The sequence below is a fragment of the Oscarella lobularis genome, chromosome 8 (assembly GCF_947507565.1).
Source record: "Oscarella lobularis chromosome 8, ooOscLobu1.1, whole genome shotgun sequence".
Taxonomy (NCBI): domain Eukaryota; kingdom Metazoa; phylum Porifera; class Homoscleromorpha; order Homosclerophorida; family Oscarellidae; genus Oscarella; species Oscarella lobularis.
In genome coordinates, this window is record NC_089182.1 from 2730118 (window position 1) to 2790773 (window position 60656).

At 48.6% G+C, this 60656-nt stretch overlaps 15 protein-coding genes and 1 long non-coding RNA gene across 16 annotated transcripts in view; 9 read left to right on the plus strand and 7 right to left on the minus strand.

Annotated features, from left to right (window-relative positions):
• The first annotated feature begins 10254 nt into the window (after positions 1-10254).
• LOC136190203 (RNA-binding protein pno1-like) lies at positions 10255-11265 on the plus strand. The gene is made up of 5 exons (XM_065978301.1): positions 10255-10436; positions 10489-10641; positions 10693-10837; positions 10891-11008; positions 11064-11265. The coding sequence occupies exons 1-5, from the start codon at positions 10281-10283 to the stop codon at positions 11200-11202; spliced, it is 711 nt and encodes a 236-aa protein (XP_065834373.1). The 5' UTR covers positions 10255-10280; the 3' UTR covers positions 11203-11265.
• LOC136190204 (trafficking protein particle complex subunit 5-like) lies at positions 10990-12151 on the minus strand. Its single transcript, XM_065978302.1, has 7 exons — positions 12048-12151; positions 11905-11993; positions 11730-11856; positions 11623-11680; positions 11515-11574; positions 11396-11460; positions 10990-11345 (listed from the first exon to the last, which is right to left on the minus strand). The coding sequence occupies exons 1-7, from the start codon at positions 12135-12137 to the stop codon at positions 11247-11249; spliced, it is 588 nt and encodes a 195-aa protein (XP_065834374.1). The 5' UTR covers positions 12138-12151; the 3' UTR covers positions 10990-11246.
• LOC136190201 (ran-binding protein 3-like) lies at positions 12147-14232 on the plus strand. Its single transcript, XM_065978298.1, has 11 exons — positions 12147-12213; positions 12262-12320; positions 12373-12400; positions 12660-12793; positions 12847-13004; positions 13073-13156; positions 13216-13285; positions 13345-13533; positions 13587-13695; positions 13764-13903; positions 13986-14232. Exons 1-11 carry the CDS (start codon positions 12192-12194, stop codon positions 14136-14138), a joined length of 1146 nt encoding a protein of 381 aa, XP_065834370.1. The 5' UTR covers positions 12147-12191; the 3' UTR covers positions 14139-14232.
• A 20-nt stretch (positions 14233-14252) lies between these two features.
• Positions 14253-17160, plus strand: LOC136190199 (uncharacterized). Its single transcript, XM_065978296.1, has 4 exons — positions 14253-14343; positions 14437-15046; positions 15106-16447; positions 16511-17160. The coding sequence occupies exons 2-3, from the start codon at positions 14542-14544 to the stop codon at positions 16290-16292; spliced, it is 1692 nt and encodes a 563-aa protein (XP_065834368.1). The 5' UTR covers positions 14253-14343; positions 14437-14541; the 3' UTR covers positions 16293-16447; positions 16511-17160.
• Positions 16305-17285, minus strand: LOC136190121 (bifunctional peptidase and (3S)-lysyl hydroxylase Jmjd7-like). The gene has a single exon (XM_065978197.1). The coding sequence runs from the start codon at positions 17283-17285 to the stop codon at positions 16305-16307; it is 981 nt and encodes a 326-aa protein (XP_065834269.1).
• On the plus strand, positions 17264-19984 carry LOC136190198 (G-protein coupled receptor-associated protein LMBRD2-like). The gene is made up of 11 exons (XM_065978295.1): positions 17264-17457; positions 17663-17826; positions 17874-18035; positions 18095-18380; positions 18434-18591; positions 18639-18781; positions 18837-19021; positions 19071-19201; positions 19249-19369; positions 19426-19627; positions 19686-19984. Exons 1-11 carry the CDS (start codon positions 17284-17286, stop codon positions 19958-19960), a joined length of 2001 nt encoding a protein of 666 aa, XP_065834367.1. The 5' UTR covers positions 17264-17283; the 3' UTR covers positions 19961-19984.
• Positions 19985-21774: 1790 nt separating this feature from the next.
• LOC136190197 (protein polyglycylase TTLL10-like) lies at positions 21775-27067 on the plus strand. Its single transcript, XM_065978294.1, has 19 exons — positions 21775-22247; positions 22347-22652; positions 22719-24073; positions 24128-24278; positions 24326-24441; positions 24496-24674; positions 24741-24842; positions 24906-25253; positions 25306-25424; positions 25475-25565; positions 25614-25699; positions 25751-25794; positions 25847-25962; positions 26015-26186; positions 26235-26282; positions 26337-26417; positions 26468-26584; positions 26641-26734; positions 26784-27067. Exons 3-19 carry the CDS (start codon positions 23993-23995, stop codon positions 26936-26938), a joined length of 2100 nt encoding a protein of 699 aa, XP_065834366.1. The 5' UTR covers positions 21775-22247; positions 22347-22652; positions 22719-23992; the 3' UTR covers positions 26939-27067.
• Positions 23160-23838, minus strand: LOC136190205 (Golgi-associated plant pathogenesis-related protein 1-like). Its single transcript, XM_065978303.1, has one exon. It carries the CDS (start codon positions 23744-23746, stop codon positions 23288-23290), a length of 459 nt encoding a protein of 152 aa, XP_065834375.1. The 5' UTR covers positions 23747-23838; the 3' UTR covers positions 23160-23287.
• LOC136190194 (cadherin EGF LAG seven-pass G-type receptor 2-like) lies at positions 27067-38020 on the plus strand. Its single transcript, XM_065978290.1, has 22 exons — positions 27067-31617; positions 31669-31781; positions 31848-32134; positions 32192-34417; positions 34475-34606; positions 34654-34729; positions 34784-34892; positions 34950-34999; positions 35051-35168; positions 35227-35321; positions 35372-35471; positions 35526-35676; positions 35736-35802; positions 35855-35921; positions 35983-36074; positions 36130-36256; positions 36307-36348; positions 36400-36468; positions 36525-36588; positions 36635-36706; positions 36759-37803; positions 37873-38020. The coding sequence occupies exons 1-22, from the start codon at positions 27067-27069 to the stop codon at positions 37913-37915; spliced, it is 9696 nt and encodes a 3231-aa protein (XP_065834362.1). The 3' UTR covers positions 37916-38020.
• LOC136190200 (DEP domain-containing protein 1B-like) lies at positions 37937-40122 on the minus strand. The gene is made up of 10 exons (XM_065978297.1): positions 40039-40122; positions 39428-39987; positions 39196-39362; positions 39077-39133; positions 38868-39020; positions 38642-38808; positions 38472-38591; positions 38372-38413; positions 38155-38325; positions 37937-38098 (listed from the first exon to the last, which is right to left on the minus strand). Exons 1-10 carry the CDS (start codon positions 40087-40089, stop codon positions 38036-38038), a joined length of 1551 nt encoding a protein of 516 aa, XP_065834369.1. The 5' UTR covers positions 40090-40122; the 3' UTR covers positions 37937-38035.
• Positions 40123-41395: 1273 nt separating this feature from the next.
• On the plus strand, positions 41396-42652 carry LOC136190202 (uncharacterized). Its single transcript, XM_065978300.1, has one exon. The coding sequence runs from the start codon at positions 41446-41448 to the stop codon at positions 42514-42516; it is 1071 nt and encodes a 356-aa protein (XP_065834372.1). The 5' UTR covers positions 41396-41445; the 3' UTR covers positions 42517-42652.
• A 237-nt stretch (positions 42653-42889) lies between these two features.
• Positions 42890-47803, plus strand: LOC136190122 (hemicentin-1-like). The gene is made up of 15 exons (XM_065978199.1): positions 42890-42944; positions 43089-43556; positions 43609-44022; positions 44075-44521; positions 44575-44844; positions 44894-45172; positions 45228-45518; positions 45568-45855; positions 45911-46192; positions 46244-46540; positions 46590-46871; positions 46932-47195; positions 47255-47557; positions 47614-47740; positions 47779-47803. Exons 1-15 carry the CDS (start codon positions 42890-42892, stop codon positions 47801-47803), a joined length of 4092 nt encoding a protein of 1363 aa, XP_065834271.1.
• LOC136190196 (receptor-type tyrosine-protein phosphatase F-like) lies at positions 47739-50498 on the plus strand. Its single transcript, XM_065978293.1, has 10 exons — positions 47739-47925; positions 47972-48274; positions 48328-48639; positions 48701-48924; positions 48983-49049; positions 49101-49207; positions 49261-49474; positions 49526-49631; positions 49685-50079; positions 50132-50498. Exons 1-10 carry the CDS (start codon positions 47823-47825, stop codon positions 50428-50430), a joined length of 2130 nt encoding a protein of 709 aa, XP_065834365.1. The 5' UTR covers positions 47739-47822; the 3' UTR covers positions 50431-50498.
• LOC136190206 (uncharacterized) lies at positions 49496-50907 on the minus strand. Its single transcript, XR_010670520.1, has 4 exons — positions 50380-50907; positions 50143-50296; positions 49825-50081; positions 49496-49738 (listed from the first exon to the last, which is right to left on the minus strand). It is a non-coding gene; the product is annotated as an uncharacterized lncRNA (long non-coding RNA).
• Positions 50908-50928: 21 nt separating this feature from the next.
• Positions 50929-56449, minus strand: LOC136190195 (uncharacterized). Its single transcript, XM_065978291.1, has 22 exons — positions 56278-56449; positions 55511-56218; positions 55204-55440; positions 55077-55148; positions 54966-55025; positions 54835-54912; positions 54704-54775; positions 54581-54652; positions 54448-54531; positions 54325-54393; positions 54190-54261; positions 54065-54136; positions 53942-54013; positions 53822-53887; positions 53700-53768; positions 53576-53647; positions 53451-53522; positions 53324-53404; positions 53206-53268; positions 52945-53147; positions 51144-52892; positions 50929-51097 (listed from the first exon to the last, which is right to left on the minus strand). Exons 3-22 carry the CDS (start codon positions 55383-55385, stop codon positions 50979-50981), a joined length of 3399 nt encoding a protein of 1132 aa, XP_065834363.1. The 5' UTR covers positions 55386-55440; positions 55511-56218; positions 56278-56449; the 3' UTR covers positions 50929-50978.
• A 1220-nt stretch (positions 56450-57669) lies between these two features.
• The window catches only part of LOC136190585 (HEAT repeat-containing protein 5B-like), an 8239-nt gene continuing 5252 nt past the window's right edge, over positions 57670-60656 (minus strand). Inside the window, exons 15-22 of the mRNA XM_065978796.1 lie at positions 60377-60656; positions 60216-60319; positions 60083-60160; positions 59964-60032; positions 59714-59914; positions 58442-59659; positions 58179-58383; positions 57670-58122 (exon numbers count right to left, since the gene is read on the minus strand). The exon at positions 60377-60656 is cut by the window's right edge and continues 573 nt beyond it. Coding sequence (XP_065834868.1) covers positions 57821-58122; positions 58179-58383; positions 58442-59659; positions 59714-59914; positions 59964-60032; positions 60083-60160; positions 60216-60319; positions 60377-60656 — 2457 coding nt within the window. The 3' untranslated portion in view covers positions 57670-57820. The remainder of the gene's footprint in view (positions 58123-58178; positions 58384-58441; positions 59660-59713; positions 59915-59963; positions 60033-60082; positions 60161-60215; positions 60320-60376) is intronic.

Here is a 60656-nt window from a genome sequence, read left to right on the forward strand (position 1 = left end):
ACTCCGCCCGCAGGCGGTGTATATATTCCGGCAAGCGGTGTATATATTACGGCAAGCGGTGTACGTACTCCGCCGGCAGGCGGTGTATATATTCCGGCAAGCGGTGTATATATTCCGGCAAGCGGTGTATATATTCCAGCAGGCGGTGTACGTACTCCGCCGGCAGGCGGTGTATATATTCCGGCAAGCGGTGTATATATTCCGGCAAGCGGTGTATATATTCCGGCAAGCGGTGTATATATTCCAGCAGGCGGTGTATATATACCGGCAGGCGGTGTACGTACTCCGCCGGCAAGCGGTGTATATATTCCTGCCGGCGGTGTACGTACTCCGGAGGCAAGCGGTGTATATATTCCGGCAAGCGGTGTATATATTCCGGCAAGCGGTGTACGTACTCCGCCGGCAGGCGGTGTACGTACTCCGCCGGCAGGCGGTGTATATATTCCGGCAAGCGGTGTATATATTCCAGCAGGCGGTGTACGTACTCCGCCCGCAGGCGGTGTATATATTCCGGCAAGCGGTGTATATATTACGGCAAGCGGTGTACGTACTCCGCCGGCAGGCGGTGTATATATTCCGACAAGCGGTGTATATATTCCGGCAAGCGGTGTATATTACGGCAAGCGGTGTACGTACTCCGCCGGCAGGCGGTGTATATATTCCGGCAAGCGGTGTATATATTCCAGCAGGCGGTGTATATATTCCAGCAGGCGGTGTACGTACTCCGCCGGCAGGCGGTGTATATATTCCGGCAAGCGGTGTATATATTCCGGCAAGCGGTGTATATATTCCGGCAGGCGGTGTATATATACCGGCAGGCGGTGTACGTACTCCGCCGTCAGGCGGTGTATATATTCCGGCCAGCGGTGTATATATTCTAGCAGGCGGTGTACGTACTCCGCCGGCAGGCGGTGTATATATTCCGGCAGGCGGTGTACGTACTCCGCCGGCAAGCGGTGTATATATTCCTGCCGGCGGTGTACGTACTCCGGAGGCAAGCGGTGTATATATTCCGGCAAGCGGTGTATATATTCCAGCAGGCGGTGTATATATACCGGCAGGCGGTGTACGTACTCCGCCGGCAAGCGGTGTATATATTCCTGCCGGCGGTGTACGTACTCCGGAGGCAAGCGGTGTATATATTCCGGCAAGCGGTGTATATATTCCAGCAGGCGGTGTATATATACCGGCAGGCGGTGTACGTACTCCGCCGGCAAGCGGTGTATATATTCCGGCAGGCGGTGTATATATTCCGGCAAGCGGTGTATATATTCCGGCAGGCGGTGTATGTATACCGGCAGGCGGTGTACGTACTCCGCCGGCAAGCGGTGTATATATTCCGGCAAGCGGTGTACGTACTCCGCCGGCAGGCGGTGTATATATTCCGGCAAGCGGTGTATATATTCCGGCAAGCGGTGTATATATTCCGGCAGGCGGTGTATATATACCGGCAGGCGGTGTACGTACTTCGCCGGCAAGCGGTGTATATATTCCGGCAGGCCGTGTACGTACTCCGCCGGCAAGCGGTGTATATATTCCTGCCGGCGGTGTACGTACTCCGGAGGCAAGCGGTGTATATATTCCGGCAAGCGGTGTATACATTCCAGCAGGCGGTGTATATATACCGGCAGGCGGTGTACGTACTCCGCCGGCAAGCGGTGTATATATTCCTGCCGGAGGTGTACGTACTCCGGAGGCAAGCGGTGTATATATTCCGGCAAGCGGTGTATATATTCCAGCAGGCGGTGTATATATACCGGCAGGCGGTGTACGTACTCCGCCGGCAAGCGGTGTATATATTCCGGCAGGCGTTGTATATATTCCGGCAAGCGGTGTATATATTCCGGCAGGCGGTGTATATATACCGGCAGGCGGTGTACGTACTCCGCCGGCAAGCGGTGTATATATTCCGGCAAGCGGTGTATGTATTCCGGCAAGCGGTGTATATATTCCGGAGAGCGGTGTATATTTTCCAGCAGGCGGTGTACGTACTCCGCCGGCAGGCGGTGTATATATTCCGGCAAGCGGTGTATATATTCCAGCAGGCTGTGTACGTACTCCGACGGCAGGCGGTGTATATATTCCGGCAAGCGGTTTATATATTCCAGCAGGCGGTGTACGTACTCCGCCGGCAGGCGGTGTACGTACTCCGCCGGCAGGCGGTGTATATATTCCGGCAAGCGGTGTATATATTCCAGCAGGCGGTGTACGTACTCCGCCCGCAGGCGGTGCATATATTCCGGCAAGCGGTGTACGTACTCCGCCGGCAAGCGGTGTATATATTCCGGCAGGCGGTATACGTACTCCGCCGGCAGGTGGTGTATATATTCCGGCAGGCGGTGTACGTAATCCACCGGCATGCCGTGTAATATATTCTGGCAGGCGGTGTACTTACTCTGCCGGCAAGCGGTGTATATATTCTGGGAAGCGGTGTACGTACTCCGCCGGCAAGCGGTGTATATATTCCGGCAAGCGGTGTATATATTCCGGCAAGCGGTGTACGTACTCCGAAGGCAAGCGGTGTATATATTCCGGCAAGCGGTGTATATATTCCAGCAGGCGGTGTACGTACTCCGCCGGCAGGAGGTGTATATATTCCGGCAAGCGGTGTATATATTCCGGCAAGCGGTGTATATATTCCAGCAGGCGGTGCACGTACTCCGCCGGCAGGCGGTGTATATATTACGGCAAGCGGTGTACGTACTCCGCCGTCAGGCGGTGTATATATTCTGGCAAGCGGTGTATATATTCTAGCAGGCGGTGTACGTACTATGCCGGCAGGCGGTGAATATATTCCGGCAGGCGGTGTACGTACTCCGCCGGCAAGCGGTGTATATATTCCTGCCGGCGGTGTACGTACTCCGGAGGCAAGCGGTGTATATATTCCGGCAAGCGGTGTATATATTCCAGCAGGCGGTGTATATATACCGGCAGGCGGTGTGCGTACTCCGCCGGCAAGCGGTGTATATATTCTTGCCGGCGGTGTACGTACTCCGGAGGCAAGCGGTGTATATATTCCGGCAAGCGGTGTATATATTCCAGCAGGCGGTGTATATATACCGGCAGGCGGTGTACGTACTCCGCCGGCAGGCGGTGTATATATTCCGGCAGGCGGTGTATATATTCCGGCAAGCGGTGTATATATTCCGGCAGGCGGTGTATATATACCGGCAGGCGGTGTACGTACTCCGCCGGCAAGCGGTGTATATATTCCGGCAAGCGGTGTATGTATTCCGGCAAGCGGTGTATATATTCCGGAGAGCGGTGTATATATTCCAGCAGGCTGTGTACGTACTCCGCCCGCAGGCGGTGTATATATTCCGGCAAGCGGTGTATATGTATATTACGGCAAGCGGTGTACGTACTCCGCCGGCAGGCGGTGTATATATTCCGGCAAGCGGTGTATATATTCCAGCAGGCGGTGTACGTACTCCGCCCGCAGGCGGTGTATATATTCCGGCAAGCGGTGTATATGTATATTACGGCAAGCGGTGTACGTACTCCGCCGGCAGGCGGTGTATATATTCCGGCAAGCGGTGTATATATTCCGGCAAGCGGTGTATATTACGGCAAGCGGTGTACGTACTCCGCCGGCAGGCGGTGTATATATTCCGGCAGGCGGTGTATATATTCCAGCAGGCGGTGTACGTACTCCGCCCGCAGGCGGTGTATATATTCCGGCAAGCGGTGTATATATTCCAGCAGGCGGTGTACGTACTCCGCCAGCAGGCGGTGTATATATTCCGGGAAGCGGTGTATATATTACTGCAAGCGGTGTACGTACTCTGCCGGCAGGCGGTGTATATATTCCGGCAAGCGGTGTATATATTCCGGCAAGCGGTGTATATATTCCAGCAGGCGGTGTACGTACTCCGCCGGCAGGCGGTGTATATATTCCGGCAAGCGGTGTATATATTCCGGCAAGCGGTGTATATATTCCGGCAAGCGGTGTATATATTCCGGCAGGCGGTGTATATATACCGGCAGGCGGTGTACGTACTCCGCCGGCAAGCGGTATATATATTCCGGCAGGCGGTGTACGTACTCCGCCGGCAGGCGGTGTATATATTCCGGCAGGCGTGTACGTACTCCGCAGTCAGGCCGGTGTCTTTATTCCGACAGGCGTGTATGTATATATTCCGGCAAGCGGTGTACGTACTCCGCCGGCAGGCGGTGTATATATTCCGGCAAGCGGTGTATATATTCCGGCAAGCGGTGTATATATTCCGGCAGGCGGTGTATATATACCGGCAGGCGGTGTACGTACTCCGCCGGCAAGCGGTTTATATATTCCGGCAGGCGGTGTACGTACTCCGGAGGCAAGCGATGTATATATTCCGGCAAGCGGTGTACGTACTCCGAAGGCAGGCGGTGTAAGGGCCTAAGCGCGCGCTACGATTCCGACATGGACAGACATGGACGGACATGGACACGCCTTCTCGCCGATCTTTGTCCGTCTTATTTGCCGCCGTTCCGCCCCCGATCGTCGCGCCTGCTCCGCGAACCTCTCTGCCGAACCTTCGAGCGTGTTTACGTTTGGTTCGTTTCTCCGAGGGGCCCTCGCGAGGTTCGCGTACGGTTCGCTTCGCTGTCCCGTATATACTTTTCTTACTCGCTATAAGTACATACTGGCCTTCGCCCCCAAAGTACACTAGAGAATGATGGCCCGGTGTTCACCGTGTTGCCATCATGCAGAGCCTCCCACCGCTTACAGTACGCGAGTGCATTGCATAGCGTGACGTCAAAATTTTTTATGTTGCCACATATTCACGTACTGTAGTAATCCCTGCCCTTAGCCCCTAAAGCTTAGTCCTACGTACATACTGTGCATACCTACATAATTGCTAATAACACGCTTTTCTGACGTACTGTATTGCATTTTATAATTTGCTAAGAATTTGAAGACATATGCATGTGTACGGGAGTGTGTACGGGTCATATTTCCTGTTACCCGTACACGAATACATACCCACGTACAAACTGTACATGAGTGGATACTTTTGATTGTGACGTCAGAGCGTGTCAATCAAAACTCTCATTTCGGTTTCTCAGTGCATTTATGAAACGGAAAATAGCACAGATCAATTTGAAACAGGAGTTTCTAAGCATTTTGTCCGTTTATGAAAGAAAAAATGCTTTATCCGCGCCGTAAATCGCCTTTTTCGGGTCACCGTTTTGGGCCCCATGTCGCGCATGCGCTGTACGAAAAAACGGGTTTTTAAGTTACGTCACAATACCGAGCGTGACGAACAGACATACATACATACAGACAGACATACAGACACTTCCGGCCCTAAGATCACGTTTGAGAGAGCCTCCCTCCGCCGTTATACGGGCTCCACCCGTACAACTCTGGTGGTCGGCTCCATTAATATATAGTCAGTCAGTCAGTCGGATTATGCACCGCTTTCACCCGCAGTATTCAATTAGGCGGGCGATGGACAGGGTCTACTATTTAGTACGCCAGCCTTGCACGAATCCTGTGTGTATATGGACCAGGTCAACAATTTGACAGAAACATCTTTGGACTACCCTCACCGAGGCGGTGCAAACTGGACCTTTTGGGTACGGGTACCCAGGCACACCAGCGGAGAGGTTCCCTCTGCTGATGTTGTCTGGGGATACTGTATCACAAAACACACGCAGGACTCTAATTATTATTTAGACACTTTATATAGAATCAAACACTTTCTGCCGCCTTTGCTCTGACTATCCTGCATCGAGACGTCGGCGACGAGGCCTGCGTCTTCGATGCGGGATGACCCACTCCACTCGCGTGAGCACATGCAGTGTGCGACGGACGATCCGGAGACGGGCCCGTCGTGCAAAACATTCGCACCCACAACACATTTCTCTCCATCGTCGAAGATACGTGATCGTACGACGCGAGAGATGTGCCCGTCGTGCGAGACATTCGCACCCATAACACATTTCTCTCGATCGACAGACTCTCTTGCTGCGCGCGAGAATCGTAGCGATTGCACGCGGACAGCCAGAGACGCCTGCACTCTTTCCACTGTCTATCGGTACGGATTCGGAGCAGCGTCAGTATTACCACTGATCAAGACTGCTCGCGATCGGTACTGATACTCGGGTCAAATCGGATATCATTAATCGGTATTTCCATTTCCAGAGAGTAGTACCCTCTTACTATATGCCAAAAAAACGGGGTTTTGTCCTTAATGACTTTGACGCTACGGCGTGTAGGTCACTCGCTCGATAATACAATTGCCATCTTCAAAATCGCGTTTTCTGCATAGCAACAGTACATGGAAAAATTTTCGCCGCCCACCGGAAACGATTAATTTAATTACACCGCCGTTTTCGTCGAATAAACGAACCTCGTTAGTCCCTTTTCAAAAATTTTGGGAACGCCTACTATTGAGGAGCAAGTGTCTCCATACCCGGTCCGTTGCTAGGCTCGCCTACGCAATCTCCTCCCTTTTGATGACGTTCTCGTGACGTCACTGACAACTAACAACTCGGTGTACGTAATCCACCGGCATGCCGTGTATATATTCCGGCAGGCGGTGTACTTACTCTGCCGGCAAGCGGTGTATATAATCCGGGAAGCGGTGTATATAATCCGGGAAGCGGTGTACGTACTCCGCCGGCAGGCGGTGTATATATTCCGGCAAGCGGTGTATATATTCCAGCAGGCGGTGTACGTACTCCGCCGGCAGGCGGTGTATATATTCCGGCAAGCGGTGTATATATTCCGGCAAGCGGTGTATATATTCCGGCAAGCGGTGTATATATTCCGGCAGGCGGTGTATATATACCGGCAGGCAGTGTACGTACTCCGCCGGCAAGCGGTGTATATATTCCGGCAGGCGGTGTACGTACTCCGCCGGCAGGTGGTGTATATATTCCGGCAGGCGGTGTACGTAATCCACCGGCATGCCGTGTAATATATTCTGGCAGGCGGTGTACTTACTCTGCCGGCAAGCGGTGTATATATTCCGGGAAGCGGTGTACGTACTCCGCCGGCAAGCGGTGTATATATTCCGGCAAGCGGTGTATATATTCCGGCAAGCGGTGTACGTACTCCGGAGGCAAGCGGTCTATATATTCCGGCAAGCGGTGTATATATTTCAGCAGGCGGTGTACGTACTCCGCCGGCAGGAGGTGTATATATTCCGGCAAGCGGTGTATATATTCCGGCAAGCGGGGCACGTACTCCGCCGGCAGGCGGTGTATATATTACGGCAAGCGGTGTACGTACTCCGCCGTCAGGCGGTGTATATATTCCGGCAAGCGGTGTATATATTCTAGCAGGCGGTGTACGTACTCCGCCGGCAGGCGGTGTATATATTCCGGCAAGCGGTGTATATATTCCAGCAGGCGGTGTACGTACTCCGCCGGCAGGCGGTGTATATATTCCGGCAAGCGGTCTATATATTCCAGCAGGCGGTGTACGTACTCCGCCGGCAGGCGGTGTACGTACTCCGCCGGCAGGCGGTGTATATATTCCGGCAAGCGGTGTATATATTCCAGCAGGCGGTGTACGTACTCCGCCCGCAGGCGGTGTATATATTCCGGCAAGCGGTGTATATATTCCAGCAGGCGGTGTACGTACTCCGCCCGCAGGCGGTGTATATATTCCGGCAAGCGGTGTATATATTCCAGCAGGCGGTGTACGTACTCCGCCGGCAGGCGGTGTACGTACTCCGCCGGAAGGCGGTGTATATATTCCGGCAAGCGGTGTATATATTCCAGCAGGCGGTGTACGCACTCCGCCCGCAGGCGGTGTATATATTCCGGCAAGCGGTGTATATATTACGGCAAGCGGCGTACGTACTCCGCCGGCAGGCGGTGTATATATTCCGGCAAGCGGTGTATATATTCCGGCAAGCGGTGTATATATTCCGGCAAGCGGTGTATATATTCCAGCAGGCGGTGTACGTACTCCGCCGGCAGGCGGTGTATATATTCCGGCAAGCGGTCTATATATTCCAGCAGGCGGTGTACGTACTCCGCCGGCAGGCGGTGTACGTACTCCGCCGGCAGGCGGTGTATATATTCCGGCAAGCGGTGTATATATTCCAGCAGGCGGTGTACGTACTCCGCCCGCAGGCGGTGTATATATTCCGGCAAGCGGTGTATATATTCCGGCAGGCGGTGTATATATACCGGCAGGCGGTGTACGTACTCCGCCGGCAAGCGGTGTATATATTCCTGCCGGCGGTGTACGTACTCTGGAGGCAAGCGGTGTATATATTCCGGCAAGCGGTGTATATATTCCAGCAGGCGGTGTATATATACCGGCAGGCGGTGTACGTACTCCGGAGGCAAGCGATGTATATATTCCGGCAAGCGGTGTACGTACTCCGCCGGCAAGCGGTGTATATATTCCGGCAAGCGGTGTACGTACTCCGAAGGCAGGCTGTGTATATATTCCGGCAGGCGGTGTATATATTCCGGCAAGCGGTGTATATATTCCGGCAAGCGGTGTATATACTCCGGCAATATATATTCCGGCAAGTGGTGTATATATTCCGGCAGGCGGTGTATATATACCGGCAGGCGGTGTACGTACTCCGCTGGCAGGCGGTGTATATATTCCGGCAAGCGGTGTATATATTCCGGCAGGCGTGTACGTACTCCGCCGGCAGGCGGTGTATATATTCCGGCAGGCGTGTACGTACTCCGCAGTCAGGCCGGTGTCTTTATTCCGACAGGCGTGTATGTATATATTCCGGCAAGCGGTGTACGTACTCCGCCGGTAGGCGGTGTATTTATTCCGGCAGGCGTGTACGTACTCCGCCGGCGAGCGGTGTATATATTCCGGCAGGCGGTGTATATATTCCGGCAGGCGGTGTACGTACTCCGCCGGCAAGCGGTGTATATATACCGGCAGGCGGTGTACGTACTCCGCCGGGAGGCGGTGTATATATACCGGCAGGCGGTGTACGTACTCCGCCGGCAGGTATATATAAGGGAGGCAGAATCGACGAGGAGATTCATAGCAGAGTGCGCTCGGGGAAGTCGAAATCGCTGAAAGACAAACATCTAGGTGCAGGTGAGGATAATAAGGATAATTACGTCCGAGGCTTGGTGAATAGGAGTTCCACGTGCCAGATTCATCTTCCCATTCCCAATCGTTAGCTGAAAAATCAAAATCAGAATTTATAATTCTGGTTTTTGCTTTCTCTTACACCAGCTCGATTTAGACGTCTTGCAGCGAACGCTTTCTTTCCATCCGGTCGATTTATTTGCCTGATGCATTTGCTTGAAATTGACTTCGTACTTTTGCGTTCGCGAGAGCGAAAGAGTCGTCGATTCTGCTCCTTTCTCGAATTCGCCTGCTAATTGGTTGGCGTGGGCAGAAGTGAACGCTTTCCAATCCCCGTCTTCGTTCTGCCATTCCCAGGTGACGTCGGATCCGAGTTTCGTCCCCTTTAAACGCGATCACGTGTTATTGAGTGATATCGATAATGGAGCCGACCACCGCAGTTGTACGGGTGGAGCCCGTATAACGGCGGAGGGAGGCTCTCTCAAACGTGATCTTAGGGCCGGAAATGTCTGTATGTCTGTCTGTATGTATGTATGTATGTATGTCTGTTCGTCACGCTCGGTATTGTGACGTAACTTAAAAACCCGTTTTTTCGTACAGCGCATGCGCGACATGGGGCCCAAAACGGTGATCCGAAAAAGGCGATTTACGGCGCGGATAAAGCGTTTTTTCTTTCATAAACGGAAAAAATGCTTAGAAACCCCTGTTTCAAATTGATCTGTGCTATTTTCCGTTTCATAAATGCACTGAGAAACCGGAATAAGAGTTTTGATTGTCACGCTCTGACGTCACAATCAAAAGTATCCACTCATGTACAGTTTGTACGTGGGTATGTACGCGTGTACGGGTAACAGGAAATATGACCCGTACACATGCATATGTCTTCAAATACTTAGCAAATTATAAAATGCAATACAGTACGTCAGAAAAGCGTGTAATTAGCAATTATGTAGGTATGCACAGTATGTACGTAGGACCAGAGCTATAAATAAATATTTATTTATAGCTATGAGCTTTAGGGGCTAAGGGCAGGGATTACTACAGTACGTGAATATGTAGCAACATAAAAAATTTTGACGTCACGCTATGTAATGCACTCGCGTACTGTAAGCGGTGGGAGGCTCTGCATGATGGCAATACGGTGAACACCGGGCCATCATTCTCTAGTGATAATCGATAAATAATTAACCCGTCGAAGACGGGTACACGGCTAGTGAGGGTCCCGTAGGGTAAATAAGCGATACCCGTATCTGTCTTTAGCCGCATGGCGTCGTCTGAAACGGCTCCCGCATCCGAAAGCATGCGAATTGTGTCGAGGAAGCGAAGAAAGTCAGCAGAAGAAGCGATGGCGATAGATCCGGCAAGCGAATCTCGCGAAACGAGACCCCAGTATCCGAAATTGGACGCGAGTCAGGCGGCAGTAAGCGCCAAAGCAACGATTCGATTCTTTCCGACGTCTCTATTCACATTAGGAAGCAGCGAGAACGGAATTTCGTCGCATACCCGTACCACCGCATCGCTACACTCCCCTGAAGGAAAACTGGATGAAAATATTCACTCCAATCGTCGACCATCTCAAACTTCAAATCCGACTCAACGTAAAAACGAGAACGGTCGAAATGAGGGTGCAAAATTAAAAGTAATTAATTAATTAAATTTATACGTATTATCTCTAGACATCTTCTGTTACCGTTGACGACGGCGCCATTCAGAGAGGCGCCGATTTCGTGAGAGCCTTTATGCTGGGTTTTGCTGTGGAAGACTCGTTGGCATTGGTCCGATTGGACGACTTATACTTGGAAACGTTTGAAATTCAAGATGGTAAGATTTTAGGGTCGGACACATCACGTGCCACAACGTTCGGGTTTTTTTAGTGAAGCCCCTAAAAGGAGATCACTTGTCTCGAGCAATCGGTCGAATAGCTGGGACTGGAGGAAAGACAAAGTTCACTATAGAAAATGTGACGAAGACTCGGATAGTATTGGCAGACAGGTACATACATTCGCTATATGTATGTACACATGTACAATGAAGTGGTGTTTCTTAGTAAAATTCACATTTTGGGCTCATTCAATAACATCAAAATGGCTCGGACTGCCATATGCAATCTTATACTTGGAAGCCCGCCGTCGAAAGTTTATGGAAAGATGAGAACTGTTGCGAGTAGATCAGCGGAACGATTTTGAAATTAGGCTTATGATATTTTGACTAACGTACATGGGGGCCTTATTTATTTGGCATCTATTGCGCGTTCCCTTTGTAGCACTGCTTCGTCGAATTTGATCATCAGCGTCGTTCCCTTGTGCCAGTGAGCCGACACTTTTGCTGGCTATAAGTAAAGAGGCACGTGAGCAAAATCAATAGATTAATTAATCTTACAAAGTTTGTTGCACTCAGAATGCCTTCAACTATTCCAGCATTGAAAGCAGCACAATTTAACCCGCCTGTATATATATTGTTATATATAGTCAGAAGGCTAAAGGGGAGGGTTGCCTTACTCCTGTCTTTAGGCACTGATATAAATTTATTAACAACTGGTTCCTTTTCTATAATGTAGTCTAAAGGACAATGAATTAGAAGGGTAATGATAATGAATGCCAATATACAGGTGGAATCATCCCCCGTTGCGTGTTCCAAATTGTCAGCCTCCTTGCCAAACAAAGCCTGTCAGGAAATACTTATTTAATTGATAAATATAAATAATTAATTTCACCTTCCATACTTGTCCCTTGATAAAAAGTAGAATATTAATTAGTCTCGTTTCACGTCGAGAACCGCGCTCTCGCACGGCCAGAAGATCGAGCATTCGCACGCCGACTTCTTGACCGAATTCCGACAATCTGACAAATGAATCAAGTCTCGAGCTAGCACGATATTGATCAGCCTACTTTCCGTGCAATTCGTTGACAGAGTGGACGCGATTTTGACAGTACTGAACGATCTCGGAAAAGAGTAGAGCGAAAGCGCTCAAATTGACCTGAAAAGAGGCTTGACTAAAGAGAGCCCTGGCTAGCCACTTGACTATATGCACCTCTCCTTTCCCTTTGCTGAGCGCACGGTCGAGTATTCCCACTTGCTGCTTCGGTTTTCCTGAGCTCATCTTGTTTTTATTTTTGCGCATGCGCGTTGCCTCTTTCGAAAGTTCGATCGTTTCTTCGAAGCGGCATTGAGCTCAATGTCTACCGAACGAGCCGAAGGCAGGGGTTTTTCGCTTTGGAACAAATTAGTACATTCTTATTTTGTAGAACGCGGGGACGACGAGGAAGTGTCCCCAGTCGACGACTCGAAACGCGCCGAAAGAAAGGTAGACAGCTAGGGAAAGGTTTTCGCGGTCACCGACTCGTTTTTTACTGCAGAGAAAGCTATCTACCGGCGCGGGGAATGGTAAGATACCTAAGAGATGTAGCAGTTGGACTAGATACAGGATGATACATGTCGATACTACCGTACCACGTAAAATGCACGCGCTTTCTTTCATCAATAATTGTGACATTTATTGATGAATGAACGAATGAATGAATACACCGGTGAACTGCGTTTATAATGACTTTGCCAATGGTAATGACGACATTTTCATTCATACTTTGGACAAACAGTAGTATAGAAGTCTGTGAGGAGATCTATTGTATAAACACTTTGTTAGAATGTGATGGAAGTGACTGTGGTGGTGATAGTAAGCGGTTTGCTATGATCAGCGAGGGAGAGAAGGTCGGCAGAATGATCACGCCTCCCAAGCTGATAGCAGCAACGAGTGGTCTCAGTGAAAAGAACGACGATGTAGGCGACTTCTCCCATGCCCAAGTCAATCTGTTTTTTAAACTTTTTCGTAGGAAAGGTCCACTGTGCGGAATCCTGCGATTGCGAAGGGATTCGGTTCATTTGGAGGAGGCGCTTTTCGGTCGTTTGAGGCAGTGAAAATCGATGGCATGGAGAAGTCCAGTTTTCCTATTATTCCACGTCCTCCGAGTCTGACAGCAGCGTCGTCATCGTGAGCTTGAAATCGAAAAAAAAATATATATATATAGACGGTTTCAAATTCTTTATATCATCTAATAGCACTGCCAAGGAAAAGAGCTCGCAGAATCTTTTTCTCCAAGTAACGAAGAAAAGTGAAGACGAGTCTGAAGCAACAAATACAGAGTGCGTAGAGAAATTGGTATTCTTACCCCCCAAACCTCAATTTTTTGCCCTGGATTTAGTCCGAGCGCATCGCCATCGTCATCAGGAAAAGGATTCGTATTTGGCAGCAACCTGTCGTTCAGAGTTATAGTGAGCGTTTCGTTGACGCGAGGGAAGTTTCCGTATTACTACTGATCGTCTTTTCGAAGCGTCAAACGGCAGCGGAGGGCGGCGAATCTCAATCAACGACAACAAAGACGGAGTCTACGGACAAACGAAAGGAGAGCGAAAGTGGAGAAGAGCAGGATTCGGAAAAGACAAAATCGACGCAGCAAAAGCCGCTCTTGCCGTCGGCGGAAGTGATTACAGGCGAAGAAAAAGAAAAAAACGTACTTCAGGTAAGAAATTTTAGATTGCTCTTTTCTTCGTGAAATGTGAAATCTTTACACAGGTTTTCTGCCTTTTGTACGTATTCGACGCGAAAACGCACTCTTGGATCGAAAAGGGACGGGGAACGCTTCATCTTAACGACATGGAAGAATCGACGCAATCGCGAATTGGTTCGATAGCACAGACTCGTCAAAATGTGTAATTAATTAATTAATTAATTAATTAAACTTTGAATTAGTGATGAGGTCTCAAGCGAACCTGCGAGTCATTCTCAACACTCTCGTTTGGCCGCAGATGGTGTGCGAGAAGGTTGATCGAAAGAGCATACGTCTCACAGCGCTCAATCCCGAAGGAGGAGTACGAGTTTGCCTCGTGAAGGTAACACACATAATGTATATTAATACATTATCTATGTACTTATTTATTTATTTATTTATTTATATCTTTTTTGTTTTGCTAGTGTGCGGTGAAAGACCGTGACGCACTTCATCTTGCAATCAATGAACGACTTCAGAATTCTAAACGGGACGAGTTGGGCGAGAATCCAAAGCCGTCGTCGCCATCAGATTTTTTAGATAGAAACAGTAAGACGGAAAAAGATGAGGTAGCATGATTTGTCAACGTTGAGAAACGAATTAGATTTAGTTCTTGTTTTTTTGTGTTTTGTCTCTTTTTCATAGAACATACGCCAGTAATGTATACCTTTATCCGGGCTCTTTCGCTTGCACTGCTTCGAAACTTCCTTCGACGGACGCGGCGCTGAACGCACGGATGTAAGAGGTTTCTCCTCGCGCTCGTTCCTACGCTACAGCTTCAAGGTAAACTCATGAATCATGGGCGATTACGCAAGACACGCCCATTTTCTATTTCTTTTTTTGGTCAGTTTTCCTACTCAACTCCGTTTATATTAGACAGCAGATGAATTTCCCCTGACAAAAGGGACTTCCCAAGCTGGATATAGTGAGCTGACGTCTTTAGAGCCCCACACACAAAAGAGCGGCGAAGTCTTGGAAAGGATGACCGAGAATTTGGCTCTGGTGAGCGCCGTGGCAAACGGCGACGTCGATCTCGTTCGCCGACTCGGCGCGTCTCGAACGCGAGGCGAAATCGACGCGAACGAGAGGGATTCGGCCGGACGACCGCTCCTCGTCATCGCGACGTGGACGAACAACTTGGAGATGTGCTCGTATCTCGTGAGCGAGGGCGCGAACGTCGACGTGCGAGACAAGAAGGGAAAGAGCAGTCTTCACCTCGCCTGCTTCAAAAACTTCACGTCGATCGTATCGTTTCTCGTCGATCGACGAGCTGATATCAATCTCGTCGACGAGGATGGAAATAGCGCCGCTCATCACGCCGTTATTCGAAAGAACTTCAAGTCTCTCGTGCTCTTGGGCTCCGCTGGAGCGAATTTCGCTTTGGAGAATCGGGCTGGTCGAACGGTTATTGATATTGCGAGGGAGCAGAAAGCGGGGGGGGATTGTCTCTTTTATTTGGAATCTTTTCAAGTGTGCGCAGCTCAGGGCGAGTTTTAATTAAATTATAATATTTATTATCATAATAATTTTTTTCTGTTCTTTTAGATGGAGTGAGTCTTCTGTCTCTGGTTTCTCACTATTGTCGATTGGCTGTTGAGTACAGGGACTCGAAGCAGCGATTAGAACAGTGCCAAGTGTCGAGGGGAACTCTCGCTCAGCTGGAAAAGGAGACCAACCTGCGCGAAACGCATCTGCGTAGGCAACTCGAGCAATCGGAAACCGAGCGCAATGAACTGAGAGCTGAACTAGCAGAAAAAGACGACTCAATCGCCTCGCTCCAGAGCCGCCTGGAAATCCTAGAAGACGAAAAGTCGTCTCTCGCCGACAGCCTACGACGCAGCACCGCCGACAAAGAGAACGAAAACGCGTACGCAATCGAATCGAAGGACGTCGAAATCGATCACCAATGCGAACTGGGTAGAGGATCGTTTGCCGTCGTGAACTTGGGAACGTGGCAGGGATCGCGCGTCGCCGTCAAGACGCTTCACGACGAAGTGGCGAGTCTCTACAACGGCGAAGTCGTCAAACAGGAGACGTCGAATTGCAGCCGAATACGTCATCCCCACGTCGTCGCCATGTGCGGCTGGATCGTTCCGAACGTCGACAAACCGCCCAGTCAAATCGTTTTTGAGCTACTCGAAGCCTCCTTGACTGACGTCATCACGGCGGCACTCAATTCGCCGTCGTATTTGACCTTGAGAGAGCAAATCGACTTGGCAAAGGACTCCCTTTCCGGACTGGCCTACTTGCATCATTTCGAACCGGCTCTTCTCCACGGCGACATTCGACCGTCGAATATTTTAGTTACTCGAACGATGGCAGCGAAGATTGGCGATCTCGGCTCGTCGCACTTTGCCGGCAATCCCCATTCGGTCGGTCCCCTGAGTCGCTTGTATCTCGCTCCGGAACGAATGCCGAATAAGGAGGGACGAGCGCCGGGGAATACGGCGGCGGCCGACGTCTACAGTCTCGGCGTTAGCGCGATTGAATTATTTACGGGGAAGCCGCCCGGCGTCGGCGCTGTTTGCGACGAGAACGAGCTTCTCATGAATATCTGCGTTTCTATGACGTGTAAGGAGCCGAGATATCGGGGAAAGGCGTGGGACGTTCTGTGCAAATTGGACGACGTAAGACGGCAAGGTCAATACTCTGCTTGTCCGCCGAAACGACTCGTCAAAGGCGTGCAGCACGGAATCGCAGCCGTGGAACTCGCAGAGAAGCGATTCGATTAATTAATTAATTAATTAATTCGAGGTGCCTTGGCTGGATGGCAACAATTTGGACAAAAATTCAAAATAAGCAAATTTGATATCATATTCCATATCGTACCAATAGTTCACGGCAATGCTTCCATGACTCTGTCGGACATGGTGAAACCAGAGCGACGGTAAATAGAGCATTTCGCCTGCCTTGACTGTACACGTAATCGGCCGTGCTTTCCCATATATAGATTCGCTGTTATCACGAAGGGGATCGACGCAAATCCACGGCACGTCCGTCTCATCGACACAGTCCACAATTTCAAACCCGTCACCGCATTTCTTATAAACCCCCGGTTTATAATATTTATACGGTATGAAGGGCGCGTCGGTTGGCGGATGGAGTACGAACGTCTTTTCTCCCGCTACGACGCAATAGAGATTCTCGTAGTGATCCTTGTGCATTGACGTCACGGCTCTTCCGTCGCCCATCCAAAAGTTGACGGCGTCCGGACGACGTCCGAGGGCGATCGACGCCCAATCGATTTCCGCGTCGACGTCGGCGAAAATGTCTCGAAATTCGTCGGTTAAATTCGAATTTTGTTTTTGCACGTAGAAAATTCCGTCGTCGAGAGTTGGATCGGCGAGAATGTCGAGAAAGTGAGCGAATCGCATCCGGCGTTCTTCCGGCATTACGAATCGATTTTTCGCTATCGCGTCGGCGTATCCCGTCGGCGTGACGGCTACCGTGACGATTTTTTCGCCTATGCGAGCTCTTAAACTGTCGATCGACCATCGTGAGAGCGCCGGCCAATGATTGAACGCATTGCGAACTAGAACGGGCTTATTCGGCGCTATCCATTCCCTATAGAAGGCCAGAGGAGTTGGAGGCGCATCGATAACTGGTACGACCGTCGGCAGGTACAGTTCTCGCGCTTCTTGTGCGAGAAAATGCAACTTTTCGTCCAGTTCCATTACCCCCGTAACGCGCGTTTCCCATGTTATGTTCACGTGATCGTAGGACATGTCGTTCGGACCGATCGTCGTCGAGACGGTCGTCATATTTGCGCTTACACTCTTCGCCGTTAATCGCTACGGCGATTTGAGACGACAGAATGTCCTGACGTCGGTGTTCGTCATCGTTACGTGGTTCCTATCCTTTTGGATCATCTTTCTTCTACCAATCGATATATCCGCGGTAAGCTCATAGCATCTGTAAAGGTAGTCTCTAGTCAAGAGGAGCCCCTACCAAGCCGTCACGTACCTAACGGTACAGGTAAATTCAATTAGAAGTAATTAGCCACTCAGCTCATAGTTTTGTCGTGAGGAAAACATATCTTGTCCTTCGCAACAAATTATTTATACTTAAGATACTCTATAATTTAGTATTTATTTCTTTTCAGACTCTCTATGAGCAGTGCTACAAGATGCAATATGCGAATGGCTCGTCGAAAAAGTTTCTGGGCAACGGAAGTGGAATGTGCACGAAGCCGTGGTCATACGTGGATCGCAACGTTCTAAAACAAATCTGGAACGTTGTCTACTGGTCGACGCAACTTCTCACATGGTGCTCCAATTCAAAAGAAAGGAAAATCGACGATGTTCTTTTTATAGGATCATATTGCCGTTCTTGCAATCTTACGTCACAGCGGCGCACTTTACAATACAGCGCAAAATCTTGGCAATGCTCAAAGAGAATGCCATCGTTTATGGGAGTCTGGGACTGATATTCGGCATTCTCCTCATCTACGTTGTAATCAAAGGCGGACTAAACAGGTACAGTACCAATAATATAGATATAGTATATCTTCATATTAGTCTCTCTCTCTCTCAAGCGATTCCTTCAATGGAATCGTCGTCGCAGCTTCGAATACGTGGGGCTTGCTCATCTTGGTTCTTCTCCTCGGTTACGGACTTGTTGACGTGCCGCTGAGTGTTTGGAATTCCAGTCGCGTTCGTCGCACTCTCGCTCACATGTACTTCAAAGTCGCCAAATTACGAAGCGACATGGAAGACGCAAAGCTCAAGCTCGACGAAGTCTACGAAGACGTGCGAAAGGTCGCTCAAACGGTGAAATATAGGGATCCGTTGAGAAAACACGTGGATACCATATTAAAAAAGGCAAACGTCATTTAGACACGCAATCTCTAGCCCAAAATCAATATTATATATAGTGTCCAGAAGGATTGATAAGTCGCGCTGATCGCGGCGTCGACGACTTTGAGGATTTCGATGATGGAGATAAGGGAGGCGAGTATCCGACGGTGAGCAAGCTCGTGACGATACACAAGAAAGTCATAACGGCGACGAGAGACACAAAGAGAACGAAAGCGTAAGAAATCATAATTATTCTATTAGTAAAATCGAGCTTTTTCATAGTCAATGGGAAATACTTGTGGATAAAACAATGGATTTGGAAGACGTCGAAGATCAGAGATCGAGTAGCGGTTATCGATTTCGAGGATCTTTGGGATCGTCTAGTAAAATTTGGAGAAAGTGTCCGACGCTTAAACAAACTCTAGGTAAGTGAATTTCGCGTGAACGACGAGAAGAGAGTGTACATACAATTGGTTCTAGACTGGTGGTGGAAGATCAAAATTCTTCCTGTAGTTTTAATGATTTTGGCCGTTCTATTTGGCTTGATTTCTCTATGTGTCGTCTGGTCGGAAGCGTCATTCTTCAGCACGGATCCAGTGCTGTCCGTATTTGCTCTGCTAGTGAATGCCACGGGAGCAACGGGCCAGCATTTCGTCATAACAGAGGTAGCGAATTTATTGAGTGTGATACTGAACATTTTTTCCTCCCTCCTAGGCCATTTGCATCTTTAGTATTGGCTATGTGGCAGTGTGCGCCTACTACACGATCTTCTGCATACGAATTTTCAATTATTACTATCTGGTTCCCCATCACACAGATGAAAACAGCCTGCTCTTTTGTGCCATGTAGGCGCAAACCAGTCGCATTATATCTTTATACTATTTTTATCTAGGTTCCTAAGTCGACTCACGGCGCCTCTTTGTCTCAATTTCGTTGGCATCATACACCTGGACAGCCATCTAACTGGATCAGGTAATACAAGCACACTAGAGACCGAGACGGCATTTACTGAAGTAAGCACACCAAGTCCTTATATGACTCCCCTACCATCCCCGAACTCTCTTCCTAGGTGATGGGACACATGGACCTCATCCCGTTCATCGCCAAAAAATTCAACGTATATTTTCCCTGCTGTCTCATTCTCCTCTGCCTGGCGACCATATGTCGACTGGGCAGTCGAATTCTTCACTGTTTCGGCGCGCAACAGTTCTTCGAAGACGACGAAATGTCGGCCGACTACGTCAGCGAAGGAAAAGAATTCATTAAAATAGGTTTGTTTTCGTTAGGGAGAAGTTTCTCACTCGCTGACGTGCGTCGCGCTGTGGTTAGAGAGACGACGACGCGGCGTCGGCGGCGGCGGCGGTCAAGGTTCCAAGGACGTCGAACGTTCGAAACGTTCGTCGTCGCGATTGCTCAATCGCTCGTCGACGAGTGCGCCCGTCGAACTGACGACGATTAAGTTCAGTCGACGAAATCGCGATGGCGATCGGCTAGAATTGATTCCTTCGCACGATGAATACGATAGCGGCGGCGACGGCGGAAGTGGCGCCGCGTCTCGTCGAGCAAAGGATCTCGTTTCTAGAGGAGTATTTGACGATATGTGAAAAGAAAAATCGATGGATATTTTAGATATGCTCCGTATATCGGCAGAACGATCGAAGTCTCGTCCGCCAGCTGACGGCGGCTCCAATTGTTGTTGTTCTCCGCTTCTCTCATAATACCCTCAATCTCTATTTAAACAAAGGGGGGCGGTATTAGGCAGTTCTCTCTTTTATTCACTCTCTCTCCCACGCTCGCTTCCCGGTTGCAAATGGCCCAGCTGCACCTCCGGAAGTTTGCATTGTCTGTCTGCTGGTGGGCCACCCTATAAAAGATATTACCGGCGGATGCATTTGCGCATTTCAGCTTGCGGTGGTCATATAGAATGCGGACGGCACGACAAACTCTTCTCCTTCTCTCCTTTTCCGTCCTCGTCCTTTGCATTGTTGGGTTTAGCGAACGTGTCGCCGTCGAAGTAGTAGAGTAAGCCCCGAGGATATACCTAACGAACTAGACTTATCAGATACTGTCCATTTACTGCAACTGCAGTAGTAAAAGCATTTGCTCTAAAGCCGGCCTTTCTTTTCCTTTTTATAGATCAGAACAGCGGCAAAGTTCAACCGGTGGGGAAGGTAGGCCAGTTCCTCGCTTTTATTACTGCAATATTTGGCTCCTTCAGGGCGCCGTCTTATCAAGAATGCCAGAGACTTCGACAAGATTTACACCAAACGGTTTGGCGATGCAGTGAAATTCCGCTGCGCCGTTCGCCATAAGCATCATCGCGTGGAAGCAGTCGCGTGGGTCCACAAAGGACGTCCAATTAACAACGAGACGTCGAAGCGACACAGCGTCTTCAAGAAGCCGAACGGCGAGTACGTTCTGAAGATACGCGAGCTCGCGCTGACCGATAGCGGAGCGTACGAATGCATCGTAACCGCCGACGATTGTCAGACGGGAAAGACGCTCTTCCTTACCGTGCAAAGTAAACGCAGCAAAGAGATCAAATTGCTCATCACGATTCTCCTCCCAGACTATCAATGGGTTTATTTTAGGCATTCAAATCGCTTCGGCTGACGACAACGACCCAGTCGATTGCAGCGATTTTTGCAGAGACCAGTTCGATGAATGGAACCAGCTCGAATTACCTCGTCAAGTTCGCCATCTCTTATCGTATGGCCCTGCGATGATACACGCCGGATGGGCGACTCAAGGTGGCTCTATTACTATTTACACACAGAGAAGCCACTCGGTCTCGAACGGAACTAATCCGCGCAGATTTCAGACTGACGTGAATCGGCTTTGGGGTAACGGTACTGGTTGCTCCTGTCTAGCCGCTAGCCTTCACTATGCGGCGGACGAAACGGTCGCGCCACTCGTTGTCACGGCGACGGCTGACCCGGGGTCGGGGTCGCTCTACACCATTGGTGGCTCGGGCGACGTCGAAGGGCGTCGGTGGATGGAACCGCTAGGCTTTCGCTATGAAATCGTTCACGCATGCGGCGTTTACGAGAGCGTCAATTCGAGATGCGTCGACAATGACGTGAGCGATGCCATGGGAAAGTGGCGGTGGACTGTCGCGAGAGTTCCGCTTGCAGACGTCACGGAGTTTGTTTGTTCTGCTGTGGCTCCGGAAGAATCTTCGGCTCGGGGTCAGGAATGGTAAAGACCGTCTTTGCAAACTGACTCTAGTTGTTATCTTAGTACAGTCAAGATGCCCCTCGGTTTAGAGAGCTAAGGTTTTAGTAGAGCTTCAAAATCGACCTCACGTCTATCCTCAGGGTGCAGACAGTCACGGTTGACCACATGGACCACCCCTTTCCATAGATGGTCTTGACATATGTAGGAATCTCCCGGATTTTGCCCTAAGATACGTACGTACACTATTTCCGTAGTATAGTGCCGGTCAAATGGACTCGCTTTTCCAGCTCTCGTCACACTTCAGTCTAATGCATCTGCTCTTCTTTTTCCTAGCGATTGTTTTCGTCGGCGTGCGCTCGCGTCAAGACTGCAATTCCACCAGCGTTTGCTTGATCCATCGACGGCCCATTCAATCGCTGCGTCTCAACAGCGACGGCAAAGTCACGTGCGCGTACGAGGGAGTCGACGGCTACCAATTCTGGTCGTTCGTACGATGGTACCGAGTCGGGAAGACTCTCGAGCCCATTCCCACGTGTCTAGCGTCTCCGACAGCGCGCCCGTGCCGAGAGAACAACGCTCTAGTCTTTCGACGCGCGTCGAGGACCATGCTGGGCCCGTACGTCTGCAAATTGTACGAAACCAACGAAGATACAGTCGTCGTCGACGAACTTCGCGTCGACGTTCGAGAAAAGGCCGACATTCGCAAGTGGCGAGGTCAGTCATTGATAATACGATACCTCCTCCTCCTGTGAGAGGATAGCAGAAGAGGAGGCCCCCAAAAATGTATTGAATTACTCACTCCGAATTTTATAGATGGAACCGGTCGTCCTTGCCGTGTCACTTCTCCGTCGCGTGTCCACGTAGGACAGGAGCCGGTGCACGTCGACTGTCACTTGGATGCGGAGGGTCTCGAGCGCGGTTGGACGTTGACTTGGGAACAACTCGATCCGCTATCGTTCACTTGGCAGGCAGTCGATTCAAACTATCAGGAATCGAAATCTCATTTTAAATCGAGATTGCTCCTAAGAACGACTGGTGATCGGTATCGTTGCGTCGTATTTACTCGTGAAGGCATGCCTGCTGGATGGAGCTACACGCGAGCGTACGAAGACAAAAAACGTAAGGGCCCATATATCTTTACTGTATAGGCGATTTCGTTGTAAAAGGGGCTTATCTCTTTGCTAGCTGACGACGACGTGCGGAGTGCGCACAGCTGCACTCTGGTGAACTTCTCGAGTTCCGACCTGGAGTCGTATCGCTATTCCAACGAACCGCTTATTAGAATTACGTGTGGTTTAACGTTGAGCCGTGCTGCTGTGAAGCAGAATTGGAAGCCGATCTGGTACTGGAACAATTCGACGCGGAGAGTCGATGCAAAGAGCGGCGGACCGCCTTGGCAGGAGGACCTCGCTCTGTGGCGATCCTCTACAGAAGTCTGGACCGAGATCTTCGTGCCCATGTCATTTATCGAGTCTCGACGATCGCGGCTACGGTTCACGTGTCGAGCTACAAACAGGGACGCTGCTATCTCACGGATTATCAGAGAGGCTCACATTGAAGACGTCATACGAAAATGAATACCTGTCTACTGAGAGGGACCAGGTGGCAAGGAGAGAGATCGAGAGATCAAGAGAGATAAAGGTCATCTAAAAGTGGCAAGTGCGTACAAAGCCAAGAAACTAATGAAATCCGAAACTACAGTACTAAAATTCGAGATAAGGTCACACAGATCAGTTACTAGTGACTGGTACGTGCTACTTCGCTCGTTCGACGTTTTCGGCGAAATGATTCATGACGTTTCCCGGAGGCTTATAGTTTCCGACCATGTAGACTTTACCGTCTTTAGCGACCGCCTTCGCTATGCCGAACTCCTTCGTCTCCTTCCACACGACCTGCGTGAAGTGACCCGTATTCGACTGGAAGCTCGGATTGTTGAACGAGTAGCTCTGAACTTCGTCGTACCACATCGTCGTCACCCCTTCCCCCGTCGCCTCTTTCCCGTAGACCATGCCCAAATTTTGACCCATACCGCTGTGGTTACCGTGCTCGAATTTTCCCGTCTTGGCGAGATGATTCGCCCAGTTGCGAGCGAATCGTTGGCATTCGTTTGACCAGCGCAGCGGCGGAGCGCCGTGCTTTTTGCGATAGCGGTTGTGGCTTTCGAGAGCGTCTCGCTCGAATTCGCCGAGTCCTCGACTGCCAGTACAGCCCATGGTTGCAGTGAGGTGGGCTTTTCACACTTTGTGTTTGTTCCAGTAGAGTCAAATCCGGTCACGTGTAGTGCACGGATCTATTCATAGCCTAGGATATGAAGTTGCTACTGTTGCGCATCGTATTTTGAATTGTTCATTGCTGGCTTCAGTGTCGAGGGGTGTCCCCGGGCAACGAGGCAAACTTTTTCGCGTAACGTGCGCTAAACCCGCATTTTAAACCGAAGAGTTCGTTTGCCGTCGACTCCGATGATGCTTTCGAGTGGCTGCGACGAGAACGCGAAGCCGTCTCTGCAAGACGCCTTTCAGCGATTTCGAAAGGCGAAGCAGGTTCGTTATTCGAGCCGTTTGCTGTTTCACTCATGGAGCGCGAAAATTGCACAGGAGAAGATACGGATGACATTGCAGGCGGAAAGAAAGGCGGCAGAACGACGATGCGACCCGCAACAAATGGCCGAACTGAGAAAAAAATTCGTCGAGAAGGCACTCCAATATTTGGGCGTTCCTTACGCAAAAAAATTCCACGAACCAGGAAGTAAGGCTACAAGAAATTACATAATTTAATTTAATTATTTATTTTAGCTCCTGATTACGATTCGCCTCTGTTTCTCGACTGCTGTGCATTAGTCAGACGAGTGCTGCGAGATTTGGAGAACGATTTCGGATTCGCTGTTGGGCCTTGGAATCAAGCTTATCAGGTATTTTTAATAATTGATTCTTGCTCCATTTGTATTGATTCGCGCGTGTTTTAGTTTGATTCTTTGCCTATGGCGATTGAGTGCGAAGAGGATATGAAGCCAGGCGATTTGGTATTTATCAGCGGCACGTATTTCAATTCTAAGAGCAAACAACATCCGCACGATATGGTGCACGTTGAAATATGGCTCGGTGATGGGGTGAAAACGATTGGAGCAAGATGGCATCGAGGCCAGTGAGTTCTTTTCATAATTGACGATCAATAGTGTGATTATTAATTAATTTATTTATTTATTAATAGTGTTCAAATTCACGATTCTTATCGATTCGTTTCGAAATCTTACTATAATATGGTGTATCACTTTCGATCGATCGACACGTGGCTCAAGGGAATTTGCAAGAGGTGTGGATAATATAATAGGCAGTTGGTTATATCAGTCGAAACTTACTTTTTTTTCCATCCTAGTCACTGTCCTGTTCACCCTTGGAGAGCTGTGAAATATTTACCCGGCAAAAAGTCCATCTTTGCGTTGGATCTCCAAGACGAAAGCGCCGATGGAGACGAGCCCATTGATGGAGACACTCCCCCCCAGTCGTCCAAGGCTTCGGCCTGTGCGCTGGGAGAGAGCAACGCGAGCAGCGAGACGTCTCCCTTAGGAGCAGTAGGAAGCAAGGAAAGTCAAACAAAGCCAAGCAAAGGGAATGAGAGCAAGAAGGACAACGACGACGGAAAAGCAAAGGAGAAGCCGAAGCCGCCGCAAAAGTCTCATTCGGGGAAGACGTTTTTTATTGGTGGAGGCAATGGAGTTGCTCTGTGAGAGAAGAGACAGACCAGTGTGCATGCATAAACTCTATTATTTTTGTAGTGTGGAGACTCCGCTTGCTGGTCGCGGTTGGGAAAGGATTTACGACCAGCATAGTCGGTCTTTTAGATTAAAATGGGTTGAGGTGAAATCTCAAATTGATTACTTGAATTTTAGAGAAGGTCGGGGTGGGGTCCTAAGCCTTGGCTCACGTGTCATTGCTGTTTTCTAGGCGAACAGTTAGTTAATCATATACCCAATATTAATCTTTTGACGACAAAAATTGGCTTGCTTGATAACCTAAGAGACTATTGCAAAAGAAAGTACGTGTGATCTGCTATGTTAATTAATCGCTATTTGCTATTGAATAGATCCTTAGTGCTCGCAGACTTTTTTCCTGAGACTTATAAATTAGACGTGAAATCGGAAAGGGAGACTTTCTTTTCTCACTTCCAAGGTGCCGTCAAAATCACGTATACGTTATTAGAACTACGAGGTTTTCTTCTAGAGGGGAGTGACGTGTGGATATGTAAGCCAACTGGCATGAATCAAGTACGTAGAAGAGGGATCATATCTTAGAGAAGGGAGCAGCAGTTTCATCTAGGGAAAAGGAATTTTTTTGGTGAGAGACCTCGTCAAATTTCAATCCGAGCTCGAAGAACACGATAAAGCGATAAAAGCTGGAAGGCGATCGAAACTATCGTCGAGAATAGTGCAAAGGCAAGTAGGATCCGATGCCCTAAAGAATATTTACGTAATACTGTCGTCATAGATACATTAGAAATCCACTCTTGTTAGAAGGGAGAAAATTCGACATTCGAACGTATCTTCTTATTGCTCACACGATGCCCTATTTTGTTTTTTATCATCACGGCTACGTGAGACTCTCTTGCCAGCCGTATAGTCTCGATGCGGAAAGCATGGCTGCTCATCTGACCAATCAGGCAAGTCTCGTCAATCAGAGATGCTCACTGTGTCACTTTGCTTTATAGTACGTTCAAAAAAGGGATCCCTTGTACAGTGAGAGAAAGGAAGATACTGTGAGAGAGACGTTGCTGACGTGTTAGTGTGTGCTATAGTATTGGGTTCCATAGGTATGGACTTTTGAGCAAATGCAGGCGTATTTGGACGCGCACAGAGACGTGGCGCCGGACTGGATGTCCAATAGCTTTACGGTAGGTATCTATCTGATCAATTCTACTGTTTTTCTGACGTCATTCTCCAGAAGCAAATGCAGCAGATTATGATGAAATGTTTTCACAGTGTGCGGCACCGACTCAAGTGCCGTCTTGGATTTTTTGAATTGCTCGGTTTTGACTTTATGATAGACGATGACATGAAGGCAAAGAGAAATAATCAGAGGGAAATCACTTTTTTTAGATCTACATTTTTTCACAGGTCTATTTGATTGAGATCAACGTGAATCCGGCTCTCCACACAAATTGCGAGGGACTGAAGCTGGTTATACCTCCAATGATAAAGGAGACTCTAGGTATGACGTATCAGCAACACGTGACCAGATCTTTATTTTTTCTCTCTAGATTTATCTATTGAACTTTTTGAAAAAACGCGTCAACGTCGACAATTGCTGCCACTTGATTCAGCGAAGAATTTTCAGCTTCTGTACCACGAAGTCAGTTCGACGAGAAAGCCTCTCTCGCCGATCAAAGCGAAGCCGAAGAAGCCGAAGAAGTGAACGAGACAGACGTAGGGCGTCTGCAATAAATGCTATTAGGAAGCAGCAGCGCCAATCGTTTTAGTGATGTCGTGCAGCGCGCGGCAGTGTTTCATTATCTACGCAAATAGACGCCCCCAGATTAAACAATGCGGATTCTGCGCGGCGCACGTGACGAGACGACACTTCGATCGAGGAATCCGATCCACCTCTGCTCTGCGGTGGAGTCGTTGATATTCAACGCGCAGCACTCGCCAAACGGTTGTCGTTACCCCGTCAAAAGTGAACGTTCGCGCGTCGGAAGGGACTCTCTTGGCCTGGCATTGTTAGGGTTTTGCGCAGCGGGTGATCAAGGCGACGTAGCGCAGCGTTCGTGGATTATGCATCGAACTATCGGAATCATTTGCGGCGTTCTATTCGCTTCGATTCTTTCGTCGAGCGCCGAACAGTGCGCGAGCGTTTTGCGTCTAAACGCGGCGATATCGCGTCCTTCCTCTGATTGGCACTTGATCGGCGCAATTAGGACGGCGGACGCACTAAAAGGACTCCGAATAGCCGCCGCCGATCGAAACGCGACGAGAATTCGTCTGTTCGCTGTCGAAAAACAAAGCGCATTGACGTGTTTTCGCGTTCTGCCCGCAGGCCTCGGGCAAATCCGCTTATTTGGCACCGAAAGTCTTCTCTACGTGGAAACTCGTTGTTCTAATCAGACGACCGCGAAGCGACGGGAATTCGAGCTTCGCGTGGCGGCCACGGGAAGAACAGGACGACGACAAGCGTGTGTGCGTGTTGACGTTGACTACACCCACCACAGCGCCGTGTCACATTACGATGCACGTGCGATATCACGCCTAAAGCGTGCGGTGAACCGCAATGCGCCCAAGTTTACGAAGCAGTCCTACGACTTCCAAGTGACCGAGAATCTAAATGCCGGTACGTTCGTCGGAAAAGTCAGCGCCGACGACGCGGACACGGGCAGCGCCGGCGCCGTCGTCTATTCGATGCGTTTTCTCCACGACGCGAATACGGCGGGAAAGTTCGTCATCGACGCGTCGAACGGCGAAATACGAACGAAAGTCTCGCTCGATCGCGAGAAAATGAATCGGCACGAATTCGAGCTCACGGCGCGCGACAACGGCTCGCCGCAACTCGAAGGCAAAGCGAGTCTCGTCATACGGGTTCTCGACGCGAACGACAACAGTCCCGTCTTCGACGACGCCTCCTATTCGGAGACGATTCGCGAGGACGTCGACGTCGGTCATCAAGCCGGCGAAGTGCACGCGACCGACCTAGATACGGGCTCCAACGCTGACGTCATCTATTCCCTCGTGGGAAACACGGACGACGCTTTCGTCGTCACGTCGACGACGGGACGCATACTCACGACGAAGAGTCTCGATCGCGAAACGATCGCCGTCTACTCGTTTCGCGCCGTCGCCACCGATCGAGCCGGCGCATCCGGGGCTTTGTCGGCGAGCGTTCCCGTGACGATTACGCTGAGCGACGTCAACGATTCGCCGCCGCGTTTCGACAAGTCGACGTATCACGAGGACGTCGACGAAGACGTGGGCGTGCCCCGTACGATCGTCACCGTCGAGGCGAAGAGCGACGATCTCGGCGATAACGCGCGCATATTCTATAACATCGACTCCGGCAACGACGACGGAACGTTCGGAATCGGGCAAACGACGGGAAAGATTTTCGTCGCCAAGCCGCTCGACTACGAAACGACGTCGTTTTATTCGCTCACCGTCAAAGCGCGAGACGGCGGCACCGTTCCGCTGTCGGCGTTCGCCACCGTCGAAATTCAGATAAATAACGTCAATGACAACGCGCCTCGATTTAAGAAACCTCGCTATCGCGAAACGGTGCGAGAGAACGATACGCCGAAGAACGGCTTTGCGACCGTTTCCGCCGTCGACGACGACAAGGGCGTTCTCGGCGACGTCACCTATCGAATCGACGCCTCTTCGGACGTCGAGAAAAAATTCGACATCGGTCGCACGAGCGGAGATATCGATATAATCGCTCATTTGGATTACGAGGACAAGACGTCGTATCAGTTCAACGTCATCGCGGAAGACGGCGGCAATCCGCCGTCGACCGGGCAGACGACCGTCACGGTGAACGTCATCGACGTGAACGACGAAGTGCCGCAGTTCACGAAGACTCTCTACGCGGAGAAAATATCGGAATTGGCCGGTCGAGGAACGCCCGTCGTAAAGGTTTCCGCCAATGACGCCGATTTGCCTTTGAACGGCTATCTCGGCTATCAAATCGGTCCCGGACCGATTGGGAATCCGTTCGAGATCGACAGCGGGAGTGGAATCGTTTCCGTCGCCGCGGCGTTGGATCGCGAAAAAGTCGACGTTTACGTTTTCGTCGTCGAGGCGACGGACGGCGAGTTGACGAATACGACGCAGGTGAGAGTGACGATAACGGACGAAAACGATTCGTCGCCCGTCTTCTTGGATACGCCGTACACGACGTCGCTCGACGAGAACGTCGACGCCGGAACGCTGGTCTATACCGTATCGGCCGACGACGCGGATATCGGAAGAAATGGAAACGTCACCTATAGTCTCCAACAAACGATAAATCTATTTCGTATCGATCCCAAGAGCGGCGTCATTCGAACGATGAGCGTAATCGACTACGAAACGACGACGTATACGTTGGTTCGCGTTCTCGCCACCGACGACGGACTATCGCCGCGTCAGACGTCGACCGAGCTCTCGGTGACCGTTCTCAACGAAAACGACAATAAACCGAAATTCGATAGGAGTCCTCTTCACACGATCGGTCGCGTGAAGGAGACGGATCGAATTGGAACGCTCGCGCTCACCGTGTCGGCGAGCGACGCCGACGAATCGGGCAGCGGCGATCAGCTCAAGTATTCGTTCGTTCAAAACGTCACCGATTTTTCCATCTCCGAGTTATCCGGAAAGATACGCATCGCCGCTTCGTTGGATCGCGAAACCGTTTCCGTCTACCACTTCAAAGTCCAGGCCGTCGATTCGGGAATTCCGCCGCAGACGGGCGTCGTCAACGCGACGATTCACGTCATCGACGTCGGCGACAATCCGCCGGAATTCGAAAAGTCCGTCTACGACGCGAGCGTGAACGAGGGCTCCGACGTCGGAACGTCGATCGTTCGCGTCAAGGCGACGAGTCGCGACTCGTCCGTGCCGGACAGCGCAATTCGCTATAGCATAACGAGCGGAAACGTGCCGCCGACGTTCGCGATCGACGAACGGACGGGCGACATCGCGTTGGCCGTCGAAGTCGACGCCGAAACGACGCCGTCGTTTTTTCTTCAAGTTCGCGCCCAAGTCGAATCGCGCTTCGGCGACGTTCTCGTAAACGTTCGCGTGTTGGATCTCAACGATAATCCGCCCGAGATTCTTCCTCTGACCATACATTTGATTATCATCGAGGGATTTTTTCGGGGTACGTCCATCGGACGCGTACGCGCCGTCGATCGCGATTCGACGGCCGTTCTGAGACAGAGTCTCGTCGGCGAGATGCCGTCGACGTTCTTGGAGTTCGAGAACGCGTCCGGAACGATTTTCGCTTCGCCGGGCCTGTCGTCGGGATCGTACGTGATCAATACGACGGCGACGGACGGCGTGACGACGGCGTCCGGGTTGACTCGCGTCGACGTGACGATCGTTTCCAATGCGACGTTCGTCAACGCCGTCACGCTGCGAATCGTCGATTTCACGCGACGACGCATCGTGAAAGATCATCTAAACAAACTTCGATTGTCGCTCGCGAAGTGGATTCCCGCTCGATCGGAAAATATTCAAATATTCAGCGTCGAAATCGTCGAAGATTCCTCGTCGCTCGTCGACGTTCTTTTCGCCGTGAAAAACGACGACGGGGGCTTCGTTTCCCGCGGCGACGTCATCGGACAAATCGATCTCCATTCGTCGGCGATCGAGAAAGAATCCGGCGTCTCGTTTGAGGACGTCAACTTGGACGAATGCCTTCGAGAACCGTGTAAGAATTTTCAAGTCTGCACGAATCATCTCGCCGTTCAAACGGCAACGAATCCCGTCGTCGAGGACGACGTTCTATTCCTGTCGCTCCAGCGACGCATTTCGCACACGTGCACGTGTCCGTCGGGATACGTTCACAGTTGGAATCCGAACAGTTGTTCGGAGCGAATCGATAGCTGCCTGTCGCAACCGTGTCTGTTCGGCGGAACGTGCGTGAACACGCTCGACGGATTCGAGTGCAAATGCGCCGCGGGAATCGTCGGGAAAACGTGCGACGTGCCCTGTCCTTCGTTGTCGTGCAAACTCTGCGATCCGAATCCGTGTCGCAACGGGGGTCGATGCGTCGTCGACGAGAACGGGAGCGCGTTTTCGTGCACGTGTCCGTCGGGCTACGACGGTCCCCTGTGCGAGCAGGCTACGGCGCATTTTGATTACGGTTCCCTGCTGGCGTTTTCGCCTCGGCTCGGTCGCTGGGGGTTCGATATTCGTCTCGATTTTGCCACCGTGGATCCCAATGGGCTCATGATGCATAATAATCGACTTGGGGAGCAGTACGATTTTATTGCGTTGGAGCTCAATGCGGGGCAGATTACCTGTTCGTTGAGCTTTGGGAGTCTTACGGAGACTGTCGTTGCGCGCAGTCAAGTGCCGCTATCCGACGGAGAATGGCACAGCGTCACGATTCGACTCGTTGACAAGGTGAGAAAAGTAGATAGATTTTTTAGTGCTGGAGTCTCAATACTTTGACAGACTCTGCATTTGACTGTGGACAACTGTCAGAATCCCGACTCTAGCAACGATGCCCGAATATATGAAGACGATTTCATTTGCTCGGCATCTGGGACACCCAAAGGGAATGCGAGGTAATTGTCTCGGGTTTTTTTTCGAAGTTTTCCTCCCCGACCGTTTTGTCTCTCTCTCTCTCTAAGGTCGTTGGACGTCGACGGTCCGCTCTATTTCGGGGGAATCGAGAACACGTTCTTTGATCATCCGACGAATAACGTCAACTTTTCCGGATGCATTCGAAACGTCGAAATCGACGGTCATCTTCTCGACTTCTCCACGGCAACCAAAAACGTTAAGACAGTAAACGGATGCCCGCCGAAACTCTCCTACTGTGACAGCGATCCCTGTAAGAACGGAGGAACGTGCAGCAGCGTATGGAAAGGATACTATTGTTCCTGCACGCCAGGACACGGGGGACAACAATGTGACGGTAAGAAGTGAAATATCCTATATAGATAATAAGGAAATTGTATTGATTCTCTTCTAGTTTCGTCGGCGTTTCAGTTTGATGGTCAGTCCTATCGTCACTATCACTTCAGCAAAGCGGTGTTCCTGCGAACGTTCTCCGTGTCGTTTCGAACGCGCCAAGCGGACGCGACTCTACTATCGACGGGACGCACGCAACTTCAAATTCGCAACGGTCACATCCAACTTCTTTTCAACGTCACCTCGTCGTCGCAAACCGAGGGAATATTCATGAACGACGTCGTCGCGGTGAACGACGGACGCTGGCATTCGATCGCCGTCACCATTCAATCCGGCACCGAACTCTCGCTCGATTACGGACGATTTCGAGTGATCGTATCCGACGTCGAAACGGCGCCGGTCACGAACGTCTACGTCGGCGGAAAACACGTCGGTCCCAAAAACGTCGTCGATCGATTTTCCGGTTGCGTCGATCGAACGGAAATCAACGGCGAAGTCGTGCCGTCGGCGTCGGGCGTCGTCGCGCGGAAATTCGCCGGCGTCGACGTCGGCGTGACGACGACGGTTGTCGGGGTAACGCCGGGGTGTCCGAATTTGTGCGATTCGACGCGCTGTCCGGCGAATAGCGTCTGCGTCGAACCGGCGTCGTGTCGATGCACGAGCGGTCACAAGGGTCGTCAATGCGTCGACGTGTGCGCGTCTCAGCCCTGCCAACACGGCGGACAGTGCGCTCCCAGCGACGATAGCGAACGCGGTTTCGTTTGCGAATGCGCTTCGCTTTACGCGGGCGCGTTTTGCGAGACGATAACGCTGGGGAAGTGTCCCAAGGGATTCTTCGGTTATCCCCACTGTCGACCGTGCGTCTGTAGCGTTGTCGGCGCGACGAGCGCGATCTGTACCGAATCGGGAAGCTGCGTCTGCGAGAAGGACACGTATTCGCCGATCGACGATTTGGGATGTCGGCCGTGCGAGTGCAACGCGTTGGGCGCCGTATCGTCGACCTGCGATCGGGCGACGGGAAATTGCGAGTGCAAACCGTTCGTCGTCGGTCGCGCGTGCGATCGATGTGCGGACGGATATGCGGGGCTCGACGACGACGGCGGCGCGGAGACAGGATGTAAAAAAGTGACGCGAGTCGAAGGCTCGGTTATTTTAACGAGCGAAATCTATTGGTCGAGTTTAGCGGACGTTTCGAGCTCGCAATTCCAATCTCTCTCCGCCGCTTTGTCGCGCGAAATGGAGACGTTGTACGTCGGATTGCACGGCACGCAAAAAGTCGGCATTTCGTCGTTTCGACGAGCCCACGGCGAGCAAGTTTTCGTCTCATTTTCAATTATAAGTTACTCGGATGGAATCGACGAGGCGACGGTGAACGAACTCCTATGGGTTCTCTATGCGGCGTCCGAGGACTATGGCTCGTTTCGAGTCAGAGATCTTCGTCTGGACGTCGACTGTTCGTCGAGTCCGTGTTTCTTGACGTCGACCTGTTCGGATTCGGCGTCGCGAAACTTCAGTTGTTCGTCGTGTCCGGGACCCAGTTTCTCCGGCAACGGAATCGTTTGCATTCCGCGCGAACGTCTCTGCACCGACGACAATTCCATTGATACGGATAACGACGGCATTGGGGATAATTGCGACAATTGCCCATATGTATTTAATCCTCAACAAGATCAATGTCGTCAAGACGACGACTCCGCTTCGTGTCCGACGGAAATGTCCGACGACGTTTATTGGCCGCGAACGCTCAGCGGCAGAAAATCGAGTCGGCCGTGTCCGGCCGGATTGGTCGGCGTCGCGACGCGATCGTGCCGCAATGGGGAATGGCAAAAGACGTCGCTCGTCGAATGCGTGTCCGACGACGTCGAACGACTGCTGAGTCTTTACGAGGAACTCGAACGGGGAAAGGTTCTGCTCAAATCGGAGGCGATTGCGATGGTCGAACAATTGCGGGATATAACGGCGGACTCGTCGTCGGATAATAGCAACATCGAGGCGGCGATACGCGTCGCAATGGGCGTGATTCAATACGAAACCGATACCGTGTTGCAAATTGAGAATAGCCGATATGCGACCCAGGAGAAACTTTTGACTTCTCTCTTGGAAGTGATTAGCAACGTTTTGATGGAGAGCAGCGCCTACGCGTGGAGACGAATTCAAGAGAATGGATCGTTGCCCGGTGCCGCTTCCATGATGAAAAGCGTTGAAGCCATGGCCGTGGCGGCGTCTGGAACCGAATTGGTGTCGTCGTTGCCAGGAGGCGAGATCACGTGGGCTGCTTCTCATATTGGTAATCGAATTTTGTATTTAATATGTTAATTAGTTATTTGTTTTTTCTTTTTGTTAGCGTTGCATCTGGTTTCGATGAACGATCGTCGTCGCAGCTTCGTTTTTCCGTCTGCGATTGTCGCTTTGCAGCCCTTGGGTCTGCTGAAGCGGGGAACGGGCGTGTCGCTCTCGGCCGACAATTTCCCATTAGGTAAAATTATATTTCATGTATGCGTTTCATCTATTATTTTCTTGCAGCGAAAGGCGTCGCTTTTGTCGCGTACAACACGTTGCACAAGGTTCTGCCGTCGCTGTTCGACTCTCTGGGGAATACGTACGGTGTTTGTAGTGTTGCAACGTTCTGTCGTATATAGGCGAGACTGTCTAGGTCGGGTTGGTTCGTCAATTCGCCTATTATATCTGTCGGCGTTTCGGGGTCGAATCTGAACACGACCAAACTCGCGTTTCCCGTCAATTTGACTTTCGTTCACACCCAGGTACTTCATCGAGTCAGAATTACGTATTCAAATATTTTAGCCGTGTTTCTTCGTAAGGAATTAAACCGATCTTCAATTGAATGCGGCTTCTGGAATTTCAAAGACAAGTAATACGGCTCTTAGGCTCCTTTTTTTGATATAAGAACATATTGATATAGGCAAAATCCCGAGGGATCGTGGTCAACGAGCGGTTGTTCAGCTATCTCTACTACATCTACTAGTACCACGTGCCAGTGTGATCATCTGACTAGTTTTGCTGTTCTCGCTGCTGACAAGGTACGTGGGCAAAACGTTGGTCAAATTCTCTGGTCATTGGTGGTTGTCCCTGTTTTAGAGTGGGTCTATTGATTTGGATTTATTTGTTATTATTGGTTGCTGCTTTACTATCGGATGCTTGACTGTGTTGCTGCTGGTTTTGTACTGCTCTAGGTAATCGATTGAATTTTTATTAGCGTTTCCCTGCGGAACCGTTTTTTTAGAAAATCGAATCAAGATCGAATTGTCGTCTTCGCTAATTTCGATCTGGCAATGCTGTTTACAGAACTATTTTTTGTTATTGGCATTGGTCAAGAGAAAGCTGTAAGAATTTAAAAATCACAATCAATGAAGATGTAATCGCTTTTTTTTCAATAGGGAGTTTGCGTGGTCATGGCCGTGGTCTTGCACTTCTTTTGTACTGCTGTATTTGCTTGGGTAGTGGTGGAAATTTTGAACGTCTATTACATCGTGTCAGCGAAAGATTCGGAAAAAACTAAAATACCATACTATCTTGGTGTTGGCTGGGGTACGTTGGGATGTAACGCTATTTCTCTTCCAGTGGCATTAGAGTCTTTGTCTGCGTAGGTTTTCCGGCGTTGATAGTCGCAATTACAGTTGGAATACGACTGAATGCATATGAGGGAAATCTATAGTAAGTGTGCCAAGGGGGGTGGAATTCAAAGTCGCGAGACTTTTCTCTGTAGCTGTTTTCTCACACTTGATGATGACGTTATTTGGGCGTTTGGAGTCGTCGCCGTTTTAGCTATTGCAGTGGGTCTTATTCTTACTTCATCGGCACAGTGTAGCAAATGCGGGGTCTTTTTTTCCGCAGGCGTTTTTCATTATATTTTGCATGATTTTTGATGGTCAAAAGAAGCTGAGAAAACGTTCGGATGCCGACGATGAAAAGTTGCCTTCGATCAAGTAAACTATTTCGTTTTTTTAATTAGTTAAACGAATTGAATTTCCCCGTTTTCAGGCTTCCTTTAGTAGGCAGCGTCTTGACCCTCATCACTCTCATTGTTCTATTTGCAATTGGCTATTTCTATTTACCGAGAAGCTCGAGCTCGCTAAAATACGCATTTGGAACTTTCAATATTCTTCTCGTATGTCCCATCTCATTCATATGGCTACCATTTCATTTACTATTTTGCAGGGTTTTGTCTTCTTAGCTTGTCAGATTCTTCAGGTATCGAAGGTAAGCGTCTAATTTTATTTAGACGCACGATCGTTACAAGTAGTCTCGCAGTTGGTGAAAGCGAAGAAATCCATGCAGAATAAAAGGGGTCACTATCACGTCAGCAGTGCGCAGCCATCCGTAAATAATTGCCATTCTCTTCCGGGTTGGGAAACTCATGACATATTTCTGTGCAGAGATCTATTTTGTCGGGAAATTTGGGTCACGATCGATCAAACAGATCTGTTTCCTTTACAGGAAGTACGTTACATACGTCATACGAGCGTATTCTTGATCGTTGATTTAGCTTACAAGTCTCACGGAACCGTGCAAGCGTATCCAGTAGCAAATCCAATGTATGGACACCACTGGGACCACGGTAGACCTTTCTTAGAGAATTCTATTCATAAATTATTTAGTTTTGATTATAGGTGAGCAATCGTATGACGAAATAGACAACGATCGCGAAGAGGACTGGGACGAAGACGCTCTCCATCAGTTCCCCATATCCCAGCTGCAGCGTCACCAAGGAGACGGCGCCGACTGCGTCGACGTCATGCATCAGGACGGCAGCGAGGAAATGCAACTGGGAAACGAATCCATAAGCGACGATAAAGCGTCGTACCCTATGGCAGACGACGCCGGTGTGACGTACGACAAGGATTGGTTTGAAGACGAAGACTTCGACAACGATAAGCCGCCGCTTGAAGACGTCGCCGAAGAGCCGGAGGAATTTGATTTAGAAGAAATTCACGAACGAAGCAATCGCGGGCGGGCGAGATATCCGCTTAGTGCCGTCGATTCTCCCGCTCGAACCAAAGGCACGTATCTGCAAAGTCCCGTGCACAAGAGTAGCGAGGAAAAGACGACGGTGAGTCCGATGACGGTGGAGATGTCGCCTGGAATCGAAGCCGGAGTCGTCGTCGTGAGGCAAGCGATCGAGACGAGTTCGCGCGAGAGTTCGATTCCTCATCAGAAGCCGCTTTGGTCGATGCCGAAACGTCGTGACGTCAATGACGACGACGATGACGACGATTCGAGTGTGTCCTCCTCCTCCTCCTCGTCGTCATCGTCTGCCGATTCGATGTCTCTTGGAAGGAATCGACGACCGGCGGGTTCGGGTAAGGGAAGACGTCAGCCGCCGCCGCCGCCGACGTCGGCCAAGCAACGACGTCGGCACGTCGCTGCTGTGGATGCCGGCGGGCAAATGTACGGAAGCGGCTCGTCACTTCATTCAGATTTCAGCTCATCCGGTCGCCGTCATCAACGAAAAGGAGGATCGATTCCTCGACATAATTCCGATAGGCGAAAGTATGGAAGACGGATGTCTCCCGGCGGCGCTGTTGCCGGCGGTGGAAGTCGGTCGAGATCGCAGAGCACCGAGGCGACTCCTAGACGCTACAAGGTACCGCGCTTTGACGAGCCAGCTGGCCAAATCTCCACGGACAGACGTAGGAAAAAAGACAGCAGAAAAGAGTAAGTTAAGACCCCAGCATGACGAGACTCTTCTCCTGGTACTAGCGCGTTAATTGCTTCTTCTTTCAGGGTAGAAATTACTACGAAGTCGGACGTTAGTACGGCTGTATGACTTGCGCGCGCATGATTTAGAACGATAGCGGAATCGAATCTTTTTTTTCTTGCTTTACCTTCGTTTTAGGTTTAAAGAGAAATTACACTGACAGTTTTATTAGAAGTACAGTAGTAAAGTCTATATCTGAACGGCGTCGCTTGGAAACCGGCGTCTGTAGATGTACGGATAGACTCTCTGGAACTAAAAACCAGAGAATCGATGTATCAAAAGCTGTATCTATTCTATCTCTAGTTTACCTCTATTAGTTTCTTTTTCTTTTCCTTTCGAGAGAGCTGGGTGTTGGACAATATGCCGTCGAGAAGTTGAGAAATTGCCTCGTCGGATGCAGTCCTTGTTTGTTGAGTGTATTCCTCTTTAGAGATTTTCTGGCAGAATGTCTTTCCACTCATACCGTCACCATCAGAAGCCTGGTAATTGATTAATTGCATAATCAATAATTTATATCATATGTACCTTTATTCTATGTTTCACTTCCGCTTCTAAATCCTCTGGAACCTTAGGGACACAAGTCCACGTGGTACACTACTCCAATTTAATTAATATAATAGCTTACAGTGAAAATTTCAGTGTAATTGTCCAGCATGAAACTGATGAGCACTCTCACTTTATCCTGTTCGTTTTGAGAGGGTTTGGGACAACTTCTTAGTACCACCGATGAAAACATAGTCAGTAGCTTCATATAAAGTGTAGGTTTAGGATATCAATTATTAATTATCTACTAACCACGTGTCGGTTTGTTCTGTCTTTGCTCAGAGCGAATCTTCCTTCGACGCAGAGAAAACCCATGAAGGTGAAGAGATGGAGAAGTTGAGCGCGATTGCGCGGCGGCAGCAGAAGACTCGCGAGCTGGAGAGCCCGACCGGAAGTCGACTTGCCGCGCTGCATCAAATCTATAAAATCAAGTACGATTAATAAATAATAATTAATTATTAATCTTTATTATGTATACCTAGTATGGCGTTGTGAAGGCGGAACATGGAGAAGGGGATTAGCGATTGGGGAAGACATCGAAAATAGTCGCCTATGGCAACGAGAACGTCTTTTTCGAATCCTTCGTATATTGGCAAAGTGAATCCGCACTCTTCCGGATCGCCGTGAGGCCCTATAGGCGAGAAAAGGAGGTTCGACTCCCACGGGAAAGTTTACACAAGTGCTTGCATTTCTTTAGGAAGTCCATCGCCGAAAGGACCCAATATGGTAAAACGTCGTCGATCGCTGCCAGAGCAAACATACGTCGGATTCCGCGCGCTGCGGGGGCGCCGGAAGGAAGCTCTTACCTTTGCGGCACTCCGCTGGCGTGGCGGCGGCGTCTTCGACGAGATGCCGCGGTTTCGACATGAAGATCTTCGCTATGCGGTTCGCGTTCGAAGCGATGTGACGTCCATTGACTGCGTCCGACTCGAAGATGCCGTCGAGTTTAGGCAGATCGACGTAACGGAGGAGTCTATCGACGAAAAGAGAAGCGAGAAAGTCGCACCGGTATACGGGCGTGTCCGGGGCCCCGGATACCTTTCGAGAGTCACTTCTTTCCATAGACGACTGACGTCCTCCGGTATCGCCGCGTCGCCGAAATTCATCTCCTTCATCTCGATCGCGTGATCGGCGTGCGAATTCTCGATAATCATGGGAATAACGCTATCGTCCGCATCATCTTCTTCTTCGACCTCTTCCTCGACTTTCGCTCGTCGTTTTCTCTTACCCGGCGTCTTATCGAGCTTCGCGTGCGTATTCGCAACGACGACAGTCGACAAAGCGACGCGTCTCGACGCCAAACGCGACGCCGGCGACGAAACGTGCGACTCGACGAACCGATACAGGTGCCCGTCGTCGAAAAAGCGCCCATTCGCCGTCTTGCGAACGTCTTCGACGATTCGCATGTCGATGAACTTCTGACAGAGACGCGTCGCCTGCAGACGGGTCACGTTTCCGAACGTCCCCGTCCATTGCATTTGATCGTATAGACAGTCGACCGCTTCGGTGCCCGTGAAGCTGTTTTCGTACGCTTTCAGTCGCCATCGATGTCGTTTCGTCGCGATCGATTCGCGAAACGACTTTACGAGGTTGTTCCACTAGATGGAGATGCTTTGGCATTCTTCCAGCTCGATTCTGTTTTCGTTTACCAGGCGAGTGGCTTTGAATTTGGGCTTTGGAGGGTCCTTTGCGCTCGTCATGTCCCCCCCTCAGGCCGAGTATCGCGGTCTCGCGTTCGAATGTTTTGCTCTCGTGTCATTGGTCGCTGTTGACGTAATGTCAATTCAATTAGTTAACGCGCGTTGTAGAATCATCCTGAGTTTCATTAGAGCGCAGCTGAATACGCTCAGGAGGGGTTTCATAAGCAGACGCCGCGCAAGCTGACGCATACTTGGTGCAGTAAGATTTTTGGTCTGAATTAAAAAATAGATTCTTAGGACAATATCACTGCAGCTTTCGAGAGTGAGTAGTGCTGAATGAGTTTACCTTATTTTATTGTCACAGGTACACACAGCTATGGACGTCTCATTTCCGATGTCGACATTCACCTCTGGGCCCCGAGGTGACTAAATAAAACCGGTCCCAACTCTTGAGCCAAAGAGGCTAAAACGTGGCTCGAACGCAGGGGATTCCATCCCCTACTCCAGTGGCATGAGTGATAAACTGCCACCCCACTTGGGCAAGACGCGGTGGGTTACAATAGCGGTCCCCCTGGAACCAGGCCAGCAGCACTCACATCCGAGCGCTGCTGGTCCCAGGCGTCCGAGCCGGGAGACTAAACAGGCTCTAACTCCGACGGGGGAGTAGTGAGGTTGACCCCCATCCACCCGAGGGTGGACACAGCAAAAGAAGAAAGACCTCTGTGCAAAAAATTTTTTTCGGTTTTTCCGGTTTACTTCCGGGTTTTATTAAATAAAAATAACGTTTTTCCCTCTACTACTGTGCAGTGCGCGAGCCGTTTTTGATTACGGGGTCTTACTCGGGACCCCGATCGCGAGATGCGCGCACACGCGAATTCTACTTGCAACAAGACGAGCAGCAATACATGCAGAAATATAAAGTCTAGTTTTCTCTGCATCCGGAGCCTGGGGAGGTTTGCGCAAATGCCAACTGGATAGACGCCTTCAAGTTCGAATCATGCCTAAGACAAACAATAGGCATACAGCATACGTTATTGTGCAAACTTTCTGCCTGAGGAATGATATGTAGCGGCAAATTAATTTATAAGACGGTAAATGATTGTCGAGTCTACAAAAGTACGGGAGATTTCCTTTGTTGGCCGCGTGATTCCCATTGAGGTTGGGACCAATTTTTGAGTGACGTCTAAAAATACTTTAGTACAGTAGTGCACCGTTGAGCACGCATCACCATAGCGCAGGAATTGACCCCCAGGGAAACTATTGCGGATAAAATGTTTTGCTATTGTGTGATTGGGCGCCGTTGACGTAAGCCAGCCTACGTATGAAATCAATTAGACAGAGTAGCAATTCAATTAGTATCAATTAACAAACGGTGTATCAAACACTCGCCGTATCCTAGTGTCGAAGCGAGAAAAAATGGAGCCCTGTGCGAACAACGTTCGTTCCGACGACCAATCGGGCTTCCATTTGATCCCCACGTGGATGTGGGCGCTCGTATTCGTTCTCGTCGCCCTTCTCCTACTCACCTACGCGTCGATCGTCGTCTTGAAGATCACGTCGCGCGCGCGCAAGGAGCTGCGACGTCGCAAAAAGGAAAAACGCGTCGTCGTCGCGCGTCGCGGCGGATCCGACGAGGACAGCGTCGCCTTGCGTCAATACGAAGTCTACACGGACTGCCGCAGCTCGGCGACGATCGACTCGCATTTAATCGCCGTCTGTCCGGGATTCTTCAAACGCGATTGCGGATGCCAAACCGAGCCGCTGCCGGCGCCGACATCGTCGCGAGCGGAAGAGGAAGCCCACCTTGATGACGTGCGCGTCGATGGAGCGACGAGTCGAAACGCCGTCACCGGATCGACGTCGATATCGTCGTTGGAGGAGGGGGAGGGGGAGAGGGACAGCATCGTTTCCGATCGCGACGTCGTTTCGCAGCTCACTGCGACCGGTTTGTATGGAAAAGCCGGCGAACCGACGAAGCTTCCGGCGAGAATGCCCGTCTTTCCCGGATTTCGGATCATTCAACGCGCCAATGCGGCGGGAGACGAGCGCACGCCTCCCGTCAAGACGTCGGATTTGTTCAAGTATAGTGTCAAGGAAGAGGAAGGCGTGGTGTTTCATAAAATCGATTTTGCCGCCGACGCCGTCAAGGAGACGAATACTCGGACGCCGCGACGCGTGCTTTCGGAATCGGAGACGGGGTCCCTGTTTACGGGGGCATCCTATTCGGATGTTTTCGGCGATTTTGAGAGTCGTACCGATAATCATCCGGACGGCGCGTCGAATGTGAGCAATGGAAGTCTTGCTGGGGTTTCGACGGCGGGAAATGTTCATTCTTCGCCGCCGCCGTTGCCGTTGCCGTCGCTTGGTCATAGAGAGTGGTACGAGTCGTCGTCGCAGGAGCCGTCACGTCAAGGGAGTGAGAACCACGGCGATCCGGCAAAAGCAGCGCTTCTAAAGAAGAAGAAATACGTTGAAATTTCTTGCTGAAAAAGGACGGATTTTTAGTATTAGAGATAGTATAGTATTGATACATGTACGTTTTTAATTATAATTGATTTAGTAAAGTTAGCCTTTTTTAGTGCGGATCTTTTGTTTAGCAAGAACACGGCTTTAATTAAGTCTAGTTTATGAGCTCAGAACCGCCCAAATAACTTACTCGACTCGAGTTTCCAACTGAAGAGTTCAGATTGATGGGTCACACAGAAAAAGTCTCACAAGAACGTCACCTACACTCCCACTGAAACAAATGAAGTCAAATTTGTAGCAGATTATGATAAATGTTAAAAAATCATAAGATGCTCCGCCTTCCTCTGTGGTGTACTTACGCCTGCGTGTTGGAAAGTCCCTTTGTTCTTCCTGGATGCGTCTCGTTCTTTGGCTGTACTTCTTCTGCAACAGATTCGTTGCATCCACAGGTAGGCATCAGATACTACGGTACAAGAGGCTGAAGCCATCTGAAGCTGGCTGAAGCCTGACTTCCCCCGCGCGCTAAGAGAGATGCGCGGCGCTACTCTCGCACGAGGGAAGGCCTGGTGTACGAGGCTAACCCTTTCGTGCAGATAATCCTTTGATTGATATCTACTCGAGTGCGACAGTGTCTTCGTCGAGTGTGCTCGAGGATGAAGGAATCAAGTTTGTGCCTCAGTGGGCTGTCGACAGAGTTAGCAGTCGGTTGTGGTCCAACTGCTTTGTTTCTAAAAAGGAAATGAATCCGTGGTGGAGATTAGACCTGGGGAAAAAGCAAACAATTAATTTGGTGCACATTGACTTTCGAGACGACAGTCTCAGTCATCAGCTAGACGTGAAAAAGGAGGACATGGATGGCTTTACGGTCTATGTAGATGACGTCAGTGACTCCACCACTAGTGGACATACGGGGTGTGGAAGTGCAATCAGTTCATTTGATGGTACCAAATCTCGACTACGCTTCCAGTGCACGGGCACAGAAGGACGGTATATTCACGTAATTGTTCAGTCATCTACGGCAACATATTTGGCACTCTGTGAAATCTTCATCAATTTTGCTGGCAAGGCTTGCAAATGTGCTTGTAAGATTTTCTAACGTTTTTTATTTTGTAGTCGCTTCTGGGCCTACTTACGCGACGTACGAAGGAGAGTACTATATTGTTCGACCAGGAGATGACCCAAGTAAGCCATCAAGCCTTGCCATTGATGATAAGACTGGAACGTGTGCGTCAACGAATGACACTTCTACTCCTCAGTCATTGAGTGTTCGTCTTCCTTGGCCAATCTTTGTGCTGGACTATAAGCTGTATATGAATGTACATTCTGGTGTGACCTATCAAGAATATGCTGGAAGTCATCTGTCAAATAATGGACTTGACAATCGCAGAGTCTTCGACCATGTTTCTACTTCAAATGGAAATGAAGTTTTCACAAGAAGGCCTGCGTCTTTTTTGACTGACATTACCATCAGTATCGGCCTTTCCAATAAAAAATTAGAAGTGTGTGAAGTACAACTACTTTACCATGGTTCGGTTTATTTATTCTATAGTAACGTGTATTTTCTTATTTCTTCTGTTAGGCATTATTCTTGATATTTACAGTTCATCAGCAGCAGCTGCATTGAGCGAAATAAATGCGTCAACACTAGCGTCAAAAGCTATTGATAACAGTTTTCAAACTGACGGAAATGCTTGCTATCGTTCCGCTCAGCAGCCTGGAACATGGTGGCGTCTACAGTCAAAGGAAGCAAATGCAATTGGACTGGTTGTAATCACTCCATTGCCAGACAGCACGGCATTGAGTGAAATGAACGGATTCAGTGTCTACGTCGGAAACAAGACGACTAATTCAGGCAAAGACAATGTGATGTGTGGATCACCGTGGGTCAATCCATCGCCAGGAAGCGTATCAACTATTCAAGTGACATGCGCCAGTAAACCAGTTGGAAAGTACGTCTACATTGTAGCATCAAACAAGGCAACATCATCGTTATCATTGTGTGAAGTTCAGATTTTTGACTGCGCAGGTACAGCTACAATAGTTTTAAAAAAAAACAGAAGTAAGTTTTGTTGCACAAAGGGTCAGATCCTGTTTCATCTGGAACAAGCAATGATATATCAATAAGCGCTTCTGGCATGGCAAAGTTGACGTGTAATGCAACCGGGTGTCCTACTCCAAATATAGAATGGACTGGGCCAGACGGACAGATTGTTAGTGCAGCTACTCACACTCAGACTGGAGTGACTGTCACTAGCACAATTGATGTGCAAGGAAGCGGAGGAGGCAAATACAGTTGCATTGCATACAATGGAAGAACTTCTAACGCTACAAAAGAAATCACAGTATCAGGTACTATCTAGGGTACGTAGGTGTTTTTAGATTTGCAGTTGCAATTTAGTCTTTCCGATGATTACTACGTCGCCGATGGACAAGACTGTCAATCATGGGCAAAACACAATGTTGAGTTGTTCCGGAAGCGGATTTCCAGTTTCAACGATCACGTGGACATCTCCAACAGGAAGTTCATTTACCGCAAAAAATCCTACAGTAGAGTCTGGCATAGCAACGAGAATCATTGACGTGACAAATCAAAAGGGGGCAGATGGCGGTGGAACGTTCAAGTGCACAGCAAGCAATGGAATAGGAAATGATGCCTCTACTCAAGCTATTATATCAGGTAAGCCTGTAATGGCGTGTTGTCTACGATGTATCTATTTACATTGTTTTCTTAGTACGTCTAAAAGTCACCAAATTAGTTCCGTCAACGAGGTCTGTTGTTGATGGTAGTACTGTTGACCCAGTTGTGTGTGAAGCTGAAGGATATCCTAAGCCTTCCGTCAACTGGAAGCTTAAAGGAAGCACTGTTTCCAGTTCTCTAACCACTAATGAATACAGCGTAGGAGGCTTATCATATCGTAGCGGAAGAAATTTGACGCTAGGAGCGGTATCTTTCAGTCAAAATGGAAACGTTTATACTTGTGAAGCAGGATCAAGCACATCGACGTTCACTCTCACTGTCACTGGTAAGATGATGTTGACTTCTTTATTTTTACACGTTTATTTTCTTTTCAGTGGATGCTACGTTTACATCAGATCCCCAGAATAAGTATGGAAAGGTGGGAGATACGCTGATTCTCTCTTGTGAAGCAACAGGAGCTTCAGCTAAGGTCATTGAATGGTACAAAGACAGCACAAATATAAGCAACGGGGTTTCTACGTCTACTGCTAATGGAGTGACGACCAGTTCACTGACTCTGATGAACGTTCAGCTGAGTGACGGTTCAACGAATTACTACTGTAAGGCTGGGCCTACTGCCGGTCATCAAGATGCTGTATCTTCATCCAAAGCGATTGTTGGAAGTAAGAGACTTGTGGGGTCATATACAGTAGAATACTTCGTAATTTTTTCCGTTAGTTCTTGGTAGCATCACTTCGTTTCCGTCTCGAGCCTTTCATCCTGGTAGCTCGTCAAACCGTCCATTTGCGTGTACATTTACAGCCAATCCCCGCCCAACTAGTGGAGAATTGATACTGGATGGAAAAGTGAAGGCATCTCTTACTCAAACGATCCCAAATTCAGGAAATTCGTGGACTGTTAGCGATCCTATTCAATCAATAACAGTTGAAGAGGGAGGTAACTACACTTGCGTAGCAAAGATGGGCTCTTTCAGCATCGTATCTTATGCTCAGCTAGGAAGTGAGCTAGATCAAATAACAAATGAGTCTTTTTCTAACTGCTTTTTTCTAGTCACTTGTGTTATATCTGTTCCACCACAACCAACAATATTAGAAGCAGGAAAAACGAAGACACTGACTTGCAGTGGCACGGGATATCCTATACCTTCTATTACATGGAAAAAGACACTTGGAAGTCAAGTAAATCAGATAGCAGGCAAAGACAGTACAGATTACTCTAAGCGAGAGAAAACGAGCTCAATCACGCTGATGGGAAGTGATATTGATCAAGCTGGCTCATATGAATGCACTGTAACAAATACAGCGCCGCCAGGCAGCATTATACGAACGTCTTCAGTGGATGTGACAGGTATTTGTTTGCAGTGTTTGTTGAAGAGAAACAAAGATGTTGTCTTTAGTAAAGCCTATGATTGTCACAAAATCGTTTTCTCGAATCGGAACATGGGGACAATCCGAAATCCTGACTTGTCTTGCTATAGGCTATCCTTTGCCAACAATCACTTGGACATTTCGAGGACAGCCTGTGACTAAAGGCATTTCTGTCTCAGCGGCAGGAGGTGTCAATCGTACCAGTACTCTCACCCGGATGACGGTGGAGGCGCTAAAGGATGGAGGAGTGTATACGTGCAGTGCCACGAACAGCGCTGGAGATGGCGGATCAATTAACGTCAATTTGAATTGTAAGTAGTGCGCAATTTGTGTGGAGGTGACAGATAGGCGATATTTTCTTTCATGTACAGTTGATTCAAGAGTGACTACAGATCCGAAGAGTCAAGATTTAGCCTATGGAACAAGGCTTTCGCTTACTTGTGTGGTATCGTCTTTCCCGGCTGTATCTTCTTCTATTAAATGGCACAAAGACGGCGCCATTCAGTCATCATCGTTATCGACAAATTCTACAGAACTTGCATTCGTTACCAGCACGTTCAACGTAAGTAGCGTCGATGAAAATGATGGAGGAAATTACACGTGCTACGTATCATCCAATCCAGCTATTATTACTAGTAAGCATCCAGTACTTGTTTTAAAATTGTTCGTGTGCACCGGTCCGTTTTTTCACCAGTCAGGGATCACTTCATTTTGGATCCTCAAGGCGAAAGTCCGTTTGAAGGAAGCGCGGCTACGTTGTCATGCAGGGTTGTTGGATATCCTCCGCCGAACGACATCGTATGGCAAAAATCAGATGATAATCAGTCCTACAGCGACGTTGATGGAAATTTGACGTCTACGTCTCGAAAAGTGATGCGGTCAATTTCAAGCAATCTTACTTTTTCATCAATACACAGATCTGCGTCGGGGTTCTATCGATGCCGTACCAACAGCACCAATCCAGCGATGTCGAAATCATCTTACGTCAATGTCTACTGTATGCTATGCAACGCTGGATCGTCCTCTAAATAATTTCAATGCATTTGTTTTTAGATAAACCGTCGTTTTCTGTAGACTTCAATGGCAGCAGCCAAGTCGTTCTTATTGGAGGGTCTTTCAAGTTGACCTGCACTGCACTACTAGGAAATCCTACTCCTTTAGTTGACTTTGTTAAAACGCCGCTAGATTCGTCTTCCAATGCCGAGAAGGTTGTGGCAGACGATGCCTACCAGATTACACGTGAAAGTGGAAAGGTAACGTTAATGGTTCGTAATGCCAATACGTCAGAATCTGGGCATTACTTTTGCCGCGCCTCTAATCCTGCTGGAAGTGTTAATTCAAGAACAACAACTATTATTGTCAGAGGTAAGGTTTGCATTCGCTTTCTAGTTGAATATGAATTGACCTTTAGGACCCCCGTCAAGAATCAACCCACATGACGTAACAGTTCTACAAAGAAACGCCTCTAGTATTACGATTTCGTGGACTGCACCGTATAATGGTGGTAGTCCTATACTCAACTACACAATCAACTACAGACTCTCCGGATCTACTACGGCCTTCGAAACTGCCCATGTGCTAGACAACGGCACATTTACGGCAACGATTTCTCATCTCAAGGCTTTTACAAACTACGAAATTGTCGTCATTGCGTCAAATGTTGAAGGCCCAGCACAGGGCACAATACCGGCAATCCGAAACACCACAGCTGGAGGTGTGTCTAATTTTCAATTGCTTTACCTGGTGCTAATACGTAATTATTTTTAGCTCCTTCGCCTCCACTCGGCTTTGTCGTTACTGTTCTGAGTTCGACAGCTGTTTTTGCTCAGTGGGATCTGCCGGCAGAACCAGCTGGAATTATTCAGTATTACCGAGTTTATTACGAAGATAAAGGAAGAGCCAAACGAGCAACGCCACCATACGAGGAGTTTGGTGGAAAAATTACATCAGGGGTGATACCATCATTGAGAAAATACGTTCGCTACAATTTTTACGTGCGGGCTGTGAATGTTGATGAATTTGGAACAGAGATAATCGGCCAACAAAGTAGCGCTTTCTCAGTTACTACCAGCGAAGACGGTAAGCTTCGAGGTTTGATTCTGTTGATGTAGATGTATCTAGTGCGATCTTTCTGGTGCAGCTCCTGGTGTGCCTTTGAATGTGCAATCAGAGGCTATTCCCGACAGCACATCAATGTTGAGAGTTGTGTGGAAAGAACCGACAGATACAAACGGGATTATCAGAAATTATATCATATTCTATCAGCAAAAAAACGTTGGCGGCGAGAAGCTAAACAGGACAGCTGGAGACATAACGAGCGTGATTCTTGATAATTTGGATCCCTACACTTCCTACACCATCTGGGTTTGTTAGATGACACAATAAACGCAATTCGTTTAATAGAGGGATTATTAATTAACAGGTTCAGGCTTACACCATTAAAGGTGGCCCGCTCAGCAATCCCATAGAAGGAAGAACGAGCGAAGGAGGTCTGTTCTCTTCGTAGTCTTGAATGGCTTATTCAAATTTTTCTTTTGCAGTACCAAGTGCTCCTCTAAATGTTAGGATTGCATTCTCCGATGCAACAAGTGTGTCACTTCAATGGACACCGCCTTCAAATACTCGCGGAATTATTATCAAATACACGGTGAATTCAGTTTTAAAGTTTCCTTGTCCTATATCAACGACTCTTTGTTTTAGATTTTCTACTCAGCCCAGAAGTTATACAAAGGACAAGGAGACAATGAAGAATTTTTCAACATGGATTCCAATCGAACTGTTGATGCACCTATGACGAGCTTTACTGTCAACAAATTGGTGCCAGACACGGAATGGACGTTCTCTATTGCAGCTAGTACCTCTAAAGGAATAGGAACGATAAGCGCGAGTATTGGAAGGAGAACGTTGCCAGATGGTATTTTTGATAGTAGTCAAGTTATTTGTAATTGTGGTCTCTTGCTTTTAGACCCTGTAAGGGTTGTTCTTTCAGTGGGATGTCCGACTTTGACAGCGACAGAAACTGCTGCCGTAATAACTTTGGTCAAGCCCTCTGAAAGAAACGGAAAAATTGGGTATCATAGATTAATTTGACTCTGCTAATTAGGTTAGGTCTTTGTCGTTCTAGTCAAATAGATGTACTGGCCGCTGAATCTCCTGAGACGACGGTCGATTTTGAAAACTACAAAGGCAATACAAAATATTCTTCTAATTTGCCCACTGGAGCAATCTACGTGGCGGCGAGATTCAACTCTCGCGAGGACGTACCTAATGAATTCATTCTGGGAGACGGTTTCAGTCGAAACGGTTTCGAGAATGGGCCATTGAAATCCGGCACAACGTACACATATGCGTTGCGAGTATACAGCGCAACGGACCCCTCTCTGGTGAGTGTCAGCAACGTGCTCACGGTTCGCACTACAGGAACATGTACAAGTACAAGTACATGTGCCCCTTGTACTTGTGCGCCATGTGCTACTACTACTTGTGCACGTACAGCAGAGCCTGTGATCAGCAATCAAGGTCTGGTGAAGAGGTGGTTTCAGCGTTTCATAGACTAAGTGGTTGTTTTTAGACGGTACTAACATAATTGCAGTGGCTGTTGGCTGTTCTCTTGGCGGACTGGCAGCGGGAATACTTCTCTCCCTCATTGTGTATTGCTGTACTAAGAGAAAGATGACGAGGAATGTGAGTGGAAGTGACGAGGGGAATCTGAGCGATTTCAGGATGACTGCTTCGTCTGTTTACGGAGGATTAGGAAAGATGGAAGAGAAGAAAGCTCAAGATGAATCCGTTTACGAAGAAGTGGGTGGATCATCTCACTCATTCATTATTTGTTTGTCCGTCTTCGGTCCGTTGTATTCGTTGCATTAGAGACATGAGAAATTTTAGTGACGTAGTCTTCATCTTTTTTTCTCACGTAGCGTAATCTCCGCTCTAGCACAGGAAATATATGTATTATGATTATCGGTTCTTACCTGTACAGTATACGCGGTTAAATGGATCGTTGCCTTGAGTTCTGGGATGCTGATCTCTCGAAAAGTCTCCGATGAGTCGAATCCCCTTCTAATCTATGGTGGCGTCGAGTGCGACGACTCGCAGGACAGCGCGCACTCGATGAGAACGATAGGTAGGTGCAGAAGGCGCTCGATCGTCGCTGCGTCGCTGTGCGGGTCGCTCGTGGAGCACGTGGTCGAAGAGCGTGTCGGCTAACTCGGCGAAAGCGGCGTCGGCTAACTCGGCGAAAGCGGCGTTGACGGCGACGATGTCGGCGAGACCACAGGATGCCTATGGCGAGACTGACGCGAGCGCAAAGGTCGCGAGTTGACGCCCGACGAAGGAGAGCCAACAAACATCCGGGATAGCAATATGTGACGAAAACTACACAACTACTGACATACATGTGCCACGTAGGTTCAAAATTACTGCACCGAAGATGAATGGCCGTTTAGGAAGTTCACCAGAAAATCGCTGAACTGGAACTTCTGACGACTTTCCCTCACTCTTTTACACGACAATATCAATTGAAGTGCAATCTTCCCTAAATTGTACCTTATTACAAATTCAACTCACATTCAGTAGTTTACCTATTATGTAGAGAATGAAGAGCCCGTTCACGACGAGTAAACTGACTGAGAATACATTTTGCTCGGTCAAACTGGTGGCACTGCTCTCCTTTTGACTCGATAGGACTAGGAGAGTTGCCAGCATTAAATTTAGAGATATGACGAACAACGACAGTAATTGCAACAGGTGCTCAGATTTTCTTTTGATTGGCTGAAATTGAGCGTGAAGAAGTAGGAAAATATTTGCCAGAATAGCCGCTATCGCTACACCGGAGTGGCTACCTTGACCGAAAAATTGAATGGCACACGTCAGAACGAATTTGCGAAGCACCTCCACTACTTCCCAGTACCAGAACTTCGGCTCGTAATTCTCGTCCAGAAAATGAAGTGATTCAATGACATTGTCACGAAGAGTAACTGATGGCTGTATGAGAAGTATCTCATCATCACTGTGCTCTGTTCGTTCAAAGCGTTTGTGTTTGTAGTAGAGTCCGACGAACATTAGAATCGGAAGTCCCACGACGTATATCATCAGTGACCAGCAAATCATCCACGCTGACTTCCACGTAGATTCGTCGTAGTTACACTCTAAGCTCAAGTCGGCTCTCAAGAACCATTTGCAAAATGGCTCGTTTGTATCTGATGATAGACATATGTTCAAACACGTCAACGGTTTGTATGGTAGAACGGCTACTATTTGAGCTGTAGTCGCCGGATAACATACAAATAATAATAACCAAGTATTCCGAAGACATGACTTTTGAGCTGACGATGCATTTCGCTCTGACATAGAACTCTGTTTACGACATTTCGAGAGAGCAATGTATCTGATTCCATAGTACGTCCAGATCATACATACAAGAACTGCTTGACAACAGACGGTGAATATTGGTGTTGTCAGCGCATTGAGTCTCAATGAGTTAGCCAAGCACGACGGTGCTGCTACTGCGATGACGTTCAGCTCAATGATTTTCAGATATTGACCGAATGACAGTAACACTTGTGGCCACGGTACACGAGCCAACGCTTGAATGACTCCGGACATTACTTGACCAAATCCGACGACAATTTTGATTTTTGCTGCCATGTGATCGACTAGACTGTGTTTGCCGATTTTCTGAGCTTTCTCTGCGAGGCGTAGAAGTAGAATGACTACGATCACGAGTACGATAACGCCCACTATTTGGAGAGCTGTTCTCCATACATGTGGACATTTGTAACATTTTTGAAACCAAGAATAATATGACGATTTGCACACGGCGCATAGAATGCCTTCGTAGCCGCGTGAGCACATGTCTGATTGTTGTATTCGCGCTCTTTGGCTATCACTCCCATTGCAACTGTCTTCAATAGGACACCGATGAATTCGAGGAAATGGCTTGGTGTATTCGATGGTTGTGCGAGGATAATTATCACTTCGTATCTTCAAATTCTCGACGAAGTGTGCGTATTCATTCTCGAGCTGCGTTCCATTGTAATCATTGGATATGTTCCAGCTCATCCAATAACCGGCTCTAACAGAAAGATAATCGTTTGAGCATTTCTGTCCGTTCTCAGAACACATGTGACACTCTCCAAACCGATTAAATCTGTAATGATTTTCCAAACAGAAGCAAGCACGGTAATGAGCGTCATCGGTGGTGTTTGTTCCTGCTGGACAAACTATGCAGTCAGCCGCGCTTGTGCCGGGGCTTTTATGTAAAGGTACGTATTTTCCATTTCCGCAGGATAAACACTTGTTTTGTGCAGTTGTATCTTGATAAAATCCTCCTTTAAAACGTAATTGAATCAATTCATTATAACGAGAGTGTAAAATTTCTACCTGGTGGACAAGCAGAGCAGGTCTTTTTTTTTGAGTGAATTGAATCTCCGTATGTTCCTATTGGACATTGAGTACAAAATGCTGATGCCATTGTATGTTGATTTGAAAATTTTTCTTGACAAACATATCCCATTGCAGACAAATACAAAGCATTTACGGATGATGTTGTGAGAGTCAGATTCGTGGCTTTAGTTACGCAGTATCTAATTTTATAAAAAACGTAAAACAACCACAAACGTAAATACTAAATATTCTGCATACACGTGAGTTGTGTTTGAGAACGGTGGCAATTGCAGTTGCTTTGCAACAGAACAATTGAGGTAGCTAATACAAGTACATGACATTTAATTAATTAATTAAATAATAGAATTAAGGTTACATGGCTGTACTCCGACTGAGCGAAGAAGAGAACGCAAATGCGTCTCTTGGAATAGAACGAAGTGGATTGTCTTGTACATAACTATAGCATTCTTTAGATCAACTTTTTTATGGTAATGCTACATTACATTTGTTTTATACGAGCAAAATTTGAGAACGCGCCATCTTCAAACATTGTGACATTATTTCCAATTAGATTTCTGTTAATTGAAGTATTACAAACAATTTTCGCACACTAAATATACAGTAGTACAGCACTTCCAAGTTGATCAAAGATCTGAACGTTGCAGCTCTCACAGCCCTAATTCTGTTGAACGAAGCGTGTCTGTATATTTAACGCAGTTACAAAAGAGTGCATAACTACTACAATTGCTTACATTTCGCGCAAAAACGGTCTGTTTAAAAATGCAGCAGGTAATTCTTCTAAACGGTTTCCAGTAACGTCTCTTAAATAGACTCGTTTGTATAAATCAGCTCATTTTATTCAGATAAGACGTACAAAATGTTGACTTGAATTGTTTGTAGTAGCGTGTCAAGGACGAAAATACTATTGTTAGATAAATATCTGCATTAAAGAAGAATCAGCAGGTTATAGAGCTTAGCAATGACTAAGGTGTACAGCAGATGAACGACTGCCCCCCTTTGAAAAAGATTACCATCCAGCGAAGTTAATTGGTTGTACGACAAATCCCTAATATAAAGAAAGCATAAATAGGCTGTAATTCATTGATTGTGCTTTTACAAAGAAAAGATAATTGATTGAGCTTTAAATGTGTTCTTTGGGAGAGTTCTGATTTTATTATTGGACAGATCTCTGCACAAAACGGAAAAAATAAACGGAGTGCCTGCGTCAGCAGCAAACTTTACAGAGCCAATAGACTGGAGAGCGAAAGAAAAGCTCGATGATCAACTGCTTCAATTAAGTTTGAATGAAACCCACTGCACTCAAAAGCAAAAAAGTCAACATTTTGTTCTGCATAAAAAGTACTGCAGTTGACTTACAATAGAGGGATGCAAGGTAGATCTAAACTATCAGCTGTCAGTTCGCTAATGAAGTTGTCACGAAAATTGCTAGAAATTCCCAGTCGCGCGTGTATACTAGACCACAGGTGTAATTTTGCTTACAACCAACCAGAAACCTTGCTGCAAGATCCCAGAGAAATCAGCATTGATTTGGTAAGCTTTTTCAAACGGTTGCTGGAAAGATCCCTACGGAAACATACTCATGTACAATCAAACCCTGCCGTTAACTGCGTACAAAAAAGAGAGGCGTGGAAGATAACTGATTCCTTCTCTGCCAATGAATTCAATCTTGTTCTGATGCAAAATTCTACATATAAAGTAATACTATTGCTTGTGCTCTCTTTTAATTAATGCTTACAAGATGCTGAGCCAAGACATATTTGAAAAGGCTCTACTTTCTAAATACGTGATGCTGTTATAGCCCAGCTTTCTGCCGCATAGTAAGTATCTGTATCTGCCTGCTGGCTCCAACGCAATAAGGCTTCTTACATTGTGATTAGTTTATTGTACTTGGTTCCATTCTGAAAAAAACCGTTCACTGATTTCAAACGGTTATTGCTCAAATCTCTAGAAGCTCACATCGTTAAACAGTAACAGCATTCTAGAGTGTCAGCACATACAGATGCACGAGATTGACTGGCAAGACAAACGGTTCTGACAGGTAGTTAGATTCACCCGAGCTATATTCAAAAACTCACTATTACTATACTTATTTTTATCATTTCACTTACATTGACATCAAATCATGAAAATCCCAAAAGTAGTCTGGACTTATATAGTCAATCGCATTGTTATCAAATTTGCTAAACACAGGGTATAATGGTTAGCTGTGCAACAGAACGTCAGTGAGCTCTATACAAAGTCGTCGCATTTTGAGGTAGACTCTCGGCGGGAGGCAACTGAGTAAGGGACTTTCGTGAGCAGTCAACGAGTCCACTTTTCAATTCACAGGTGCAATGCCGTTGACAGCCTCCATAAACGCCGCCATGGATTAGACGAGCGAAGACAATAAGCAGTAACAGCAACGTGAGATGAGGCATTGGGAGCAAAGAACGGAACTGGTGCGGGTGAACGCTCGAGCTTCTCTTTTTATCTCTACATCAACACTGAAAGAAATCATGGGAAGAATTTTCCCATAGAAAGTCGAAACGAAGACCGAGTTTACCCGGAATAGCATGTGATCTCCGGGGTTTATCTCTAAGATAAGCCTAATCACCATTCGGTTTCGCTCCAATTTGTTTGGAAATGATCCCAGACTATATATAGGGACTGGCTCCGCGTAAACGAGTTTCGATTTAGTATTCTATGACTGCGAGACAGTCTGGATAGACACACTAAGTGTCTACAGAGACGAGAGACAGAGAGGAAGATCGGAGCCGTCTCACGTAGAGATAAAGAGAGAGTGATTGATAGGCGTAATAGAAACTACGTATTAGAAAACGTTCCATCGTCCCGCGACGCGTGTTGAGGCTTTCTTCACGAATACGGTCACGTTTTTCGTTGAGAAGGCGCTGACTGTTTCGTCCCAGAATTTGTAACCTAGAGGCCCCGAAACTCGTCGATTTCCTAAGACGGATCTCCTGCGATTCTTTTCGTCGCTTCGAATCGCAGAAATACTACAGTTGGAGGTGTGGATTAATCTTGGACCCGTGTATCGTCGTCTTCCGGCTCGCACGAACTCGAAATTCGAAAATCGTCTCCGTAGTCGCCTCGAACTGCAGATGCGAGGCGATCGAGCTTCTTTCTCTTTTTCGCAGGGCCATATTGGACCCTTTTACGTCAGCTGAGCGTCTCTTTCTTCCTCTATTCGATCACGGATACTAGACCGTGATTCGATTTCTTCGACGTCGGACATCTTTGATCGACACGTGCGCTACGAAATAAAAAATCGAAGGCAAATCGAACTTATTGTGCATCGAACTATCGAAATACCTTTCGATATCGCTTCGCGGCGACCCATGCAATCGAAACGCTGTACGTGCTGTGCTGTAGACGCTTAGGATTTTCCAATCGCCGCCGCGCGCTTCATTCCACGCCCGTTCTCGTTTCTCTTCTTCCTTTCCTGACTCGTTGGAGTCCTTCTCTCGTCCTTTGAGCTCCGCGTCGACCACGAGGTTCTTCTTCGCCATCTTGAAGTTCACGCGTTAACGGCGTTATGTTATGCAATCAATGGTCAAACCGGTTTACGAATTCGCACCTATTGCGGGTAGAACCAATGAGAGCGCTAGCTGAGTCCCACGTGACCCCAACGAACCAATGAGCGCGCTGGGCGGGGCTACGCTGTTCAAAAGCGAAGTGCACACCGATTTTCCTTCAGTTGCGGCTGAGGGTGGATGCGTCGCGGTTCGCCGCGTCTCATCCTTGAGAGGACTGGCTCGGGAGATTTGGCAGAAGGCAAGTGAGGATAGTTGGAACTCAGCGTGGCCCACGGTTAATTCCGTGCCGGAGCCTGTAGGCAGGGCGATGGGGGGCTTCGGCCTCGGTTTACGCACTGGGCAGAAGGATCGTCTAAGGTCTTATTGTCGTCAACAAGTACGGCCCGCGCTAGGCTCGAGCGGGCACGACTTGGAGGGGGTGTTCAACTATGGTCTGGTTGCCGGCACTTTTCTCACCCGAACGACGCGATTAGACCGACGATGATCCGGCCCAGGAGCCTTCGATTCCTCCATTGCACTGTCTTCATTGTCGACTCCTACAAGCAGTGGTCAGCCTTTCTCCACTCCACAAGGCCCGGTTCTTCTCAGGAAGACATACCGAAGGCTTTGGTACCAGCGCACCGGGGTTTCGGTATTAGGGGCCGATTCTCATCCAGGTGGGTACTGATCGGAGTGGCCGAGGACCCGCAACTCGCCCGAAAGTTTTTGGAAGGGGGTCATCGCTTTGCGAAGACTTCCCTGGGCTACGACGCGTCCGAACCTCCCCGCGGTGTAGCCTGGGTAACGCGAATACGGACGCAACATCAAAAGGTACGTACATAAATGAATTTTCAGTATCTTATTTTGTGCTTTTTAGAATCGTTTAGCTCGAAAAAACAGCGGGATCGTGAAAGTTTGGACGAGAAAGCCGATGAAAACCTCTTGAAGACGATCGTACTCCTCTGCTAGTTTTCTATTTGTACTTTTTTTGTATTAAAAGAAAGGATTTCGTTTACTGGTTGCACTTGAATTCGGTGGCGCGATTGTCAATCCATACTGGAAAACGTTGTGACTTGAGGACGATTTACTTATCTTCGACTTCGGCCGTTTTTCGTAATATTAGCGAGAGATGGTTTTAGAGGACCGTAGATGGCGTAAATGACTCTCTGATCTATGGAGGAGCAGCGTATGCACGGTAGACAAATCACTCAATACTTATTATATGAAAAAATAAGGCTAAGAATTTCGCGCAGTTCTAATTGTTAGCTGGAGTTCCAAAAGGAGAATTACACGCCACTTCTCTTGGATAGGATCTATGGAATATGCACACAACAACATTTCTACGAAAATCCGGAGAAGTTCATTTTCAGTTTGATGGAGGGTTGGGGAGCAGCAGACGCAGTCTGCGACCGACCCTTTTGCTGTGGCCCCGCTACCCCAGCCGCGCTTCCGGACGCGGATTTGAGCGCTTTTTCGAGCCTTTGCTTGAGATCGACATTCGATCCCATTACCGTTTTGAATGGCTGAGGATAGCGCGGTCCAATCGCCTTCAATTTATCCAAGGAAAAGGCAGAAACGATTTTAGAGGAGGAACCAATGAGGTCTACAAGGAGGGGAAGCAGTCCGCCAAGCAACTCAATACCTTAGAAGAAAAAGAATCAATAATTAATTAACGTAGAGAGAGAGAAATTAACTTACGGTTTGATTCCTCGCAAACGCTGAGTAAACTTTCCAAAGCTGTCACGCATTCCTTTACTAAGCTAACCTCGACGTCGGTTGCCGGGGTAACCGATTGTACTAGCTGAACAATGGACGGTGCTAGGCAACAGATGAAGTAGATTCCAACGGTTCGTTTGGATCCAGAGAAAATTGGAGTCGCTGTTTGAACGGCTCGAAGCCGAATCTAGTAGAAAAACGCAATTCTACGTAAGCTTAGAAAAATTAGGAATTATTTTTCTTACTTGTGATTCTTTTGAATTGAGTGCGGACTTAAATATAGCTACACTTTTCTGGATTAGCATTTCTGTAGCTGTAACTGATTCTGGAGCTGATAGATGAATTGAACCCAAACTGACAAGAACGTTGACAAAGGTTTGATTATCTGGTGATGACGTCAGCTCTTCGGCTGAGTCGAGTATTGTAAAGTAAGCCGATTGCAATAATTCAATCCACTGCTTCCGGGACTGCTCATCGTCAAGAAGCGAACACGTGAAAATCGTTTTCAGCGCTTGGAGACAGGAGGAGAGTAGAGCGCGCGAAGTTGCCAAGGTAACGGCAACTTTCCACACGTTGACGACAATGAGAAGAACGGTGGGCAAAACGTCGACGCTCGTCTCGGCGTCGCACAGTTCCAACACCGCGGGAATCAACCCTATAACGATCGCAGCCAATTCGTCGTCATCGCTCCCGGTTAAGCGCGAACGCGTCGCCACGACGTCATCGCCGCCAATTTCTTTCAGAAAAGGAAAGCGACGAAAGAGAACGCACATGGCGATCTGAAGCGTGGCAAAAACGACCGATTTTCCTACGTCGAGACGATCGGAGCCGACTCTATCGCGCTCCTCCCTAGCAACGGTTGCCAGGACTATTGCGCGAACGACAAGCAGCGCAGCGGACTGGCGCTCGCGTTGCGTATAGGCGAGAAGAATACGATGCATGACGCCGAGCAATTCGACGCACGTCGGCTCGTCGCGCGCGATCGCGTCGCACGGCCACGAGCATTTGAATAGGTAGGCTAGCGCGCTAAGGCACGCGGGAACGGGATCCACAGGTGCATCGGCCGTCGGCGTGCTCAGCGCCTCGACGCACAGACCGAGGAGTAGGTGAAACCACGACGAATTGCGCGCATCCTTTTCCGCGACGCTTTCCGCCGCCAATTCGAAGCCTTCTTCATTGAGCCAGAGCGCGGAGGCCCGGACTAGTATAGGCCAGCACGTGACGTAGTGACTTTTGGCCGAGTCGACGGTTTCGTTGCTATAGAAGGAGCCGCCCGCTTGGGGCATTTGGGGTTGGAATTGGGCGGGAAGGCTTAGGTAGGCGTGGTCGCGGAGAGCATTGAACCAGTGAGCGCTCAGACGGCCTAGTTCCGGGCGAACGATGTCGATGAGGTACCCGGATCGAGTGCTGTCGCCTTTTCGCTGGGACCGCCTCTCTTCGTCTTCCTTCGCTTCAATATAAATCTAATTACGTCATATATTATTTTTATATATTGACTTTTCGTTTTTCTCTCTTACTTTGGCCCATGCTTTGAGGACGGCGAGTTTTTCCATTGTTAGCGTGCTTTCATTGTAGTTGGGTCTGTTTTTCAGTGACGACGCTTCGTCCTCTTCCGAGGGCGGATTCAGTTTCGCTAGGGAGGTGACGAGAAGCTGTTGAATGCGTCGCAAGTCGCCCAAATCTTGACACACTCCACTACTCATCCACGTGCTCGAAACCTAGAGAAACATTATTTATCTCTATTAAATATTACTTTTTGTGTAGTACCTGGCATGCTTTTGCCGTAATATTAGGCAATGTGTCTGGGGCGAAAGCCGGACGTAGAGCAGCACCAACCTGGATAAATAATTTCGCCTTGACTTAGATTAAATAAAATCAATATTTACCTGTGCTTGATATTGCTCCAATAGGGAATGTCCTTCATAGTCGGGATCTGGGGCCGAGGCAAATAGCTTGATGATTTCCTATATAGTATTAATGCTAATCAGGTCATCCTATTATAGATATCTATATTATTACCTCTAATGTTTCTAATCCACATGATCTCAACTGATCTACGCTTCCCGTTGCGGCAATAAAAGAACTTCTTACCAACTCCGACAAATGCAAGACAAGATAATCGCCTATAACAATTATAAGCCACGTGACCATTAATTAATTAAAAGAATCATTCCCTTTACCTCCCAATTGCCTTGCCTGGTCCAAATCCACGTGACCCGGCTCCCCGCTTCCCTGGCAAACAGCCAAAATCTTTCTGATACACTCGACGGCGCAGACCTTCGTTCTCCATCGCGATCTCACATCCGTTCCCCATACATTCTCCACAACGGGCGCCGTAAATCGTCCCCCTTCGTCTCCCTCCTCCTGTTCCCCGCTAGCGCGCGCGCCCCCTTCCCCGCTGAGCGCCAAAATCTTATGACACAACCCAAGCCAGTGTCTCACCTGCGATCCAGCCAAACA

What these genes read in the sequence shown, in the direction of transcription:
- LOC136190196 (XM_065978293.1), top strand. Translation starts at nt 47,823, where the DNA reads ATGGTTCGTAATGCCAATACGTCAGAATCTGGGCATTACTTTTGCCGC. An exon ending in AGTTACTACCAGCGAAGACG is followed by an intron (nt 48,640 to 48,700) that starts GTAAGCTTCGAG and finishes TTTCTGGTGCAG; the next exon opens with CTCCTGGTGTGCCTTTGAAT. An exon ending in GCCTGTGATCAGCAATCAAG is followed by an intron (nt 50,080 to 50,131) that starts GTCTGGTGAAGA and finishes GGTTGTTTTTAG; the next exon opens with ACGGTACTAACATAATTGCA.
- LOC136190199 (XM_065978296.1), top strand. Translation starts at nt 14,542, where the DNA reads ATGACCGAGAATTTGGCTCTGGTGAGCGCCGTGGCAAACGGCGACGTC. An exon ending in TCAAGTGTGCGCAGCTCAGG is followed by an intron (nt 15,047 to 15,105) that starts GCGAGTTTTAAT and finishes CTGTTCTTTTAG; the next exon opens with ATGGAGTGAGTCTTCTGTCT.
- LOC136190197 (XM_065978294.1), top strand. Translation starts at nt 23,993, where the DNA reads ATGATGCTTTCGAGTGGCTGCGACGAGAACGCGAAGCCGTCTCTGCAA. An exon ending in TTACTTGAATTTTAGAGAAG is followed by an intron (nt 25,425 to 25,474) that starts GTCGGGGTGGGG and finishes GCTGTTTTCTAG; the next exon opens with GCGAACAGTTAGTTAATCAT. An exon ending in AGCCAACTGGCATGAATCAA is followed by an intron (nt 25,795 to 25,846) that starts GTACGTAGAAGA and finishes AGTTTCATCTAG; the next exon opens with GGAAAAGGAATTTTTTTGGT.
- LOC136190194 (XM_065978290.1), top strand. Translation starts at nt 27,067, where the DNA reads ATGCGGATTCTGCGCGGCGCACGTGACGAGACGACACTTCGATCGAGG. An exon ending in CTGTTCTCGCTGCTGACAAG is followed by an intron (nt 35,169 to 35,226) that starts GTACGTGGGCAA and finishes TCCCTGTTTTAG; the next exon opens with AGTGGGTCTATTGATTTGGA. An exon ending in AGATTCTTCAGGTATCGAAG is followed by an intron (nt 36,349 to 36,399) that starts GTAAGCGTCTAA and finishes GTAGTCTCGCAG; the next exon opens with TTGGTGAAAGCGAAGAAATC.
- LOC136190202 (XM_065978300.1), top strand. Translation starts at nt 41,446, where the DNA reads ATGGAGCCCTGTGCGAACAACGTTCGTTCCGACGACCAATCGGGCTTC.
- LOC136190201 (XM_065978298.1), top strand. Translation starts at nt 12,192, where the DNA reads ATGTCTACCGAACGAGCCGAAG. An exon ending in CGAAACGCGCCGAAAGAAAG is followed by an intron (nt 12,321 to 12,372) that starts GTAGACAGCTAG and finishes TTTTTACTGCAG; the next exon opens with AGAAAGCTATCTACCGGCGC. An exon ending in CTGACAGCAGCGTCGTCATC is followed by an intron (nt 13,005 to 13,072) that starts GTGAGCTTGAAA and finishes ATCATCTAATAG; the next exon opens with CACTGCCAAGGAAAAGAGCT.
- LOC136190122 (XM_065978199.1), top strand. Translation starts at nt 42,890, where the DNA reads ATGCGTCTCGTTCTTTGGCTGTACTTCTTCTGCAACAGATTCGTTGCA. An exon ending in TACTCAAGCTATTATATCAG is followed by an intron (nt 45,173 to 45,227) that starts GTAAGCCTGTAA and finishes TTGTTTTCTTAG; the next exon opens with TACGTCTAAAAGTCACCAAA. An exon ending in AATTAACGTCAATTTGAATT is followed by an intron (nt 46,872 to 46,931) that starts GTAAGTAGTGCG and finishes TTTCATGTACAG; the next exon opens with TTGATTCAAGAGTGACTACA.
- LOC136190204 (XM_065978302.1), bottom strand. Translation starts at nt 12,137, where the DNA reads ATGCGCAAAAATAAAAACAAGATGAGCTCAGGAAAACCGAAGCAGCAA. An exon ending in AACGGGGGATGATTCCACCT is followed by an intron (nt 11,575 to 11,622) that starts GTATATTGGCAT and finishes ATTGTCCTTTAG; the next exon opens with ACTACATTATAGAAAAGGAA. An exon ending in TTCTGAGTGCAACAAACTTT is followed by an intron (nt 11,346 to 11,395) that starts GTAAGATTAATT and finishes CTTTACTTATAG; the next exon opens with CCAGCAAAAGTGTCGGCTCA.
- LOC136190198 (XM_065978295.1), top strand. Translation starts at nt 17,284, where the DNA reads ATGTCGTTCGGACCGATCGTCGTCGAGACGGTCGTCATATTTGCGCTT. An exon ending in CCGAGACGGCATTTACTGAA is followed by an intron (nt 19,370 to 19,425) that starts GTAAGCACACCA and finishes CTCTCTTCCTAG; the next exon opens with GTGATGGGACACATGGACCT. An exon ending in AAAAGAATTCATTAAAATAG is followed by an intron (nt 19,628 to 19,685) that starts GTTTGTTTTCGT and finishes CGCTGTGGTTAG; the next exon opens with AGAGACGACGACGCGGCGTC.
- LOC136190203 (XM_065978301.1), top strand. Translation starts at nt 10,281, where the DNA reads ATGGCGTCGTCTGAAACGGCTCCCGCATCCGAAAGCATGCGAATTGTG. An exon ending in TGGACGCGAGTCAGGCGGCA is followed by an intron (nt 10,437 to 10,488) that starts GTAAGCGCCAAA and finishes TATTCACATTAG; the next exon opens with GAAGCAGCGAGAACGGAATT. An exon ending in AACGTTTGAAATTCAAGATG is followed by an intron (nt 10,838 to 10,890) that starts GTAAGATTTTAG and finishes GGGTTTTTTTAG; the next exon opens with TGAAGCCCCTAAAAGGAGAT.
- LOC136190121 (XM_065978197.1), bottom strand. Translation starts at nt 17,285, where the DNA reads ATGTCCTACGATCACGTGAACATAACATGGGAAACGCGCGTTACGGGG.
- LOC136190200 (XM_065978297.1), bottom strand. Translation starts at nt 40,089, where the DNA reads ATGACGAGCGCAAAGGACCCTCCAAAGCCCAAATTCAAAGCCACTCGC. An exon ending in AAAGAAGTGACTCTCGAAAG is followed by an intron (nt 39,363 to 39,427) that starts GTATCCGGGGCC and finishes TTTCGTCGATAG; the next exon opens with ACTCCTCCGTTACGTCGATC. An exon ending in AAGTGAAACATAGAATAAAG is followed by an intron (nt 38,326 to 38,371) that starts GTACATATGATA and finishes ATCAATTACCAG; the next exon opens with GCTTCTGATGGTGACGGTAT.
- LOC136190205 (XM_065978303.1), bottom strand. Translation starts at nt 23,746, where the DNA reads ATGGGCTGTACTGGCAGTCGAGGACTCGGCGAATTCGAGCGAGACGCT.
- LOC136190195 (XM_065978291.1), bottom strand. Translation starts at nt 55,385, where the DNA reads ATGCCTCATCTCACGTTGCTGTTACTGCTTATTGTCTTCGCTCGTCTA. An exon ending in CTCTCCAGTCTATTGGCTCT is followed by an intron (nt 54,137 to 54,189) that starts GTAAAGTTTGCT and finishes CGTTTTGTGCAG; the next exon opens with AGATCTGTCCAATAATAAAA. An exon ending in CTCAGTCGGAGTACAGCCAT is followed by an intron (nt 53,269 to 53,323) that starts GTAACCTTAATT and finishes TACTTGTATTAG; the next exon opens with CTACCTCAATTGTTCTGTTG.